General features: G+C 40.7%; 2 protein-coding genes across 9 annotated transcripts; both read right to left on the reverse strand.

The window, feature by feature from the left end:
• Window positions 1-8,260: 8,260 nt before the first annotated feature.
• LOC145439747 (uncharacterized) lies at window positions 8,261-47,387 on the reverse strand. 8 transcript variants are annotated; one of them, XM_080317357.1, is made up of 15 exons: window positions 47,233-47,387; window positions 46,497-46,625; window positions 45,682-45,804; window positions 45,405-45,524; window positions 45,219-45,338; window positions 45,032-45,151; window positions 44,845-44,964; window positions 44,658-44,777; window positions 44,468-44,587; window positions 44,278-44,397; window positions 44,094-44,213; window positions 11,208-11,330; window positions 10,437-10,613; window positions 10,182-10,310; window positions 8,261-8,427 (listed from the first exon to the last, which is right to left on the reverse strand). In XM_080317357.1, the coding sequence occupies exons 1-15, from the start codon at window positions 47,294-47,296 to the stop codon at window positions 8,396-8,398; spliced, it is 1,737 nt and encodes a 578-aa protein (XP_080173483.1). In that variant the 5' UTR covers window positions 47,297-47,387; the 3' UTR covers window positions 8,261-8,395. The 8 variants fall into 8 exon arrangements, with proteins under 8 accessions (XP_080173483.1, XP_080173485.1, XP_080173487.1 ...); XM_080317358.1 differs by lacking the exons at window positions 8,261-8,427; window positions 10,182-10,310; window positions 10,437-10,613; window positions 11,208-11,330 and adding exons at window positions 40,024-40,192; window positions 41,944-42,069; window positions 42,226-42,402; window positions 43,333-43,455; XM_080317359.1 differs by lacking the exon at window positions 44,845-44,964.
• LOC145439939 (uncharacterized) lies at window positions 11,560-17,361 on the reverse strand. The gene is made up of 4 exons (XM_080317605.1): window positions 17,202-17,361; window positions 16,457-16,585; window positions 11,865-11,987; window positions 11,560-11,732 (listed from the first exon to the last, which is right to left on the reverse strand). The coding sequence occupies exons 1-4, from the start codon at window positions 17,263-17,265 to the stop codon at window positions 11,560-11,562; spliced, it is 489 nt and encodes a 162-aa protein (XP_080173731.1). The 5' UTR covers window positions 17,266-17,361.
• Window positions 47,388-54,762: the final 7,375 nt, after the last annotated feature.

Below are 54,762 nucleotides of genomic sequence, written 5' to 3' on the forward strand. Positions count from 1 at the left end.
ACTATATTGTAATTCACCAAGTTTTCTGTTGCTACTGAAGTATGGGAAACAGTTAAGCATGGCTGAAGAGGCACGCATAGAACACGAATGTAAGTAGGATAATTATTTTATGTTGTGATTGTTCGGTTTCAATAACAACCGCCATTTAACAGCTTTGGAATCCACTTTCATCAAACTAAACAAATTGGTCCTTTGTCGCCAGAAAGAATTTTTGTATAATCTTAAAATCTCACACTAGTTGTCGTTGCTTAGCTGTTCGTCCGTATTTTAGTACAATTTTTTTTTCTGTGCTGCTGCATTGTCTCGTTATATTTGTATGTTATTCCTCACGGGCACTACTTCTTCAAGTTGATTGTTGCTATATACGCTGCATTGTTGCTATGGTTGAATTTCCATTCATGTTATTTATAAATTTCCATTATGGCATCACAATTCGCCATTTGGTTTTGAATCCCTCTCTGTTCAGTTTTGCCAGATTGGCCCTTTTGGGGCCAAATTCCACAAATTTGGCCCTTTTTACAGGCAGTTGGCGCCCCAAAAATCAATTTGGCCCCTTGGCCCTTTATTTCAATATTTGGCCCTTTTTGGAAGCAGTTGAGGCATACCATCAATCTAGCTGGAATTCCAGGTGATAAGGTCTGTAGGTAATGTTGCAACGTTATTAACGTTATTAAACAATTTGGCCCTTTTTGGCCCCTCTTCCGGCGCTGTTTGGGCCTTTTTCTCAAAAGATGTCTGGCAACCCTGTCTCTGTTTTGTATCCTTTATCGTGCCGGTTGCTCTTGATAAGAGGCACGCGAAAAGTTCTTCGAGTCAATAAATATAAATTTACTGTTAAAAGCCGTGTTCAAGTCTTGTACCACCAATCAGTTCTTCGAGTCTAGATTTAGAATCAAATCACTCAGCCATATCCAATTCATTATTACTTACTTGAATAATCATATTTGAAACCTGGATATTTGACTTACACTTGACGTAGTCTCGTACCGTTCAGAAAATCGGTACTTCTACTCGTACTCAGAACCGTAACTGCCGCATCGCAAACCCTCCTTAATTGGGGCGGAAGGCGAGCTCGGAGGGGGCCCAAAATAAATAAACATAAATTGTAGACTATTTTTGGAAAGTTTGTTCGAATTGTCATCGCTCTACGAGCAATTTAATGTTTGCCAGATTTGTTGATTGTTGAATACCCGTCCCCAAGAAAAAATACGTATGATTTATAGAAATAGGCATTTCGGCGTCGGCCATTACCGCGCCAAGACGCTCCTAAACATATTAAGTTTTCGGTAATGTAACATGCGACTCCGAGAAGTGGGCCATAACGATCAGCATGCAGTTACAAAATCCTTGGCCGAAAAGGACTGCCCTTATGGTGACCGAAAACTTTGATATGTTAAATTGTCCATAGGCGCCTAGATCGCTGGCGCCAAATGTTCCTATCCTGGTAATCGGAACCCCACAAGACAAATGCCATCCCGTATGGAAAAATTATTTGCCATCAGTGAAAAAATACCAATTTGAAATCGTGTGTGTCTTTTAGTTTAGTACGTTTGGGGTGTTTCAATATCTGTTGACGTCAGACAGGAGGTCACCAAATAACGGCATGACGAAGTCATTATACCAATGGGCGAATATTAGGGATGGTGTGAACCTCTGAAAGGTTCAGGTTCGTGTGAACGCGAACCTTTTTGAAAGGTTCTGTGTGAACGCGAACGTGAACCTCATGACGTCACGTGACGTCATATTGCTAATTCCAGCCCTATCTTTTAATAAAGGTATAGCCTATATTAATGTGCACGATACCTGGCGATGACTCGGGTCACATAATGTCACGATGCTGAAGTACATATTGGCGTTTTAAACGTCGCTAAATGTATCAACTGAGTCAATCGAATGATATAATATTCCCATAAAATAAATATCTTCCGACGCTTTGCCGACAATTTCGACGAGGAATTGCCAGGGAATGTAAGCTTACATCTTAAAAGTCTAGTCCAGACCAGACAATGCATTCGGCGTCTGAATATTGCTACATTCATATGTAGCAGAGTGTAAAACAGGTTTCTATGCTTGCTACTGATATTACCCCGCAAGTTATACAGCCGTAGCCAACACCTCAATCACACGGATTTGGTTTTAATAATACAGTAAACCTGTTACATTTGAAACATCAGAAAACGATATCAATCTCCTCTATTGGTTGGATAAGCATCATTCGCTGACTACATGTAGTGTATTTCGCTCGTGATGTTGTGTGATTGCGGGTCAATACCACAGCAGAGAGTCACTAAATATTCACAACCGGAAAGCTGGATATTTCGAGCAAACTTTTGTAACAATTAAAGCAAGTAAAATTTTTGAGATTGTCAAGGGACGTGCTCGTTTTGTGTTGATTTTTTCAGCCAGCATCATGCATAGAGTTGAAATGCAATAAATTCGAACCAAAGATGTAATAATGACGTGAAAATTGTAATATATGAAAAAGGTTCACAGTGCAGAACCTACCAAGGTTCTGTTGTGAACGCGAACCTCTAAATTTCCGAGGTTCACACACAGAACGCGAACGTGAACCTCACGTTCACACCATCCCTAGCGAATATGTTTAATTATTAGTTACGGGCCATATACATTTCCCAAGACAATACCTCACTCAGCTCTACCGGTAATTCTGATTACGTGGGCAGAGAGAGGATAAAAAATTTATAGCAATCACGGATATTTTTGACCGATTCAATCATGAATCCGGATTTCGCGTCATATAGCGTGTTTTAATCGTGCCTGTAAGTTCGCCGAGCTGGTAAAGCTACAATGGAGAACAAATTGCCAAAATGGAGGACATTTGGACGTCTTTGGAGGACGTTTTCGATTTCCTGAAAAAGGAGGACAAATCCTCCTAAACGAGGACGTATGGTAACCCTACGTAACGTCGTAAGTAGATTTGTTGATTACTTCGACTGTCTCTCGTTAGTGCTTACCACGTGATAACTATTTTGTTGATAACACTGGTCAACACATATTTTTAGGCAGACAAAGTAAGAGTGGTTTTGGGGGTTCTGAAGGGCACTGATGCCGAATATGACCTTAGTTCTTTTCAAATTGGCTCGATTTTTTGAGATAATCCAAGGGGCTTTTTTGATCAAAATCTCATATTTTCGCTATATGGGCTAGATAAAAAGAATCGGCTCAGTCGTACTATAAAGTTCAGAAATTCAATCTACTTGTTATTTTGACAACACTGAAGACTGTTTTAAATCAAAATACATCAACAGAATTGGTGGTGAGATAGCGCAGTGGTATAATCCGCGGCTGCAACACCAATGGGTTGCGGGCTCGACTCCGACCGAGGTTTATCTAGGCTCCTCCTCGCCACCTCATCCGCGTAACCGGTGTCTTACAAAAAGCCTAGAAGTGGGTCGTGCTATAAGTCGGCAGTTACGGGAAAAATGAAGATTGTCGGCCTGGTGTAAATGACCATAGTAGTCGACAAACACCATGAATACCCCCAAACTACCAACCAACCAACCAACATCAACAGAATTATGTTTCGGGGTATTTACCTAAATAATCAAATAACCTTGCAATAATTGAATCAATTTTATGTCAACCACCTATTTTAAATTCAAAATAATCTGTTATAATATAATATTAATAACTTATCTTAAAGCAAAATTGTTTCTTGTACTATTTTCGGTTTTAAGCAATTTAGTGCAGTTATTCGAAAGGTTCCAGCAATAGTCTGCCATAATATGTTCGTCGCATCTGCACTGATATCTTTCTTTTGTTGTTTTGATGTATTGGTGGAACCGTTCCCCTTTCTATTCCCTTTACTCAACAATATTATCAGAAAATATATCAAGATGACTGAACAGGAATTGAGAGTTATTGCTCATGTTTGCTCCAAGGTTTCCATATGCAGATGCCAATTCTCGGACCAACTGTTTGTAGTTGAGTGCTTTGTGATCTGTATTGTTCATGCCACAGAAAGCTGAGCAACAAACGAGAAAACTGAAATTGAAAAGAATCATTGCTTAATTGTGCACATTCGATGAAATTTGGGATAACCCAAAAAGCAAAATATGATACAGAATCGCAGATCAGTCCAGAAAATGTAGATTGTAATGCAGGAAGCATAGTTTCTCTGCATGCTTACCCAGTTAAACTCGTCCTGCAAGGGTAAATCTGTCAGATATCGCCCTTTGCGTCGTCGATTTCTTGAGATTGAGAACACGGAGCATTGAATTTCCGAAATTTTTGAATTTTTTTTTAAATATAAAATATCGGCCTTCATAGGCCGATATCGATAGTCGGGAAAGCTCCAAATATCGGCCTCGATAATCGGACATGTCGATAACGGTCGACCTCTAGTATGAATGCGCCGTAGGATTCGTATGGCAACTGGAATCGCCAATGTATCGCGTCCGGGCAAATCATTAGAAGTCATCCTTCCTGTCAATAAAGGTACATGGTGTATATTCTAGACCAGGGCTCTTTAACCGGGTGTCTCGTACACCCGAGGGTGTACCATAATTTTTTAAAAGGTTTACCACTCGGATGGAGTGTACCACATCCGCATTTCAATGTACCTGTGAGTAGCTATCACAATAAATACGCAAGTTTATGTTTCAGAACAAGTTGACCCTTGACCGGATATGCAATATCGCACAATGTTCATATCATCTGTATGCAGCTTGTAAATTACATTACTCTTGTGATGTCATAAGCAAATGTTTATCTTCATAATTTCACCGTTTGTAATGGACTTATTTGTGGATTTATTGGTGGACTTAACACGTGTTCAGCTTGCGATATCTGTCTAATGATTCTCGAGGAAACGGCCGCGATAGCTCAGACATTTTGAATTGGTATTTCCAGCGACAAGCTTATAAATAGCGCAGTGTACATAATTGCAAGGAGGTAGCCAGGGGGTCTCGTGGGTCGAGTTTGAGAACCACTGTGTCAGATGGTGGACCGGTAACCTCGAGCCCTAATTAGTAGCCGTGCTCTATACGGTCCCCTATAACAGTTTACATTGGCGATACCTCTTGTTGTTAACTCCCTTCAATGTCTGGCCGTCTCGGCGAGCGGACTGTTTTCTGCTCTTTTATAATAATTACCGCCTTGACCGGCGATCGTAGAAATGCGGTATTAAAATATAGTCTTATGGCCACATATCGGTTCGTTCGAGACAGGAGCCAGGCACCTTTTTGGTCAAAGGGAGTCATATTTTCAATTGTAATTCCCAACAAGTCATAACAATCGCAATCAACTTTTAATTACACAATTGAAAGTTCTTTATATCAAGCTGGTACACAATCGATTGAATTCATCGTCTGCACCATGTTTTATGTGTTTGTTGGTCACGCTCTTGACAATAATCGCCATGTGCTAGGAAAGACTAGCACTCAAAAATCGCTCATGAAATTAAATTGAATTCTTGCTGAGTGGAAAGAATCTGGTGAAATATTGATGAAATCTCTGAACCCGAAGGCGTACCAAAGGAAAGAGACTTTCAAGCTGAGTCATGCGGATATAGTCTCTTCAATCATCTTATACGATGGGGAATATTTTGCAAATCTCTCATGCGGATATAGTCTCTTCAATCATCTTATACGATGGGGAATATTTTGCAAATCTCTCCGTTGCGCTGGAGGACCTATTTGTGGATATCATGGAATGGACATAATATGGGCAAGGTCCAGAGGTGGTCAAAGTAGTCAACAAAGCTACTCAAGTAGAAGTAGAAGTAGCCACGAAAAAAATCTACTCAAGTACGAGTAGAAGTACTTCTTCAATAAGCCACCTAAAACCAATTGAAGTAGAAGTAGAATTTACTGACTTTAAATCTACTCAAGTAAGTAAGTAGTTTTGAAAACAGTCTTCATTCATTTGCAGGGACTGACAAAAGCTGCGAATTGAGCCATGCGGAAGGTGCAGACAGCTTGATTAATATTGATGCATCCCAGGAGGTATCAATTTTCGACAGAATAAGCATTTTTTCGCATCATGGTATGCAAATTATAGTATTGATATGAAAATGCGATACTAACCCTTTGTTTACTAGAAGACCCCGTTTTAGATAATATCATGGCATGTCGCCCTATCGCATATTATAAGGCCCCAAGTTTAGGCGAAGAGGACTACGTAGAAGTTGTATCCGATACGGTTTCATCACTTTACGCGATTAGTATACGTTAATAACAAATATTGTGGATCGTAAAGGTTATATTTAGTGTAGCTTTATTTTCGGAAGAAAGAGGCTTTTATGCTTCAACATGCATGTTCTGCAGAGAAAAGAACTGAAAGTAATTAGAACTCAAAGTATGATACTCGCAATTGAAAGTGAAATACCAATACCACTTCTAAAAAGCGTAAACTATATTTCATGTCTTTTGTCCATAAAGCTCTAAAGATGATCTGCTAAAACAGGTGTAACGTTAAATAAAGCTGGATTTTCCAGATTAGCAAGACACGTAATGGGCTGCTAGATTACGATATGATTGCTAATTGCTAGATTGCGAATCGGTAGTTTCAAATCTTATGGTGAGCCATATTTACTGTGGTGAAATATTTGATATGGCGACAATGCGGTGTGAGCGGAACCAAGCAATCCGGTACCTAAATTATATTCACTGATACTTTCGTGAAAACATATTTGCCACTCCATAACTACTGTGCGCGAAGCGCAACAAAATTTTTGGGCTTTAGTTGACTTTTATGAATATTAAATGTTGGCTCTCTTGAAAACAGCCCCGAAATTCCTCAGGCTATCTTTCGTATTGGGGGATTAAACTACTTCTACTTGACAAACTGAAAATAGCGAAAAGTAAGTAAGTAGATCACAAAATATTACGAAGTAGAAGTAGAAGTAAAGAAAATCAGATCTACTTGAGTAAGTACCAGAAGTAGAGCAAAACTACTTGAGTACTTCCAAAAAGTAGAAGTACTTCGTTACAGACCACCTCTGGCAAGGTCAAGCATGCAGCTGTTCGCTATGCCACGCAGTATGCCGTGGACTCTCCTCTCAGTGATTTTGTGGTGACAAAATATTACAAGAACCACGTTCGAGCGTTCCGCGCCGTGCACTCGCGTGTACCAGATGTTGTTTTCGTCTGTAGAACATCTTGGCTAAAGAAATACAATTAAAAATATTTTAGGCAAGGGTCACGCTTTAAACTTGTTTGTTTTATATTCATTTATGTTCCCCCGATGCACAGATCGCGTTTGTATGAAACGATAATATTCCGTCTCCGATCCGGCCATTGTCGCCTAAAAGGGCATTTATTTAAAATAGGCTGCACTGACACGCCTTTGTGTGACTTATGCATCGTACCCGAGAATGTGGATCACTTCCTCCTAGTATGCCCAAAATTCGATTGGCACCGAGCATATTTGATTGATTTCTGCTTGAACTTGAAAGTTGAGTTCACCACATCTAACCTTCTCGTACGGTCAGAACTTCTCTCGCCTCTCGTTCAGTTCGTCCTCGCCAGCAATGTGTTGATTTGAGCAATTTTCTTTTCAGGTACACGATTTGCGACATGTAATACGACATTTCTGTCGTGGCGCACCAGACCGATAAGGTGACAAGCGCCACAATGTCCCATTTTCCACATTAATAATAATAATATTGATTTATGTTTTAAATGTTGCCCTACTTATAATGTGGCATGTGAATATGTTCGACATTTTCTGTCCGTCTTTTATCTACGTCGGAGTATTTCTTTTTTTTAAAGTCTCAGTTTTTGTTAGAAATGTGCTGGATAATATACGCATTTCCATTTATTCAGCATTGTTTCGCGATACCCCGTTTGTAAATGTTAATATATATTTATCGAGGCTTGCGATATCGGAAGGAGCCGAAATTAGTAGGTCGACCATATCATGAATTGTACACTGGTTGGATCTCATCGACAACTTCCTTATTTTTCTTCTTTAAGGCGGAAGTGACTTCTTCACGGTAATATGAACTGCCAAGGTTTTTTATAGCTCGTTTTGCGTTCATTGTATACATAACGTGGCGTATACCCAACGTATACCAATAGTCGGACCAGGTCTATAGTGTAGCAGGATAACTAAGAACCTAAACTAAGTGTAAAATGTATATTGTGCACTTTAGCAGTCCGGCAATTTTGAATCATATCGAGACATCACACGTTGTTATTAATAAACGTCGCAATACGAGCCGCGAAACGGACACCCTGGCCGTCGCGCATATTCGTGATCCCTCCTATGGTATGCTTCGGCAAGGTGAAACGCGACATTACAATTGTGTTTATCTATATTGCACCATAAAACAATAAAAAAAATTCAAATAAACGTTCATCGATTCATACAAGTAAGTGAACAAAACAACGAAGGCGTCCGTTTTTTCATTGCAGCGTCTGCTGTTTCACTTTCATCGAAATAGTGGGAAGTATCCGTTGCCACCTGAACATAAATAACAATTTATTAGCGCTATATTTTTGCCAGACTTTATAAATGGTAATTATAATCTGAAGACATATACAATTGATATTCTCTGGGGCGAAGCCGCTAAAGAATTCGGCTTTCTTAAGACTTGAGCATGAACACTGAGCACTGTCGCCGTGACACAGTTTCACTAATCCAGCCGGCAACTTCACCATATTTAGAAGAGCCAGTTGATCTAACGGCAATCAATTCGTGGTGCAAAATTGCTACTAGCAACACAAATCGAAGTGAGGATGTCTTCTATGTGTAGCAGGGGTTCTCAAACCTTTTAGACACGCCCCTTTGACAATAGTGGAAAATTTCGCGCCCCCTTATCGCCATATAAAAAAGAAAACTATTAAAAAGAGCAACATGAATGTTTGCGATCCCAACGCATAGTTTGATGGCATTTAAGGTTATGAATGTTGAGAGACCGCTCAAACATGAAATTCTGACTATATAAAGGGCAATAATTATCAGCTGGGGGTAAATTGCGCGGAGCGAGAAAATATTTATAGTTGAATAATATGTCAAAAATAATCATGTTCAATGGTAGCACGTGGCACCAACATATTTTAGCGATTTAGGTGTCTAATACCTTCTATTTCCGGAATTTGGCTTGGCGCAAGCGTACCTGACCAGAAGCTAAATAAAAAAAAACAATGGAGCGGCCCCCGTTCTAAGCCACTTCGATTTAAATCCTCATTTCTACGACCCAAAGAGCATTTTACACATGGCATATGACATGACCTTGTATTTCCACATGACGCTGTGTCTTACTGTGCGATCTGCACAGATGCTTGACAGACAGACCATATAAAAGCATCATAGCTAACAGCTACACGCATTCACCGGTTACTCCTAACTCAAAAACATATTTTGATCGGTACAATGTCCGGTGTCAGTAACAATCTAGCGTCGGTTTATGGATGGTACGTCGCAGCTTATGGCATTGAAAATCGTAGTATAATTCGGATTATCGCCGTTGAAAGTTTCAGCACGCAAAACTCTTTCCGAGTTCAAGGAACTTCATTTCTCTCAGACAGCTTCGCGCCCCCTTCATTAGATGCTTTCACTCCCCCAGTTCGAGAACCACTGGGGTATAAGCTATAAACTGCAAACTAAAATCTTAGCACAGGGTGCAAATCTGGTAAACGACACTCTCTGGTACATAATGTTTATGTCACACCCATTCCAATGGGTGAAAGCAAGTCGGATACACCAATTCTTATGGTAATACATCCCAGGACTGAAGAGGGTTATGTTTTCGCGCCCCATTCCATGAAGGCACCAAACGTAGGTACATGTGAACATAAACCACTGCCTCCTGGGATTAATTGATGTGTTTGACTCCTTATCACCCAGCGGAATGGTAATAGAAAGTACCGGTGGCCTGGGTGGCACACTACGCTATGGCTATAAATACACATACTATTATTACTATTATTCACCCATGTGTTTACAGTGTACGAGACATCGTATAAGATTTGTGAGTGTGACAAACTGGTAATGGGAGTGTAGAATGGATAAATGACCATCGAAACCTGCAGAACTAAACCGTGACCGCTCATGTCATATATGATTATTGCGTTGGTATTGTGAACCCTATATGAGCACAAGCACGCGTAAGATAAATTTTGTCCCCAATATTTCAAGTGCATTTCATTACTTTTTCTCGGCTGTCAATTGATATCCTTGTCGACAGCTATAATTTCAAAATACAAACCACTCACAGTATCGTTCGTAGTCGTGGCAACAGTTTCCGAATTTTATGCAGCTTTCGTGACACGCACAGGCGGCTCCGGCCGAGTAGAGACCGCATTTATTTTTGCATGAATATGGAGGAGGAGTCGTAACTATTTCTGCAAAAAAATACGCATGTTATAGTACAGTGTTGAAGAATTAGCGACAAAGCTCTATATCGATATAAGATGTTGAAGAAGTGTATATCGTTGCCAGCCAGTTAATCTAATGAGTACACATCATACCTTTGCAGTAAGGATCACTTCCGCTAAATGAGCCGCTCTCGCGACATCGTCGTTTCAAGTTCCCGACTAGTTTGTAACCCTCGTCACACTCATACGTGATAACAGACCCAACTGGATGCGTCCTTTGCTGAGGGCTATATCTTCCTTTCTCCGGAAACATAGGTACTGGGCAAGTTTCTAAACAGATTACACGACAGTGTGAAATCAGAAGTCAAGTATCATCCATACGCGATGATACGTCCAGTATATCCATACATCTATTGGACTGTATACCGCAGTGGTTCTTAACCTTTTTGCCTGCAGCACCCCCTTTCAAAAATTGTCTGGGTCTGGTGCCCAAACGCCATATTTTAAGGACGGTAGTAAAACAAGGGGTAAGAGTTCGAAGTCCAGTCGGTCTCTTCGGGTTGAGACTTCGCTGTTGGAAATAGCTTGAATCGTGCCAGAGGACCACTCGACTTATTAACGCTATGATAATTGTATGTGCTATATTCGGGATCAAATCGAGGTTGTTATAAAAACCATCGGGTACGGGCTCATACCATTAACTTTAAGATGAATGTATTCAAACAAAGCAAACCATGTTATATAACGTTCATGTAAGGTTGCGGGTCGCAACACTATACAGTATCATTCTTAATGATGCGATGAAGAAATATCCTGAAGATTTAATTTTGTTGCTCTCAACTACAAATATATTCAGAAAGTCTTTGACCAAAAAGCTTCAAAGCATCTCTAATGGCGTGTAATATCATGACAACAGAGACTTACGGCTACAAGCTCCGCTGTGTTCATCAATAGTATATCCATACACGCACTGGCAAACGGGATGCCCTTTCACGACGACACACTTTGAATTGGGTGGGCAGTCGATTAAATCACATGGGTTGATCGCTGTGCAAAGGAAATTGGACAATTTTGAATAAATATGACAATACCAGGCATTATATCACTTTTCTATCAATTCGCAATAGCACTAACTCCACACCTAAATTTAGATTGAGTAGTTGTCAATTAGAACTGGACAAATGAAGTGTTTGGCTATTGTTACGTGAGTCTGACTAATTCGATTCCAATTCGAGTATCAAGCATCGAGTCATATCGTAAGTATATGAATATATAGTCAATTGTTGACAGCACGTTCATTTTCAAATAATGAAGATCTAAACGGCTCACTTTTGCAAAACTTCCCGTCGCCTTGATATCCATCTTTGCATTCGCATTTGTAGTGATAATCACCTACGCTTCGACACGTCGCGTATTGGTCGCAGTCGTTACCATCGCAAGGATCAATTTCTAGACACACAATAAGCTTTTTACCTCACGCTGCGCCGAAGGCTCGATCCATAGATAAGATAATCGGACAGATCACTTTCGGATCAGGTATTAGCGATGTTACGAAGAAATTACGAAGAAAAGGGCACTTACTCTTGCAGTACTCTCCATTGCCTTGGTAACCCTTCATGCACGTACACTTGTATTGACCATATCCTACATCCTCGCATGTCGCGTATGCGTGGCAAGGATTGGAATCGCAAGGAGATGTTGTCACTGTAAATTATATTCCATGTGTTATTGATCAAGAGTGGCGCATTGTGATACGATATGTTCGCCGTTCCATAACCACTATGCTATTAGTGGGAAAATCGTTAGTGTCGATCAATTTCATTCAGTGTCAGCAGTCATAAGTGGCTGAAGCTTGCTCACGAAAAACTCACGAATAAGGCACTGATAGTCGGTTTGATAGGACTCTGGGAGTCTGGGTAACGATAAAATATCTCCAATATCCCGCATAAAAAACACCATGTTTGTTATTTCTGGATCTTGTACATTATTCGCCATGAAAATCGAAGTCACCGCGAAATAAGTTGGGTATCCTAGCCATTAGTCATTAGACTCATTAGTAGGACTGGGCAAAATCGAGTACTTGAGTGATCGATAACAGCGCCGGCGCACCACATTTCAGAGCCATAGAAACGTTTCCACTTCCAATGGGGCATTTCCACTTCATTTTGGACGCTAGGGGCGATAAAGATAACTCGCCCCAAAACTGTTTTGTTGCTATATGCTTTACTATGGGACTGCACTAAACATGGACCTAATTTGGTCTATTGACGTACAACGAGGAAGGTGAAAGTATCCATATCAATATAAGTCATCCATATGGATATCAAATAGCTGTTAGCGACGAAGATGATGCTATTTCATGGCGTCTTGTCCTCAAGAAGGACATAGACATCCTGACAGCTTCCATTGCTGTTAATTTTGGAGAGTCGTATGATATGGCTGTTGCTATATTCCTCATTGTGTAAAGATGAAGGTCATTTGATCTCGAAAGATGCATCAATTAAAAACAGAAAGTTATCGGGGGGATGGTTCCGTTTACAAAGAAGAGGTATGGATGTCTGGTCCTGGAAAACTTGTCTGCAGAATATCATTTCACCAACAGGATTTATCCTGCTTTCCCTGCAGTAAATCAGTTTCCCCATGAGTGTTGTGCGTTATGAAAAATCATGTAATGTGCAGTTGCTGCTGTGAGGTCCTACAACATATAAAAACCATGCGTTTGAATTACAATGAAGCTGATGAAACTTCAATAAGAGAGAGGCAGTCTCATCTGTTTTCAATGAAAGAGGTTGCGGAAGAGACGTCTATATGCCAAAATGCTAAAGCGAAAGCTGTTGCGAAAGAATATACCGAAGAGTCGTCAGTCACGGCATCTTGTTATGACAATTAAACAATTTGGAAAAGGGCTAGCTGAATCTATAGTGATTCACCCATTATCAAAAGAACTATGAGGCATGCTTAGTGAAAAGCAACCACTATTCCAATGATAAATCCATCAAATATTGCACCGGTACTTTTTTCAAGTACAGTCACTTCAACTTCTTAGACATTATGGTGTGTTGCCTATGGATTGAATTACAGCTGTTGGACATTGAATCCACATTGAATCCAGAAGAGTAATTCTGTGAAGCTGAGTAAAGCCAGGGATAATAATGAGCCAGGCCAGAGTGGAAGAATATTTGCTATTTGTTAGTTGTTCGCAGAGGTGGTCAAAGTAGTCAAGAAAGCTACTCAAGTAGAAGTAGAAGTAGCGACGAAAAAATCTACTCAAGTACAAGTAGAAGTACTTCTTTCATGAGCAACCTAAAACTACTAGAAGCAGAAGTAGAATTGACTGACTTTAAAAGTACTCAAGTAAGTAAGTAGTTGTGAAAACGATCCTGATTGGATGGATTATAAAAAGTTGCAAATTGAGCTATGGGATAGGTGACGAGCTTGATTCATATTGATGCATACCAGCAGGTATCCAATTTTCGATAGCATAAGCATTCGTCCACATCATGGGATGAAAATGATAGTATTGATAAGGAAATGCGATACTAATCCTCTGTTTTCTCGAACAACACGTTTTGGAAAATAGCATGGTATGGCGCCATCCCCCATATTATAAGGCCCGTAGTTTAGTCGAAGAGCAATATGGAGAAGTTGTATAGGATACGGTGTAAACACTTTGCGCGATTAGTAAACGTTAACAAAAAATACGGTGGACCGTAAAAATGCCATATTGTGTAGCTTTATTTCCAGAAATTAAAGGCATTACTGCACTTGCTTTTATACTTCAACATGTATGTTATTCGGACGGAAGAACTGATATAAATTATAACTCAAAGTAAATGATACTGGGAATTGAAAGTGAAATATAAATACTACTTCTAAAAGCAGAATATGTATATCATGTTTTTAGTCCAGAAAGTTTCAAAGGTGGTATGCTAAAACAGCTATAAAACTAAAAAAAGTCAAAGTCCACCCTTCCAGATTAGGACACGCCATGGACTGGACATATATGCTAGATTACGATATGACAAGAAAATGCTAGATTGCGAAACATCAGTTTCAAACGTTATGATGAGCCATATATACTGTGATGAATTATTTCATATGGGTGAAGGGCGACAATGTGGTGTGAACGGAACCACGCCAACCCTCCACCTAAATTATATACACCGATACTTTCGTGAAACCATACTGGTCACTCCGTATCCACTGCGCGCGAAGCGCGACGAAATTTCTGTGCTTTACTAAACTTTTATGAAAATTAAATGTTAATACTTCGTGAAAACAGCTCCTAAATTCCTCAGGCTATCTTCCTGATTGGAAGATTGAACTACTTCTACTTGACAAATTGAAAATAGCGAAAAGTAAGTAACTAGATCACAAAATATTATGAAGTAGAAGTAGAAGTAGCGAAAATCAGATCTACTTGAGTAAGTACCAGAAGTAGAGGAAAACTACTTCAGTACTTCGAAAAAGTAGAAGTACTTCGTTACTGACCACCTCTGGTTGTTCGCAACCCGGACTCTTATTATATGCATCTGATAAATGTTATGGTAGCGCAACGAACTTTGCTAAAACTTTCAATATTTTCAAGTACAAACTCATTGATCAAGAATGACCAATGCTCGCGAGCTCATTTTTTGTGTTTTACAATCTGCAAGTTTCACATCAGCATTCACGTTGAATATTCTTGGATATGACGATGCTATTCGTATCAATTGGGTTTCCACTGTAGTATTTTGCTTTGTGTCTTAGGGCAGTCCCATACATGGGTTTCTCAAGTAGCGGGTTGACATTCCTTCAAGTTAAGAATTATTATCTAACCGAGTAATAATGAGCATAATACGTTGCTTAGAATTTTACGGTCCAAAATTTATGTGTAACCATGCAATTTATTTCCGGGGTCATTTTATTCAACAAGAAAACTGCAACAATACAAATGGTACACATCGTTTAATTGTCAATGATCAGAGAGGACGAGATCGGTATTTATTAGTATTATAACTGCAACAATACAACTGGTACATCCTTTAATTGTCAATAATCAAGAGAGGACGAGATCTAGTTGGTATTATTAGCATTTTATTATTTTAAAACACCAACAGATAGTGATAAGATTAAAGGATAGGAAGATATTGAAATTACATGAGGTCTTTCAACCAGACAGCTATTTTGCCAAGGTCATAATATATATAGAAAGGGTTTGTGTTGAATCCAGTCCAATCCGGTGTAGTTTGGCCGCTAAATCGAGAAAACGATAATGATAGAACAGTTGGTAATAACGATATAATCATAATTTCAGCACTTCCCTCACGAGGACAGACGCCAAGAAATAGCATCATTTTCGTCGGCTAACAGCTATTTGATATCAATATGGATGACTTAGATTGATATGGATACTTTCACCTTCCTCGTTGTACGTCAAGAGACCAAATTAGGTCCATGTTTAGTCCAGTCCCATAGTAAAGCATATAGAAACAAAACAGTTTTGGGTAGAGTTATCTTTATCGCCCCTAGCGTTCAGAATCAAGTGGAAATGCCCCATTCGTAGCGTGTTCTGTATATAGAAATTAAACATGGAACGGCAACGACCGATTTTGCAGCTTCGTTCTGCTTCGCTGAGGCTGGAGTGGAGAATTGTTTTGCGTAAGCGACTGTAGGATTTCTGGCAATCCAAAAGCTATCTTTCCGAGCACATAAATTATTGAATATGGTCTTGATCGAAAGCTACTGTTGCACCGACTCCGAAAATATAAATTAAAATAATAATCAGGCACTGATCCACCTAGAATCCGTCCTCCAAGTCTGAAATATCGGCATTGTTCAGAACAATCGCGTAACGGCAACACAATGGCAATAACAATGACCCGTTGCGACTCTCCGATTGTTCGAACAATGCTGATATTTCAGAATTGGAGGACGGATTCTAGGCGGATCAGTGTCTGATCATTATTTTAATTTACATGTTTGGAATCGGTGCAACAGTAGCTTTCGATCAAGATCAGATTCAATAATTTCTGCGCTCGGGAAGATAGCTTTGGGATTGCCAGAAATCCTACAGTCGCTTACGCAAAACAATTCTCCACTCCCGCCTCGGCGAAGCGGAACGAAGCTGCAAAATCGGTCGTTGCCGTTCCATGTTTAATTTCTATAGTTATGTATCTGTTCTCAATACGCACCTAGTGGTTGATAACCGTCATTGCACAATGTCGCGTAGTCCGAGCAACACCCCAGCCCGACGAAGTAGCAGAGATATCCACAAGAGCAGTCATCGAAGCAGATCTCGCCACATCGACCATAGCAGGTCCCTGAAATCACCAAAAATTTTGTCAAGAATCCGTCACATAGCCAACGCTGGTAGGTGAGTCATTTTGATGTTAAGTACATCAACTATAGATATAGTTATTATAGAGAAAAGGGGTCGCTTCGACTCTTCTTGGTTTCACTAATTTAGTCGCGTAATGCGAAAGCAGGTAAAAATCGCTATTAGACACGTTTCCAACGGCACCGATGGCATCTTCAATTTTGGACTAGGACGTTGCGACCGTATTCGCTTTCACTATACTTCACGATCGATATTCGCGGCGTCACGCATTAATTTCCTCATTTGGATCCTGACCTCCCTATGATTGCAAGACAGAGAGAGTCTTATAAGGGGATATTATTAGATACCAGTCAAGAACGATGAAACGCACTGACAATATTGATGGGACAGGCATGAACCACTGAAACCGTAATGGGATTTGCTGCCAGACATGATTGAAATGTCGTTGTAAGATCGTATGTATTCGTAAAGTTTCGAAAGAAAATTACACCAGTGCGATGGTATTGTAACATGACTGACATAGCATGGGTCATTTTGAAAAGGGGAAGTCTGAGAGCCCTGAGAACCGTGAAGTCGAAAAGGCGTTAGGTTAAACTTACCCGAAAATGAGGCATCTACGCTTGCGCCCAATACCGCGATTCCGAAGATCAGAATCAACTTCATGATGATATTGGCTTACGGAAACACAGCTGATATCAATAACACACTATCCGTATCAGGAAAATCAAACCACATCGATCCTAACCAAATCGGAGATATATATAGGCCTTGCGAGGCGATACGGACGCTTGCCTTCGGCATGGGATTCGCGACATGTGCATGAAAACAATTTCTGAGGTAATCAACGAAAGATTATCCTTCGACATATACCGGTAATAATTAAAGTGGTAACTATGAAATCTGTTGCGCTTTCGGTCAATGGTGACGGTCGCTCTTGTCACGTCTATGGTCTTTTTTGTAACTGGGATAAAGGTTATCTGGTCGGAGAGAGTACCGAGGAAAATCTTGAGTGATTGACGCCTCAAGGATTTATGGAAATCTTGTTGTACGTTGCATATGATTTGGGGATGTCAAGAAAATCTCACACTATATGGAATAAGTTCCGAACTTGATGCGTTTATCTAGTAATAACACTGTATAGCCTCCAGAACGGATTTACGAAGTATATTCCTTGCCAATATACGGTACATGATGTTCGGTTATTATGACAATATCCACTAAATCGCACTACCTGTCTGACGACAGACATTCCAAGTCGAATGTACAAAGATAGTTGGCACCTGAACGTAACTTTATAATCTCCACCAATCACTCGTTCCAACACAGAGAAACCTGAAGTTTATTCGAAAGATTTGATCAATATTTTCTGCGTCGGTAAGCATTGATGTATCATATATGACCCATTCGAGTTAATCCCAACGTTTACGGTGAGTGCGACTTCGATATATCGTTATTCTTATGGACGAGGCGATGATTCGTACTTTCAGGTATAGGCTGCGACGGTGTGTCGTACTTTCAGCAAAGAGGTGTGAAATAGTTTGCTAAATCTAGGAATCAGTCGCTTGGTAATATTTTGGTAATTAGTTTGCCACAGAGCCGGCGTAGGCGGCGATTCGAATATCAACAATAACCACGCTCACAAACTAACACTTCAAATAGGTGTGAAATATATTACAAACCCCGCGATCGCTGACATGATGATAATGTCTCGGAAATAGCCATCTTTCGTGACTTCGTGTTACAGGCATGCCGATCGCTCACGCGGTGAAATTTTAGGAATCAGTTTGTCACAGAACTTGATTACGCTGGTAAGATTTAATAAGTAACGAATAACAGAACCGTCGCAGACGGTGATTCGAATACCGACAAATTTTTACTTATTTCTGCTATAACCCTAATCCTTTGCGAAGTTTTAACTATTATTCAAAAAGGTGTGAAATAATTTTAAATCCTACGACCGCTCACAGGGTAATGCTGCAGACATAGCGATCCGTCATGATTTGGTATTACAGACATACCGACCGCTCACAAGGTAATATTTCGGTAATTAGTTTGTCACAGAGCCGTCGCAGACGGTGATTCGAAAACCAACAATTTGACACTTTCTGGTGGGTGCTATATGTTTTGACATTCTGGAATAGTGGTTGCCTTTAGTTGCGTGATAAGAATCATGAGAATATTCAAGTAATGTGTCAATTTGTCAACTTGAAATGAAACTTACTACACAGCTCAAGTTGATTCGTATCTGAATGTGTTAATTCGGTACAACTCTAATCCTTTGAGAAATCCTTCCGCGATCTGTTGAATCGAACGTAACCTGAATATTACTGACGCCAACATTCAACCGCATCGGATTATTCACACATTCCGCGCAGCTGTTTTCACGCCTATAGAATCAATACCAACTATCTCCGCGCGTCAAGAATATTCAGAGAATATTTAATCACTGTATTAATTTATCAACTTGAAATCAAACTCTTAACAAAAACACACATTGCATCATTTGCCAACTCCGGCATGACCAAAAAAAATCAGGCGTCGGAATCCATTCATGGGATTTACTATAGGTAAATTGAGACAATCCAAAATGAAATATTTCGACTTTGGCATAGTGTGAATTGAAATAGGATTGACAAACATGACTACCAACTTTCAGCCAGTCACATTTCGAGATTATAGGCATATTGATTTGAAACAAGTAAGGAAACATTACAACTCTATTCGCGATCCGGCTTTCCGTTTGGCAAAGAGAGTTTCAGAAATACTATCACTATGACATATCGACATTTTAACATCCCGCCATACTCAAATGAGTCAAAGGCAAAAACCTTGTCAAATAAATCCGTTTGTAACTTTACCCAACCAACTCAACAGTATCCGAATGAAAAGTCGACAAGATTACAAATAATACAAAATAAGTTTCATCTGCAGCAATCGTCTTTTCAGAATGGTTGTGAAACACATGTTTAGTCTCGATTTATAAAGACTTTGTCAATTGGTCGCGCCCCCCTGAGAGTCTCCCGCGACCCAAAGGTTGGAGTATTTGGTTGTATTAAGGTAAGCATCGCCTTACTGGACGCTGGGCAGTGCGAAACCCTAGTGGTCCAACCATGATACTTCCAATCACTCTAACACCCAGGAAGAGTATGGCCGTCAGGCCTTCATATTCCGACACCGGGGATGCGGTCAGATTGGTGGCTCTCTCCCCAGGCACAAGTATGGTGGCGGCGGGACAAGTGGCCGCAGACGCCCCCAGCCAAAGCCTACTTGTGCCAACTGTTTGAGCCCCTAACCAGATGAAACTAAGAAGGGAAGAAAAACAGATGCAACCACCGAGATGGGTGCTTTTGTGTCCTACGACACAAAAGGGCCCTATTACGGCGCTTGTGACGTTGTGCTGTTGCTAACAACAACAGTCTGTCACAAGCGCTACGGGGGGAGGTTTACTGCGGTTCCTCCGGTTACCCCTAAAAAAAGGTTGAGAACCACTGATCTAAATAAACATATTTTTACTCAGATGCACCTTCAACTTCACTAATAATGGCTAATGCTAGTTCAGGTTTGAAAATACCATATGGGGAGTGGGCGCGTTGCATATGTATGTATAACGGAGTTGAATGGTACTATTTCGTCAAATAGTCTCTAAATAAATATATATATATATATATATATATTTTATTCTACTCGGAGCTGGAGTCGGAGCTAATGTATTATAGAAGAAAGTTCCGGAGCCGGAGTTGGAGCAATGCAAATTTACGGCTGCTCCAAAGCCCTGGTCCATACCATATAGGACACTATGGTGGCATACACACACTGAATCAGCTCGTATCTGAGTCAGTTATACGCGGAAAAATGACGTAAAAATAACATTATTATTCTTTCTTTCCTTCAACAATCATCCAGAGGTGGTCATTAACGAAGTACTTCTACTTCTACTTCAAGTAGATTTTGCCTACCTGCCCTAGTTCCTCAATCGGGTATGTTTCAGACTATTTCAACTTCTACTTGACTGATTTCAGTTTTCTAAGCAAAATTGTTCCTAGAAGAACTTACTTTTCTACTGACCTGAAAATCGCTACTTCTACTTGAGTACCAACGATGGGTACTATGACCAGCTCTGCAATCATCTCAAATTCGTAATGATGGATTCAAATGGAGCGAGGCATGAAGACAATAATAAATGCTATCACTAAAAATTCGCAACAAGTTACTGGACATCGCTCTCCTTTAAGGTTATTGAGTTGGATTGAGCTAAAGTACCGAACACGGTGTCACACGGTGTCACACGGTGTCGATATTCACACGCGCTTTTCTTCCTTTGTTTGTTCTGCTCAGTTACTTCGCTGGTGCAAGTTGCAAAATATTCAAATTTTCAAAGACGAAATCTGCAACGACTGTCTTTAAGATGATACAGACCTTCATGTCGACATGTAAATGGGGAAAAAACAGAACAGAAGTTAGAGTGCGTATCATGAAGGTGGCGAGCTTTCATATGCCCACTATTTTTATAGGGTCTGGAGGGACCGCAGCCAACCTCCCCCTGTAGGAAAGGGATGGTTTCACACTTGGGACAGAGTGATCCACCAACCCCGGTAATAGGTATCTATGGGGTATACATAGAATACCCAACTCGTTTTGCATCTAGTTTCGTCATCTAGGTGCTTCGAGTCTGCATAGCCAGGCTTGGAGGGGCCTTGAGTCTGCAGCCCCAGGAATCCCCTCGCCACCGTCGATATGCATGGATACTGGGCTCGAACAGGGTATCGCAGATCTGGTGATTGAAGAAATGGCGGTGTCATGCAAAAAGGCAGCCCATCTCTTGAACGGACAACCTTTCGGAAGTCCAGATTCCAAGAGATAAATATCTTAATACAGCCAAATACTCCACTCTTTTTTTTTATCCGGCTCGCCGTATCCGCCGGCGTTCAGCACCCCTCTCTTATATAGGGCTACCTCCCGCTCGGGGTCTTAGTTAACTACAGTTTTATAGTTTGTTTGTTTTTACACAGTTTTATACTTTTTTTTTATATATATAAAAAGAATCACGACAGTTTTATAGTTTTCATTCTATCATTTTCATTTTAAGAAAAAAAATGAAAATACTGGTAGGTTAACTAAAGGTTTTCTACTGGTATCTCGTTTGTCTATTCTCAGGTAATCTCAGGTTGATGTCTCCTTAACGAGACTTGCCTACCGACCTACCGTTTGCGGTGGTATCGTTCGTCAGTATTTCGCTTTACAGGAATGAGCGTTATCATTCAAGGTATGCTTAGTTGGGGTGTTTGGTCTTGTTTTACTCCCCCCACTATAACCTCAATGGTTTTATACAAAAAATTTTACTACTGTATTTGTAGGTATCCGTCAGTTTTTGCGATAATTTCGCTAATGTTTTCATTTTCTGGTATTCTTTTCATTCTGGTAATGAATTTTTCCAGGATCTTTCTTCCAAGTTTTTCCTCCCCTGCTTTTCTATTATCAATATTATCGCAACCTTCTTTAATATGGATAGTATTATCCATATTAATTTCGCCGTTTTATGGTGGTAGAGTATGTCATTTTCGTTTATTGTTATTCCGAGCGCTCTTTCAACATGGAGTTTAATTTCGTTTGTATATTCACATTCCGTTAGTATGTGTTTTATGTCATCTTTTTCTTTATTGCAAAATTTGCAATTAAGATTGAGCGGTTTATTATCTTTGTCACGAGTTGAGTTTCTGCGTTTTCGTTTTGCCCCAAAGATGAATCCTTCGTGGACGACTTTGTAGTTTATAATTATTTCCTCGCTGGTTATTACTTTATGTCCCATATGTTTCGATTGCCAGATTTTATTCCAATTGATTTCGTCTCCGTTTTCTGTCTGTACAGCGTTTTGTGAGAGGCTTCTTCCCATTCATCGTTTGTGAGTTTTATTTTTTTTTGGTAATTCCAGGTTTTCCACCCAGTTTTTGGGTGTCGAGAATTTATGCGGCTCGGAGTTATTATAGAGCACGGGATTAATTTGTTTCAATTCTGTGCCAATTTCGTATATGGCATGCTGATGCCATATCTCTTTCGGTTTATCCAATTTTTTCAGCGCGACAATTTTTTCATGTTCACACGCTTTGTACTTTGATTCCACGTCCGGCATTTCGACCCCCCCTCTTTTTTTTTCTGCAATGAGCGTTCGTCTGGCTATTGCCTCCATCTTTTGGGGGTGCCACAAGAAGTTGTAAAATATAGCTTTTCTAGCTCTTTTTTTATTTCTCTGGGTGCTGTTATTACCCTCGCATTATATTATTATTATTATTATTACAAATATGAGTGGTGCTTTTCGCCATTTATGGCCTTGTGCGCCACGGTCATCAGGAAATTCATATCAACCAGTAACTAAATGAACTTATTACAACTTATCCCAAACTCGGCGACGGCGGTGGACCCTCGCATTATATATGATCTGGCTTGATGCCAGGGAGTTCAAGAGCGTAAGCTTTCCAACCCATGTCAGTTTTCTATCACGGTAGCCATATAGTGTTCGTTTGATTTTTGCAATTTTTTCGCTCCAGTTTCTTCAATCTGATTTTTTCCATAGTGCTGTCCTAATATTTTTATGCTTCGTTTTTTCTTATTATCGTAAATGGGGTTTCGGCTTGAGTACTTATTCTGATTGATTTCGTTTTTTTTCCGCATTTAGTTTCTGTCCTGTTGCTCTTTCGAATTTGTTGAATTCCTCGAATATGCGGCCAATGTCTTTCTCGTTGGTAAGGAAGCAAGTTATGCCATCGGCATATTGTTGGATTTTTATCGTGGCTTTTCCGATTCTGAAGGGTTGGATTTTGTCGTTATTCGTTATTTTCCTGGCTAGGGGGTCACAACTAATGGCGTAGAGCGCCATTCTCAGAGGACACCCCTGCCGTATTCCTCTACCCAGTTTTATGGGGTGCGTCATTGCGCCATTCACCAGAATTCTACTCGATGCGGTGTTGTATATGTGTTTAATCAGTCGCATCAGTGTTTCCGGTATATGATAACTTTCCAGAATTTTGAATAGGTATTCATGATTTAGCACAGTGGTTCTCAACCCGTGTGCCGCGGCACACTAGTGTGCCAATTGGACTGCTCAGGTGTGCCGCGAGCAAATGTCGAACTATAACAAAATCCCAAGTTTGAGTGTGTCATTGTTGGTTTATGTATTGAATTGACCCGATCAAGGCACGCGATGGAGAATCCGATGCAGTGAACAGATATAAGGATGCCGAGGCGACCGTAGTTACGGTGTCTCAATCTAGTATTTCAATCTGGCATGCCCATTAGGTCATGGATTGGGTCTTTCTCTGGGCTTTTTATTATAAAGACGCTCTGAGCACAGCAACGTATAGAGGCGGAGAATCTAATAATCCTGCAACGCTTTGTAACTTGCTACTGCTATGCCATGAATCAAACTGGGGCCTCCATCGTCAATGGGTGTGAGCATTTAGGACGGTGATAACCAGGGCCGTAACAGCACTTCGTCAGCCCCCCAAAACGTTGGTCTTGGCCCCCCACATGATGATGAACCGAACCTCTGGGGGGCTTCGCCCCCCAGACCCCCCTCACGCTATCCGCTGTTTACCGTCATACTTTTCGTCTACATTGGGCGCATTTGCCTGTGCCAGCTTTACTCGCCTAGACGCGCGAACCGCGACATATTTCTATAATTCATGATTGAATCGGCCAATGTGATCGGGAATTGCATATATATTGCTTTCAATTTTATCCTCTCACTGCTCACATAATCAGATTTACAGGTGAGGTGTGTTTGAAAAGGTAGGACCCCTTAATAATAATTAAACACCTTCGGGCGTATACCCGTTGGCAGGAACAAAACAGCACTTCGTCAGCCCCCCCCCCCAAAAAAAAACTTGGGTTTTGGGCTACCATAGGGTGACAAACCTACCCCCAATCACGTTGTTCGCTTTTGCCACGAAATTAGCCGTACTGTGCAGTGAGGCAGCGCCATGCGCGAAAATTTTCGATAAATCATGATAAAATCGGCCGAAAAGATAGGAAATTGCATATCTATTGCTATCAATTTCATGTCCTCTCTGCTCACGTAATCAGATTTACCTGTAGAGTTGAGTGAGGTGTCTTGGAAACTGTAGGGACCTTTGGTATAACTCCGTAACATGATGTTATTTAGTGACCTCCTGTCTGCAATGTCAAAATATATAGAATCGCCCAAACGTAGGCTACTAAAGTAAAAGACGCACACGATTTCAAATTGGTATTTATTCACTGGCATATAATTTTTCCCTGCGGGATGGTATTTGTCTTGCGAGGTTCAGATTGCCATAACAGGAATATTCGGCGCCAGGCATTTAGGCGCCTATGGACAATTAAACCTATTTGTATTTTGTATATATAACGAAGTTTTCGGTCACATAAGGGCGGTCGTTTTCGGCCAAGGTTTTCTCGCTGCCGATCGTCCTGGCCCATTTCTTGGAGTCACATGTTACATGGCCTAAAACTTTATATGTATTGGTAAATCGTGGCACGGTAATGACCAATGCCGACATGCCCATTTCTATAAATCTTGCGTATTTTTTATTGGGGAAGAGTACTCAAAATTCAAGACAATTGGCAACTCAAAATCGCGCTTAGCGCGAAAAACTTTTGAAAAAGTTGCATGGATTTTCAAAAAATCCTCTATAATTTATGCTAATTCACGAAATAATTTTGGGCTCCCTTCGAGCTCGCCCCCCCCCCAATTGGGGGTTTCGGGGTGCGGCAATTACGGTCCTGTTGATACCTAAACTCGGGCAATTAGACCGTGATATTGAGGTGGGGCCGAAGTGTTCACCTTTTACTTGTCTCCCATCAGAACCGGAACAGGGACATGACGCAGGTTGATGACCTTTTTATGTTTCTATTTGTAGTCGTATTCTTGCCATGTCTTCGTCATCGATGATTATTTTACACCATGCCGATATTACATATTTTAATTCCTGAGATGCCAACTTATAGCACGGCCCACTATTTGTAAGACACTGCTTTTGCAGATCGGATGACGAGTATAGGAGCCTACATAAAGCTCCAACACCTAGGAAGGCATTCTTTCACCATCGAGAAATGAACTCATTTGGAAGTGATGTTCACGTTTAGAAATTAGAATTGCCAACATAGCCATTCACATTGCGATTGTTAGGTAGCGTGCCAGCACTGCAGGTAAAATGTAGGCTCAGGGCGAAACGTTATGTTGCAGGCGACAAATTCAAGAATTGAGAAGTTAAGTTGTTCAAAATATATCAGTTACAAATATTCCCGCCGCTGAGGTTTATTAGCCCGATTTGTTGGGACTACAATTGAACTGCGGGAGGCTGCTAGTAACACTATTGAGGTATGCTATCCTCACAGGTGCTATTGCACGATCTGCGTGGAAATGCGTTTGGCATCTATGTATATTGTATATGTATAATACACCTCTGCGCCTCTGTATTTGTTAGTGGCGATCGTGATTGGACTCTTCGGTGCGACGGTTAATTACATCGACATTGCGGTAGAGTGCAGACTTTATTGTCAAGCCAATCTCATGAAATTTAGCTGAACCTGAAGTTTAAACGAGATCTCAACAGGCCAGTTATGTGGTAACAGAGGTAATGGCTGATAATTCAAAGCCTCACACGGAAACGGAGAAAGTTATTCTTCCGGCCTGCAATAAAATTGTACAAAAATGTTTGGGAAGAATTGAAAACGAGTCCCATGTCAAATGATACCATTCGTGGACGTATTTGTGAGATGTCCGCAGAGATAAAAGAAAACTCAAGCAGAGAAAAGCCTACTTGAGTGCTTCGAAAAAGAAGCAGTAATTCGTCAGTGACCACCTCTGTAAGACTATGGTTGCTGCTATACGCATCCTGGTAGTTTGCTTGTGCCGTAGGCTGAAAGAGTTCGGAACAACTGTGCTATAGTGTGCCGCGAACTATTTTTAATTTTCAAAGTGTGCCACGAGGTCGAAAAGGTTAAAAACCACTGATTTAGCATGTCAAAGGCTTTTTCCTGATCTAAGTTGCAGTGTTGGGATCAAGTCACCACCTTCGAGTCACGAGTCATTTCGAGTCATTGCACATTTTGACTCGAGTCAAGTCAAGTCAATCGATTTTCGAAAGTGACTCGAGTCAAGTCAAGTCACTCGATTTTTGAAGGTGACTCGAGTCACGGCGCTGTATAGCTCACATATGCGCACAGAACTGTTAAACTACGTAAGTAATTGCTTAACCTTAGTTTATAATTACCAGCCAAAATAGAGAATAGATAAACTAATTGATAAGATGCAATACATTACCCATTTACATATTGATATGATACAATTCACGCCTGCGCCAATGGTTGAACAGTATTCGAATTCAATTTCAATGAAACAAGAGGTTTGGTTACTACTGCCTTACGACAACGTAAGCTGTAAGCTTAGATCACTTAGTTCGTGGTCCGTTTATTTGTGAGAGAACAATGCAGGGTCAGGAAAAGGCGCGATCATGGAGTGATTGGTCGCTCTCCCGGGTTAAACGAGCGTTTCGCGAGCAATCCGAACATATGCAAGATACAGTGATTTTTATCGACAATGATTAGTTGATGACTTGAAATTGACTCGTGGATTTTGCTCTGAGTCACGAGTCAATCCACATTTTTGATACGCCGAGTCAAGTCAAGTCAGGTCATTTTAGCAAAGTGACTCGAGTCAAGTCAAGTCATACGAAAAAGGTGACTTGAGTCTGACTCGAGTCAAGTCATGACTCGAGTCATCCCAACACTGCTAAGTTGACGATCAGGAGTTCCTTCTTTTTTCTTTCGCGTATTCTGTTGCAGCTTGCGTGTTTCGTAAAATATCCGTGATTTGACGATCTTTTATTGGACATTTTTGTGTTTCAAGAATGAGGTTTGGTAGTATTGGTTTTAGTCTATTAGCAATCAGTCCGGTGAGTAGTTTGTAGTCTGTGTTTAGTAAAGTAATAGGTCGCCAATTTTTTAATTCTGTGGGTTGGGTCCTTTTTTGTAAATTATCGTCGTTATTCCCGTTTTCCAGGTTCTACATAATCCACCGAAAAGGTAAGCATTGCTAATTACCTCATATAAATCATGTTCTATCATATTCCAGTATTGCAGGTAGAATTCCTTAGATAGTCCGTCAGGGATAATCCGAGAATTCTCATCGAAAAACTCACATAACTCCGCTTCTACTGGTCGGAATTGACTCAAATTTGTTTCGCAACGTCTTTGAAGACTGCTCAACAATTTCATGGGGTTGGCAGAAAAATTTGGAAAATTTTATTTTCAATTTTCCATAATAAATTTAAAATTTTAATTGGATCTGCGGAGTCCTATACTTGTTAGAATCGAACCAAATTTGGTGTGCAGCGTTCTTTAGGGTAACCTGACAATTTAATCAGTGAATGGCTGGAATCCGGGAAAAAAGGTTATTTTTGAACAGCCCTAATGTGCATCTATGCTAGGGTTGCCATACGTCCGGAATTTCCCGGACATGTCCGGAATTTCACTGGAAAATCTGCGTCCGGGAGGAATTTCTAAAATATGCCTAAATGTCCGGAATTTTGAAGGCTTGAACTAGGCTCAAAAGTTTTTCGTAAATCAACATAAACAATATTATTTGTAAGCAGATTTATGCTATTTCCAATTTTTCTTCGCGCCGCGCGCGAGTTAATGCAACGACATTGACATTAGCATTGGCACAAGTCATCACCCTCGCCAATAAATGCAATCAAAATAAATATAAATAACCATCATTTACTGAAATAAGTCTGATTGTAACCGCATTGATAAGATAACGGTATATTCCTAGAGTTGGTTAAGGCCGATTGGATGCTTCATTCACAGACAGTATAGTTCCAAATCTTGGGGTCGTTTGCCTTTATCTGGGGATCGCGGTGATGTTGGACGTAATCGGCTTCCTAGGCCGTGAGTAAGTTTGGGCAAGCTGAATTTTTTTAGTAATCAACGTCAGCTTATCAAGTTTTGAGCTGGGCCACGGAACATTTTGAAGTTGGAAATGAGGTCGCGACCATAAAAAGTTGGAAATCACCGCATGTGCAACCTGCTGGTGGTGTAGTTTATAGTATGTTAATATATGGAAGAATCAACATTATTGACAGAATTCATTCATAGTTTTTAACAGCTAAATGCATATAGTAAGTGCCCAAGAAGGTACATCGATTACCCTATGGTGGGGCCCAACATCAGTGCTTTTTAGGACGAAAGGGCAGAAAAAATGTTGTTTCGGACCTGATTAAAACAAACAACCAGATAACCGCACCGACCTAACAGTATAATCTGGCTGTCAAACACAATCCCAACGGGCCAGATGATTCCATCCGGCCCGTGGAGAAATGTATTGCAGACCCTAGAAAGTAGCAATCACCAAAGCTCACATTACAGATGGCCCAATTCATGACCTATGTTCCACTCCATTCGTATTTTGTATACAGTCGGTGGGCAATGTTTTGCTTGTGTGAGATTGCTGATTGCATAAATGCGATGTTGAACGCAATGGTAAATTGAACCTAATGAAGGAGCATTGTTATCAAGTTGTATTGACACCTCATTTTCAAATCCGCTAGTGGGCGCTAAAGAGTGTCCGGAATTTACTTCACAAAAATATGGTAACCCTAATCTATGCAGAAGGTGATGATAGTTAAGCAGGTTATGTAAATAAAAAAGTTAAAGATCTTTGTGGATTTATCAGGTGAATGTGTAACAATGGGATCGCAATATATATCAGTATGAAACTAAAATGGAGTTTCGCAGATAATGGTAACACTGTCGCCTACAGCAAGAATGCGCATTACGCAACTGGTCAGGAATTCGTATCGGTGACGGCGACACTTATCTATACCAGTGCTCTTCAGTCTTCAACCTTTTTCGTCGTGGTACACCCTTGAACCATTATGGTAGCCTACACCCTGGGGTGTACGATTGAAGAGCCCTGATCTATACGATATCGGATAACACATACCAAACGTGAGAGTGTGAAGGGAAATCACCCGATATATGCAAATGTTTGTTTGTTTTTGGGGTATTCGTGGTGTTTGTCGACTACTATGGTCATTTACACCAGGCCGATATTCTTCTTATTTTCCGTAACTGCCGACTTATAGCACGGCCCACCTCTAGGCTTTTGTAAGACACAGCTGACGCGGATGAGGTAGCGAGGAGGATTTGTAAATGTAGTCCAGGTACAGTTTACAAAGATGTGTGGAGTCAGCATATGCGCATATGCATATATTTTAGTGATTTGGGCGTTTTGGGCCCATGATTCGGGCATAGTTATTTTTGGCATTTCGGGAACCAACTGCCAAAAATAAAATGTTCGATATGCCAAAACTAAAGCTTTTTGAAAATATAGATTTGTATGAAAGTTTTTGATAAAAATGTCTACAACATTTGAAAGGAGTTTGTATGACGCGACAAAATAAGTGTGCAAAGCAGAATTCAAAAATTAATGTCCGTGAAACCTTCTGGGGTTTGCAGACTACCTTTCAAGGGGTCCACATGAAAAGTGAATGAAAATCTTAGACACGTTGTCACTGCTCAGTGCTCAACTGCTCCTGCATTTTATGACATCATTGTAGCCGCCACGAGCGACCCAGGCTGTATTTAGCTCAATGTGCATCTACCATGTTCTATCCACCCCTCAACTTGCAATTGAAAAATGTCTGCATGTTCATTGTGAAATCACTGATAGATTGAATTACGTTCTCCAATACGGACATAGTTTCATTAATGAACAGACATGGTACAAAAGGCCTCCCGATCTATACGTCCCACCAATACATATATACATTCAGTCCTTTCCTAGATTTTTCTTTGCCGGGTGGATACTTTTTCGTATTGTATTGATCATAAAATCCGCTTATGCTTCCTAACCAATGGTTAGGTAGGGGAGGCTGTAATCCAAGCGTGTCAGCAACCCTCTTACATTGTCATCATAAGTATTGTGATCATTGTGAATGCCGGTAATTTTGCTCGCATAGCAAAATCGACTATTGAGATTAGATATTACAGAAGCACTCGGTTTTGTATCATGTGAATTAATTTGGTCTTCAACAACATTTTCAATTCGGATTTTAATCTTGCAGTGTGGATACTGCATGTTTTGTGACTTCCATTTCACAAGAAACACCAAACTGAAGCATTTTACCTGATTAATTCCAGTCTATGAATATGGATTCATGGCGATGCCAAAATTAAAATCTGAAAAATGCCAAAAATAAGCTATTTTTGTTATTTTTGACATATGCCAAAAACAACATTGCCTGCCAAGACCCACCGGAACTTAGCTCAGTAGCTGACTCAGTTAAACTAGCAACCCTTGCGGGCTGCGCACCATTCCAAAGCGGCACTTCTTCGTAAACTTGCAATTTACAAACGCAAATTTGGTTAGCCGGCCGAAAGTTGCACAAGCACACCCCTTGCTTACAGCACGAAAAAAAGGATTATCAAATATATTTTCACATACGTCCACGATTGTTGGCGCTGCCAAAATACCCAGAACGACATCTACATTGGTATCCAGAACCGCTGTGATTAGGGATGCAATCGGCATGACCGTGGCACTTATGATTCTCGCACGGATCAATTTCTGAAATAGAAATATGTAAAATAGTATGATTGCGATAGCAATGCCGTAATTCCCACTTACTTTTGCAAATTCCGTCGAATTAGCATTTGTCCCAATGTGTAATACTACTTTGTACGCTCTAATCGACCGTGGTGCAAGATATCAATAGGCCGCACCAAATGTTTTTGTTTAATGATGGAAAAAAAAGACTTACGAACGCAATCTTTCCCGGTGCCTGTATGGCCGTACTTTCACTCACATTGGTAGTGAGTGTAGTTGAGATTTGTGCAATCCGCCATTTCGTGACAAGGATCCGTTTCGCATGGATAGATACCTGCACAATGCACATGACAGAAATTTCGTGTTACAGACTACAGGGATATCTTGGGCTTATTGGCCATAATGTCCTACAACTGCGTACCAAGTTTCGGGGTGGGGATTTGATTATTAGCATGGTACTTCCGTTAATAAAGCTTACTATGTATAGGTACGTGCTACGCTATCGAAAAACAGATTCACGCAAAAGTCTGTAGAGAACTGTGTTAGTTTTAAAGGTGTTACATCATGAAATGTGTGACGAAATTTGGTATGGTGCATTGTTAAATGTCCTACAACTGCTTACCAACGTTCAAGGTGAGAATAGACCGTAACTTGTATACATAAAATCAAGTTTAAAAATATGGACGGATGAGTTATCTCTGACCAATAGAGTAATATAACCGCCTATAGTTTAGTGGGGTATTGCTATAATGTATATCCAAACAATCGTTGCAGACTTTGAATGTTACCAAGGTCCTTATCACAAAAAAAACATGCATCAGAAGCGTAGGGATTAATATTATCAAGTCGCAGCGCTCAAAATCGCATTTTATATTAATTAATTAGTGATGATGTGTAGAATTTTGATATATCATCATAAAACCACACCTAGTTCAGCGTTGTGAGAGCTCATGTTATCTGCTAAAATACAAAGTCCAAATACACATAATAATATTATCTGGCGAATATAGCCACTTATCAAGTCGTCCTAAATACACATAATAGAATATCTCGCGAACATCTGTCGAATATCGGTATTGAAATTCACAAAACATGAAATGCGGTGACTACAGACGAAAGCAAGTTATTATAAAGTTTCGGAATTTAATCATCTAACGTATAATGAATGTTATTTATTTCTCGGAAGCAAGTTATTCAATACATATTGCTAAATACACATGGAAAATCGGTATTGAAATTCTCAAAACATTAGAATATCTAGGCGTGGCAATGGGCGTCATATAGGCGTGGTAATTAGGGTTGGGCATGAAAAGGGGCGTGGCAATTAGGATGACGTGGCGTTCTCTGATTGGCCTGCACGAAACCCAGTTGATAACACTACTGACTTCTTCGACTATCTCTCGTTAGTGCTTACCACGTGATAACTATTTTGTTGATAACACTGGTCAACACATATTTTTAGGCAGACAAAGTAAGAGTGGTTTTGGGGGTTCTGAAGGGCACTGATTCCGAATATGAACTTAGTTCTTTTCAAATTGGCTCTATTTTTTGAGATAATCCATGGGGCTAATTTGGCTAAAATCTCATATTTTCGCTATTTAGGCTAGATAAAAAGAATCGGCTCAGTCGTACTGTAAAGTTCAGAAATTCGATCTACTTGTTATTTTGACAACACTGAAGACTGTTTTATATCAAAATACATCAACAGAATTGGGGGCGAGATAGAGCAGTGGTATATTCCGCGGCTGCAACCGAGGTTGACTTCTGAATTCCTATACCTAAGTGTTGGAGGTTTATCTAGGCTCCTCCTCGCCGCCTCATCCGCGTTAGCGGTGTCTTACAAAAAGTCCAGAAGTACGGGCCGTGCTATAAGTCGGTAGTTACGGGGAAAAAATGAAGATTAACGGCCTGGTGTAAATGACCATATAGTCGACAAACACGATGAATACCTCAAACCAACCAACCAACATCAACAGACATCATGTCTGGGGTGTTTTCGGACTATGTTGCCACTCGGACATCGTGTCTGGGAGATATGTTGGTGCTGCGACTGACGTTATTGTGAATATAACAACTGTTCTTATTGTGAACATGAGACTGCTCTTATTGTTAACATGACTGTTCTTATTGTGAACATGAGACTGTTCTTATTTTGAACAAAACTGTTCTTATTGTGAACATAATCGAACCAACCCTGTAGGAAAATTATCCATTTACCAATGAAAAGAGATGAGACGCATAAGAGTATTTTATTTAAGCTTTACAGGGACAAACTTGATAGCTTTATACTCCTCTTTCATCTTGGTAGAATGACCAATTGGTACAGAAGAAAATAAATTTTCGCTGTGCAAAAGTACAACTTCATCATCATCATCATCATTGGTTTATTAGCAATTTTATCAGTTCAATACACCACAAAAAATGCGATACAATGAAAAGACAGGAAAATGTCGAAGCGACAAGGAGTAGTCTATGGAATATGACACCCACCTTGGCCTATGCGATGTAAAGAGGAGGAATGCACACTGAATGAAAGTAAAGAAGATAGTATATAGAAAAAGAAAGCGACAAGAAATAGGGCGGCATGTCATGGGAAGCGAGATCGATAGGTCAGTTGTGGTCCGGTAATCTTAAGGATGGACTGTGTTTATTTAGTAGTAATTGCTTGTATTTCGACTTGAATGTGGACATGCTCGTCGACTGTCGGATGGCCGGCGGGATACTGTTCCACACATCGGGTCCGGCATATTTGATAGAGCGATGATCTTTTCGGTCGATCATATGATATTTGGACGACGGGGACCCGCGTGTGTTGTACTTGTGCGCTTTTGATTCAGAGGTAAAGAAGTCATTGAAATATTCGGGGCAACGACCGCAGTGAAACTGATACATAAACTTGGCGATTTCTAGTTTCCGCATATCTTCTATGTTTAGGACGCCGAATCTCTTCAGCAGCGACTTATTGGATGGGCAGCCAGGCCCCTTTGGGGCCCTAGCTATGATTCGGAGTACTTTATGCTGTAGTTTCTGCAGTGGCTTGAGTGCAGTTTTACTGGCAGCCCCCCAACAGAGGATGCCATAATGTAACTTCGATTGGATTAAGGATTTAAAGAGTATCAGAAGAACCCATGCTGGCATGAAGCACCCAAGGCTGTAGAACAGGCCGCACTTCGGTGATAATTTAGTTTCTAGGGACTGAATATGACTCTTCCAGGACATGTTCGAGTCCAGTAAAACTCCGAGATATTTGGCATTATCTGTGTTGGAAACGGGTTGACCAGCGATATTAACGGTTAGATTATTTTTTGAATTTACTGTCAGCAATTGCGATTTATAGGCGTTTATGCAAAGGTTGTTCTGGGCCGTCCACTCATGGACTTTGGGCATTTGGTCACCAGTCAGGGCATCTAGCTCTGCCGTCGAAGATGCGGAAGAGAGGAGGTGAGTATCATCAGCGAACAGTGTGGTGTTCAATGAGGAGGTTTCAAAAATGTCGTTGACATATAGCGTGAAAAGGACCGGTCCAAGTACTGAGCCCTGGGGCACACCACAGGTCACCAGGTGAGGAGAGGACAAGGTGTCTGAGAACGCAACCATTTGTTGGCGTCCAGTGAGGTAACTTTTCATGAGCTCAAATTGTGGGCCCCGAAGTCCGTAACGCGCCAATTTCGAGATGAGAATTTTATGATCTACGAGGTCAAACGCTTTTTTTAGGTCGAGAAAAATGCTACATCACACATTTCGCTTCTCTGAGATATCATAATACTGTTCGGCCACTGTTAGGAGGGCATGAGCGGTTTGGTGTTTGTTTCGGAAGCCAAATTGTTGAGGGGAAATGACAGACATTTTGGCGAGGAATGAGGACAGGCGGGAGAGGAGCAACTTTTCGAATACAACCCCGATGCATGGGAGAACGGATATCGGACGGTAGTTGGTGACATTAGTTCTACCCCCAGCTTTGTGTAGGGGAGACCGGGGACAAATGTAACTAGGGGCAAATGTAACAATCGAACTCACCGCTAGTAGGGTGGATAAATCGCCTTGATATTTTGTGTGCGCATGTGGTAGTTATCTCTCCTAACATACCGGAAGTTACGTTGAGATACGACGCGACACTCCGAAATAATTTGAACAAAACGAAATTTCGGACACTTCAGTAAATCTTTTTGATCTGGAATAATTTGTTCAGACGAATAATACCTCAAGTGGTTACAACGTAATATATGTAGCTGGAAAAATGTTACCACAGTCTACCTTGATGATAGGAAAACTAGGACTTGCATCGCCGGAAAGGTACCATACTGAGACACTAATCATGGTCGAGCGTGTCAGGGGCAAACGTAACACTCTGTTACTTTTGCCCCGTTACAACATCTTTTCAATGCTGAATATCTTTGTTCATATCTTGTTATAGCCATTTATCTACTGCAGATGAATCTTGAAACAGCCAGAAGTTCAATACCAGAACAGATAATACCTTGTCATACCAATTCTAACATGATCATTTGTCGGAATGGCCATACAGCAGTGGTGATGTGAATCTTACGGTTCGGTTATTTCCGTGATTCTACCACCCTTTCTCATGTTGATCGACTTTTGGTGTGTCGACCTTCAATGGTCACTTAAGAACTTGCCCATGACTGAATCATCATCCTCTGACTTTGAGCATGGCCCAATTACATTTTCTCATTTGTTGTGAACAATTTATTCTAATTTCGTACAGAACAGGAGAATGCCATTAGCTTTGACTCTACAAAATGTTGTGTCCTCGTATTGCTACACTATCATCGGCTCATTCAACCAAAATATTTTGGCCAGGTCAGTTTCACACCTTCGCAGGTGACCCAATGCCCAACCCATAGTGCACGCTGAACAACAGCACCTTGGTAGAAGATGCCTAATATGTGTAGGGAGATGATGGAATGAATGTGGTTATGTACACTTTGAGCTCATGAAGAAGGCAGGAAGGGTGATATTGTATTTAAATGCCAAAATGTGATGGGGCGTAGCCTGGAAGCGTTCAAACTTCTATTTATTTAGTTTGATGCAATAATACAAGTTGTGGTCCCGTTTGCGTTGTTCATTTTGTTTGTTTTCACTTATAAATAACACTGTTATAATTGCCCCGCATGGGTGGTACAATTGCCCCTGGGTACGGGGCGATTGTAACATTTGAGCGGCGATTTTCGCAATCCAAAATTTCCATGATTGAGTGTTGATTGAGTTCCATTTTAGTTTCTATATAAACTATCGAGTTGTTGGCTTCCTTATATAAAACTTTGGAAATGAAATTTCCATGAAAACAACACGTAATGTTGCAAAATCCAAAAAGTGTTACAATTGTCCCCGGTCTCCCTTACTTTTAGGCTTGACAAACTGCTTTTTCAACAAACAAACAATCATGTCATCAGGTCATGTTAATATTTATGGAATAACTGAGAACGACATGAGTGTTCACTGTTCGTCATAGTCAATTATCTATTTATGCGCAGTATATAAGTAGAAAAATCTAAGATTTACTTCCTACCAAGTGAAATATTCAAGAGTATAAATAGAGTGAATTTAAGCTTTATTAGGGGTATAAATATTTGCTTTTCTATAGCCAATATAGCAAAACTAATGTAATATTCGTGATCAGCAACCTTGTAAACCCCAGAAACGGCTCTTGATGTTCTGCCAATTTTTTTTATTTCGTTGACCAGTGTAATCTTTAGAAGGATCCCCTTGCGAATCTAACCCCTGCGGGCAAAATGGAACTTGCGAAATCCTAGTATACAACGGCTGCAGTTGCGTCTGCAATCATGGGTATCAACACAAATGACAATTCTGCGAAGGTGAGACATATAAACCTTGCTATATTCAGTATGAATCAAGAATTGAAAATCTGCAACTCTTTGCTGAACAGTAGGCTACATGTACGTACACGAACATTCACTTATAGGGAAGTTCCTGCGCTGCTAGGCGGCAATTTTTCTGAGTGTTGTAGCCGTAGACGGTAAACTGCTAATACTACATGCTTGGCACCCATCAATCGAAATATAGGCGTGGCGTGAATACAATTAGGAATTGATAGAATTTTTCTTCAAAAGTCTTCAGTTTTCTTTGGAAAGTGATCGACAATGTCTACCCCACATAATTCGAATAGTGCCGTCTGGAAAGGAGACCCAGTTTTCTAGTGTGTGTTTGGAGTCATCGCGGAAATATATCTAATTATGATTACTTTATAGTTCATTTAATGTGACATTTACGCCTACACTGAGTCACTGATACCAAAAAAGTGTTCAGCTTGCGATATCTGTCTATAATGATTCTCGAGGAAAAGGCCGCGATAGCTCAGACATTTTGAATTGGTATTTCCAGCGACAAGCTTATAAATAGCGCAGTGTACATAATTGCAAGGACGTAGCCAGGGGGTCTCGTGGGTCGAGTTTGAGAACCACTGTCTCAGGTGGCGGACCGGTAACCTCGAGCCCTAATTAGTAGCCGTGCTCTATACGGTCCCTATGACAGTTTACATTGGCGATACCTCGTGTTGTTAACTCCCTTCAATGGCTGACCGTCTCGGCGAGCGGACTGTTTTCTGCTCTTTTATAATAATTACCGCCTTGACCGGCGACCGTACAAATGCGGTATTAAAATATAGTCTCATGGCCAAATATCGGTTCGTTCGAGACAGGGGCCAGGCACCTTTTTGGTCAAATGGAGTCATATTTGCAATTGTAATTCCCAGCAAGCCATAACAATCGCAATCAACTTTCAATCACACAATTGAAAGTTCTTTACATCTTTATACGATCGATTGAATTCATCGTCTGCACCATGTTTTATGTGTTTGTTGGTCACGCTCTTGACAATAATCGCCATGGGCTAGGAAAGACTAGCACTCGAAAATCGCTAATGAAATTGAATCGAATTCTTGTTGAGTGGAAAGAATCTGGTGAAATATTGATGAAATCGGTGAACCCGAAGACGTATCAAAGGAAAGAGACTTTCAAGCTGAGTCATGTGGATATAGTCTCTGAGTCTCTTCAATTATCTTATATACGATGGGGAATATTTCGCAAATCTCTCCGTTGCGCTGGATGACCTATTTGTGGATAACATGGACATAATATGGGCAAGGTCAAGCATGCAGCTGTTCGCTATACAACGCAGTATGCCGTGGACTCTCCTCTCAGTGATTTTATGACGACAAAATATTAGGGATGGTGTGAACCTCTGAAAGGTTCAGGTTCGTGTGAACGCGAACCTTTTTGAAAGGTTCTGTGTGAACGCGAACGTGAACCTCATGACGTCACGTGACGTCATATTGATGCTTTCAACCCTATATTTCGATGAAGTGATAGCCTATATTAATGTACTTGTTCGCGATACCTAGCGAGGAATCGGGCCACATAAATTCCACCATGCTGAAGTAGGCCTACATATTGACGTTTTAAACGTCGCTTAATGTATCATCTGAGACAATCAAATGATCCCATAAAATCAGTATCTTCCGTCGCTTTGCCAACAATTTCGACGAGGACTTGCCAGGGAATATAAGCTTACGCCTTAACTGTCTAGCCCAGACCGGACAGTGTATTCGGCATCTGGGTATTGCTACATGGATATTGAGCAGAGTGCAAAACGGGTTACTATACTTGCTACCGATATTACCACATTAACAACTTATACAGGTGTAGCCAACACCCCGATCGCACGGATTTGGCTTTTATGATAAGTAAACTTATGAAGTCAAGATTGACCCCGTACGCCTGCTAGATTTTTACATCAGAAAACGATATCAATCTCATTGATTGGTTGAATAAGCATCATTCGCTGACTACATGTAGTGTATTTCGCTCTTGGTGCTGTGTGATTGCAGGTCACAAGCTCACGCAGCAGAGAGTCATTAATAAATATTCACAAACGGAAAGCTGGATATTTCGAGAAAACTTTTGAGATTGTCAAGGTGTATGCTCGCTTAGTGTTGATTGTTTATGCTGCCAGCACCATGCATATAAAGTGGCCCGCAGTTGAAATGCAATAAATTTGAACGAAAGATGTTATAATGACGTGAAAATTGTAATATATGAAAAAGGTTCACAGTGCAGAACCTACCAAGGTTCTGTTGTGAACGCGAACCTCAAAATTTCCGAGGTTCACACACAGAACGCGAACGTGAACCTCACGTTCACACCATCCCTACAAAATATTTCAAGAACCACGTTCGAGCGTTCCGCTCCGTGCACTCGCGCGTACCAGATGTTGTTTTCGTCTGTAGAAAATATTGCCGAAAGAAATACAATTAAAAATATTTTAAGCAAGGGCCACGCTTTAAACTTGTTTGTTTTATATTGATTTAAGTTTTAAAAGTAGCCGAAGTTAGCAGGTCGACCATATCATGAATTGTACACTGGTTGGATCACATCGACAACTTCCTTCTTTTTCTTTTTCAAAGCGGAAGTGACTTCTTCACAGTAATGTGAGCTGCCAAGGTTTATTTATAACTCGTTTTGCGTTTATTGTAGACATAACGTGGCGTATACCCAACGCATGCCAATAGTCGGACCAGGTCCATAGTGTAGCACGATAACTAAGAACCTAAACCAAATGTAAAATGTATATTGTGCACTTTAGCAGCCCGGCAATTTATTTGTATCGAGTAAACGCTAGCTTGCATCTGTATGTTGCCTCCGTGTTAGCCCTGTCCCTTTACGCTATTTTGAATCATATCGAGACATCACACGTTGTTATTAATAAACGTCGCCAAACGAGCCGCGAAACGGCGTGCACCCTGACCGTCGCACTGTTCGTGATCCCTCCTATGGTATGCTTCGGCAAGGTGAAACGCGACATTACAATTGTGTTTATCTATATTGCACCATATAAAACAATAAATTGTTTTCAAATAAACGTTCATCGATTCATACAAGTAAGTGAACAAAAGAACGAAGGCGTCCGTTTTTTCACTGCGACGTCTGCTGTTTCACTTTCATCAAAACAGTGGGAAGTATCCGTTGCCACCTGAAAATAAATAACCATTTATTAGCGCTATATTTCCGCCAGACTTTATAAATGGTAATTATAATCTGAAGACATATACAATTGATATTCTCTGGGGGCGAAGCCGCTAAAGAATTCGACTTTCTTATAACTTTGAGCATGAACACTGAGCACTGTCGCCGTGACACAGTTTCACTAATCCAGCCGGCAACTTCACCATATTTAGAAGAGCCAGTTGATCTAACGGCAATCAATTCGTGGTGGAAAATTCCTACTAGCAACACAAATCGAAGTGTGGATGTCTTCTATGTTAGCAGTAGTTCCCAAACTTTTTGGACACGCCTTCCATGACAATAGTGGAGAATTTCGCGCCCCTTATCGCCATATCAAAAATATTATTAGTAAAAAGAGCAAAAAAATGTCTGTAATCCCAACGCATAGTTTAGTGGCATTTAAGGTTATGACTGTTGAGAGACCTTACAAACATGAAATTCTGACTAGAAAAAGGGCAATAATTACTGGAGGTAAATTGCGCGGAGCGAGAAAAGATTTATTGTTGAAAAATATGTCTGAAATAATTATGTTCAATGGTATAGCACGTAGAATCAACCTATTTTGGCGATTTGGGTGTCTAATACCTTCTATTTCTGGAATTGGGCTTGGCGCAAGCGTACCTGACAAGAAGCTAAATAAAAAATCAAACCCGTTTTAAGCCACTTCGATATAAATCCTCATTTCTACGACCCAAAGCGCATTTTCCACATTGCATATGGCACGACCTTGTAAGGTAATGAACTATTTTATTTTCCCATGACGTTGTGTCTTACTGCGCGATCTGCGCAGATGCTTGACAGACAGACCATGAGAGCATCAGTTAACACCCAAACGCATTCACCAGTAACTGCTAATTCAAAGACATATTCTGATCGGTACAAAGTCCGGTATCAGTCACAATCTGGCGTCGGTGTATGGATGGTACGTCGCAATTATGACATTTAAGATCGTCATATAATTCGGATTATTGCCGTTGTTAAACTCATTCCGAGTTCAAGAAATTCCATTTCTCTCAGACGGCTTCGCACCCCCCCCCCACACACACCCCTTCATCCGATGATTTCACGCCCCCCAGTTTGAGAACCACTTACGGATAGGCTATAAACTGTAACTAAAATCGCGTATTCAGCCGATTTCCATCTTAGCACATGGTGTAAATCAGGTAAACGACACTCTCTGGTACATGTTTTTATCACACCCATTCCAATGGGTGAAAGGAAGTCAGATACACTAATTCTTATGGGAATAATACACCCCAGGACTGAAGAGGGTAAATGTAGGTACCTGACTACCTGTAAACATAAATTACTGCCTCCTGGGATTAATTGATGTGTTTGACTCCTTATCTGCCATTGGAATGGTAATAGAAAGTACCGATGGCCTGGGTGGAACACTACGCTATGGCTATAAATACACATATTATTATTATTATTCACCCATGTGTTTACAGTGTACGACACATCGCATAAAATATGTGAGTGTGACAAACTGACAATGGGAGTGTAGAATGGATAAATGACCATCGAAATCTGCTGAACTAAACTGTGACAGCTCATGTAAAATATGATTATTGCGTTGTTATCGTGAACCCTATATGAGGACAAGCACGCGTAAGATAAATATCGTCCCTAATATTGCAAGTGCATTTCATTACTTATTCTCGGCTGCCAATCTATATCTATGTCGACAGCTATTAATTCAAAATGCAAACCACTTACAGTATCGTTCGTAGTCATGGCAACAGTTTCCGAATTTCATGCAGCTTTCGTCGCACGCACACGCGGCTCCGGCCGAGTAGAGACCGCATTTATTTTTGCATGAGGGAGGAGGAACCGTAACTATTTCTGCAAAGAAATGCGTATGTTATAGTTAACTATTACGTGGGGTCGCTCTTCCAAGTATCCTGTTGGAGAATTAACGACAAAACTCTGCATCGATATAAGATGATGAAGAAGTGTATGCCACTGCCAGGCAGTTGACCTAACGAGTACACATCATACCTTTGCAGTAAGGATCACTTCCGCTGAATGAGCCGCTATCGCGACATCGCCGGTTCAAGTTTCCGACCAGTATGTATCCATCGTCGCACTCATACGTGATGACAGACCCAACTGGATACGTCCTTTGCTGAGGGCGATATTTTCCATTCTCCGGAAACATGGGTACTGGGCAAGTTTCTAAACAGATTACACGACAGTGTGAAATCGGAAGTCAAGTGTTATACATGCGCGATGATACGTCCAGTATATCCATCCATACATCTATTGAACTGTATGCACCAGGGGTCGCCAACACGCGGCCCTCGAGGTCATATTTTGCGGCCGGCCGCCTGATTTGATATTTTTAAAGAACGCTAAGTAAGGCATTTTGAAATGGTGAAATTTCTCTTGTTTCCAACATCACTATTCCTCACTAGCGGACACGGCTTCAGCTATGGTAATAGCATTCTACGGAGAATGAATTGGCTAATATAAATTGACGTATATTGCCTTGACGTACAATGGCCCAGACAATGCCAAGACCAAGTCGTTTAGAAAACGTCTTGCGGCTTCCCCACAAGATCAAGCGTTACGGGGAAATAGTTTTCCAGCAAGTACCGTGTCCAGCTAACCTCAATATTGATTCTTTAGCCGCCGCTGAAAAGCGTTGTCATGTACCGTGCGCCGCTCATGGTTAAAAATATAATGAAAGTGATGTCAATGATATTTTTTTGTTGTAGGCTATTTGTATTTGTTCATTAAATAAGATATTATTTCTAATGTCGTAACCATGCCCAACGCCCATGTTAGAGAGCATAGCGCTGTACAGGTGTAAAGTGTTAAAAATGTGGCAGTTAATCTGTGTGGCCTATTTTATCTCGATGTTGAACTCATGCGACCCGCGGCCTGTACGAAATTTCAAAAGTGATCTGCAACCCCTGGTATACGCCATCTCCTATGATGCTAACCATGTCCAAATCTTTATAATAATATTTATATTATTATTCGTTAGTATTGTACGTATGCGATTCTTTCTCGGGTATAGTAGTACGTCATGAGCATATGGCGCATAATTGGACCATAACGATGACTTTCATGGCGCGCAATATCACGACAACAGAGACTTACGGCTACAAGCTCCGCTGTGTTCATCATGAGTATATCCATACACGCACTGGCAAACGGGCTGCCCGTTCACGACGACACACTTTGAATTGGGTGGGCAGTCGATTAAATCACATGGGTTGACCGCTGTGCAAAGGAAATTGGACAATTTTGAATAAATATGACAATACCAGGCATACATTATATCACTTTCCTATCAATTCGCAGTTGCACTAACTCCACTCCTAAATTTAGATTGAGTAGTTGTCAATTAGAACTGGACAAATGAAGTGTTTGGATATAGTTCAGTAAGTCTGACTAATTCGATTCCAATTCGAGTATTAAGCATCGAGTCGCATCGTAAGTATATGACGTCCGGATTTGCCATGACAAATCTCTGCCAGAATGCGGCCGTATGCTATTATATACGGAATCGAAGCACGGCCGTTGAATAACAAAGAGGTTGAACAGTAGAACACCCCTAGATTAGGCTTACTATACGGAATCGGTGAGTTATCTGGTCAGTGGTGTACGAGTTTCGAATAAACGTTAAAAGGGTGTACCGCGACGAAAAAGGTTGAAGAGCACTGTACTATTGCATAGCACTACTGAATTTACAGCACTACAATATCGAGAAAATATTCAATGTCATATATACCATCCCTTCAATGGCACACCTGGGTAGAAAAGGCATTGAGCACCCAGCAAGTCATAAACGTCATGTGCGTAGTAAAGAGTTACAAATGTTCAATTCCATGCTGAATATAGAAAGGCATATGTCTCACGTTTGCAGAATTTTCCGTTGCCTTGATAACCATGTTTGCAGACACATTTGTAGTGATAGTCACCTACGTCTTCACAGGTCGCGTGCCGGTGGCAGTCGTTAGAATCACAAGGATATATTTCTGAGAGCACGAATTAAAATAGTTATCACATCGGTATCAATAACGACGGAGAGATATGACGTACTTTTGCAGCGCTTCCCATTCCCCTGATAGCCCTTTTTGCACACACATTTGTAGCTGTAGTCTCCAACACTTTGACAATAGGCGTTTGGATGGCAGTCATTCGAGTCGCAAGGATCGATTTCTAAACACACAACGGAAGTTGTTACTGGCCCTGCGTTAATTCGAAAATAACCGCCATGTATTCGGCTTACTTTTACAAAATTTCCCATTGCCTTGGTATCCATCTTTGCACACGCATTTGTAATGGTAGTTGCCCACGTTTTGACAAGTTGCATATGCATGACAATCGTGTGCATCACAAGGATAAATTTCTAGACATAATAGTAACAATTTTCGTGAGTTTTCCTGTCAACACGAACAGTGGAGGCATATATTTCATACTTTTGCAGTACTTTCCATTGCCTTGGTATCCGTCATTGCAGACACATTTGTAACGATAGTCGCCTACGTTTTGACAAGTTGCATGTTCATGGCAATCATGTGCATCACAAGGGTAAATTTCTAGACAGAGTAACAATTTTCGTGAGTTTTCCTGTCAACACGAACAGTGGAGGGATATATTTCATACTTTTGCAGTACTTTCCATTGCCTTGATATCCGTCGTTGCAGACACATTTGTAACGATAGTCGCCTACGTTTTGACAAGTTGCATGTTCATGGCAATCGTGTGTATCACAGGGATAAATTTCTGTATAGAGTAACAATTTTCGTGAGATTTCCTGTCAATACGAACAGCGGAGGGATATATTTCATACTTTTGCAGTACTTTCCATTGCCTGTGTATCCTTCATTGCAGACACATTTGTAACGATAGTCGCCTACGTTTTGACAAGTCGCATGTTCATGGCAATCATGTGCATCACAAGGGTAAATTTCTAGACAGAGTATCAATTTTCGTGAGTTTTCCTGTCAACGCGAACAGTGGAGAGATATATTTCATACTTTTGCAGTACTTTCCATTGCCTTGATAGCCCTTTTTGCACACGCATTTGTAGCGGTAGTCGCCGACACTTTGACAATAGGCGTTTTGATGGCAGTCATTAGAGTCGCACGGATCTAGTTCTAAATATATAGTACAATTGTTGACAACACGTTCATTTTCAAATAATGAAGATCTAAACGGCTCACTTTTGCAAAACTTCCCGTCGCCTTGATATCCATCTTTGCATTCGCATTTGTAGTGATAATCGCCTACGCTTCGACACGTCGCGTATTGGTCGCAGTCGTTACCATCGCAAGGATCAATTTCTAGACACACAATAGTAAGCTTCTCACCTCACGCTGCACCGAAGACGAGCGGGCCAGGCTAGTTTGGCTCGATCCATAGATAATGTAATCGGATAGGTCACTTTCGGATCAGGTATTAGCGATGTTACGAAGAAATTACGAAGAAAAGGGCACTTACTCTTGCAGTACTCTCCATTGCCTTGGTAACCCTTCATGCACGTACACTTGTATTGATCATAGCCTACATCCTCGCATGTCGCGTATGCGTGGCAAGGATTGGAATCGCAAGGAGATGTTGTCACTGTAAATTGTAGTCCATGTGTTATTGATCAAGAGTGATGCATTGTGATCCGATATGTTTGCCGTTCCATAATCACTATACTATTAGTGGGAAAATCGTTAAGTGTCGGCAGTCATAATTGGATGAAGCTTGCTCAGATGCTCACGTATAACTTTTATACCTAGGAAGGTACTGATAGCCGGTTTGATAGGTCTCTGGGTAACGATAAAATATCTCCAATATCCCGCATAAACACCAAGTTTGCTATTTCTGGGTGTCGTACATTTTCGCCATGAACCTCGAAGTCATAGTTCAAGTCCAGCATTTGTAAGCCTTAAGCAGTCATTAGCCCATTGCGCAAGCTGCATCAAATCGTAGGACATACCATTGCACGATCAACCGCAAAATAGGTAGGGTACGCTAGTCTAGTCATTATAGACACACTAGTAGGGCTGGGCTAAATCGAGTACTTAGTGATACGATTTTAAATCGAGGCTTCGACTCCAATATTCGACGTGAAAACAGTATGGAAGATGTGGATTGTGGGAAGTTCAAATATGTATCTTTTATACTACCATAAATAATATGCTACCATAAATGATGCTAGTTTTATCCTTCTATCATCGCAGCGATAGCTGCACCGGCGGACTACATTTCAGAGATATGGAAACGTTTCCACTTCCAATTCGCAGTGTGTTCTGTTCAAAACGAACCTGGTGGTTGATAACCGTCATTGCACATTGCAGAGTAGTCCGAGCAACACCCCAGCCTGATGAGGTTGCAGAGAGGTCCACACGAGCAGTCACTGAACGAGGTCTGGCCACATCGACCATAGCAGGTCCCTGAAATCATCAAAACTTTTGTCAAGAATCCGTCACATGGCCAACGCTTGTATGCGAGTCATTTTGATGTTAAAGTATATAAGCCATAGATATAGTTATTATAGAGAAGAGGGGTCGTTGCGACTCCTCTTGGTTTCACAAGTTAAGTCGCGTAATGTGAAAGCAGGTTGAAATCACTGTTAGACACGTTTCCAACGGCACCAATGGCATCTTCAATTTTGGACTAGGACGTTGCGACCGTATTCGCTTTCACTATGCTTCACGGTCGATATTCGCGGCGTCACGCATTAATTTCCTCATTTCGATCCTGACCTCCCTATGATTCCAAGACAGAGATAGGCGTATAAAGGGAAATTATTAGATACCAATCAAGAACGATGAAACACACTGACAATGTTCATTGGACTGGTATGAACCACTGAAACGGTAATGGGATTTGCTGCCAGACATGATTGAAATGTCGTTGTGAAATCGTATGTGTTCGTAGAGTTTCGAAAGAAAATTACACAGTGCGATGGTATTGTAACATGACTGACATAGCATGGGTCATTTTGAAAAGGGGAAGTCTGAGAGCCATGAGGTCGAAAAGGCGTTAGGTTAAACTTACCCGAATATGAGGCATCTACGCTTGCGCCCAATACCGCGATTCCGAAAATCAGAATCAACTTCATGATGATATTGGCTTACGGAAACACAGCTGATATCAAGAAAATCAAACCACATCGATCCTAACCAAATCGGACACATATATAGGCCTTGCGAGGCAATACGACCCTTGCCTTCGGCATGGGATTCGCGACATTTGCATGAAAACAATTTAATTGGCCTCAGGTAATCAACGAAAGATTATCCTTCGACATATACAGGTAATAATTAAAGTGGAAACTATGAAATGTGTTGCGCTTTCGGTCGATGGTGACGGTCGCTCTTGGTACGTCCAGGTCTTTTTTGTAACTTGGATAAAGGCTATCTCGTCTGAGAAAGTACCGAGGAAAATCTTGAGTGATTGACGCTTCAAGGATTTATGGAAAGCTTGTTGTACGTTGCATATGATTTGGGGATGTGAAGATAATCTCACACTACATGGAATAAGTTCCGAACTTGATGCGTTTATCTAGTAATAAAACTGTATAGCCTCCAGAACGGATTGATGAAGTGTATTCCTTGCCAATATACGGTACATGATGTTCGGTTATCATGACGTTACCACAAAATCGCAATACCTAAAACGTCGGTGTCTGAAGACAGATATTCCAAGTCGAATGTGCAAAGATAGTTGGCTCCTGAACGTAACTTTATAATCTCCACCAATCACTCATTATAATACAGAGAAACCTGAGGTTTGATCGAAAGATTTGATCAATATTTTCTGCGTTGGTAAGCATTGAAGTTCAATTGTTCATGTCCCATGTCACATATTTTTCAGATTCGCCGTGGAGTATTATCGATAATTACGACGGTTTTAGTATTTATCGGTCAAATTTAAACGCTTTTCGACCATAATTTTCAGATTTCGGATTGTCACAGGCTCAAAATCATGCTCGGAAAAATTCCCCGTTCGATCGAACATTTTCTAATCCGGTATTTTCGTACACTATCGCGATAACACATGCTCGAGTCATACGTTGTCACAAATCAAAGGTAAACAGAATATCTGTTGACTTCAGGCGATGAAATTGTAGTATCGTCGCTATTGTTTCGATGAGGTGAGAAATGTATCTCTAATTGTACACAGACCAGTAATAATCGCACTTAATAACCGACATGGTCTTAAATATATATCTAGTCTAGACTGTTGGTCGGTTACCTTTAGGATAGAAATAGCCATTCGATTAGATTTTCCATCACGTATACACCCAACCGAGTGTCACAAATTCCGTTTCATCCCTGACATGACGATGATAACATAACCAGTTTCATTACACTTATGCTGAAGTATTTATGAAGTCCTAGACCGGACTAGTTATTCTCAACGTCCGACAGCGATCCGAAAACTTATCTATGAAAACTACATCCATAGTGTTTTAAGAAAGCAACGTCGAAATTTCCCCGGTCGTAGCTTACCATGTGGTTGATGTTGTCGACTTTAACACAAGATTGACTAATGCGATTCGGTATCTGGTAACACCAGTAAATGTTACAGCTTGCAACAACAGGCCTATAGCGCAGGGGCGGAAAACTTCTCCAGCCAGCATGCCGGATAAAGGAAAATGAAGTACTTGGCGGCCGGATCCCTAAATCGACACAGTAATCGAGTATATATATCCACATATACAAGGAATAAATCGTATATCATGAGAATTTTAGGTTGAAAGCATAGACACCCAAAACAGTATTAAATGAATTTATTAACGTGATGTACTTCAATAGCGGCGGAGATAGCGTAGCGGTGACGATAAGCGCCTACCGCCCGGGCGGCCCGGGTTCGATTTGGAGGTTATTCTGGGCTCTTCTTCCCCGCGTCGTTGTTCTTACGGTGACATAGAATAGAATGGAGACTAATATCGAAAAGGAACTGTGACGTCGGGCACTAAGCCGAGGTGGATGCCAGTTTAAGATACTGCAACTGCAACCGCAACTGCCACTACAAATATTCATTCGGTATCCTCCTATCTGTTCATTACTTCTCATTGTGTCTTATCTCATTGTACAATGTGTGTGTCTTGTTCAGATGAAAATATAATCTGACGATTATTGAATTATTGAATATCTGTTGAAGTCCATGAGATCTGTGATCGATCAACGTTGTCGACAAGGTCTTTAAACTCTTGTTGCATGTCGGACTTAGAAACCCTTGGTAAAGACAGCACGTGAGCATCAGTTAGATCGGAACGAAGCTTTGTCTGTAGTGTGCATTCTCCTGCTCGAAAATGTTGGCTCGCAATTGTATGTAGACCCGAACACAACAAGTAGTTTCATGGCCACCTTTCTCCAGCCGCGGGTCACATTATCACGTAAAACCGGAAACTCTCTGCGAGTCACTTAAAATCCCTTCGCGGGCCGTATCTTGCCCTCCCCTGCTGTAGCGCGTGTGCAACGATGAATTTTCAATTTTAACACATGGGAGTCAGACGTCCATGTCTTACTGCGAGAAACTCAGCTTAATTTATGAAATTACGGAATGAGTATTATCCCCTGATAATTTCCCCTCTAATTTCGACGTGGTATACAACTATACATTGTGGGACTGTGGCGGTTACGAAACTAGACATTCTAAAAATCGTGAATTATCAGCAATCCAATTTTCCCACTCTTGTTGCAAGATATTCTGGCCATAACTGTAACACACGCGATTCGTTGTTCAAAAATAAAGGATAGCCGATATGAGGACATCAGAGCACGCAGTAGTTCCCGGGACCCAATTGCTTGGTAAAATAATGTGTGATAGTCACAAGCACGATTTTGACATTCAAGGCGAAATCTGAACAGTTGCGACTAATAAATAGTAATTAGACCTCCCTATATTGCATCACACAGCGTGAGCCAATATACGTGGAGCTAACCTCAAAATATTTTCAGATGCATATGTGATCTCGAAAGCTCATTCTCGAAGGCACACAAGTGAACATAAATGAGGAAATACACCGCGTTTTGACCGCAATCAGGTCACAGTCAGAATGTCCGAGAACACACTTATCTCATACGTCACAATCACTCGAAAAACGCGATGTCAACAAGCTTAAGATTACGCGATCGCAACAATACCATGCTATTAGTCTCCGGATAGAATAAAATAACCAAAAACGTTCCTGAATCACCGAAGAAAAATATTATTTCATGAAAATAATAGTGTACGTTTCGTTTCAAGGCTACGAAGGACCATAGCCGCAGGATTCAATCAATCAATCAATCAATCAATCAATCAATCAATCAGGTTTAATAATATTTTCATCGTTTCAAAACATCACAAGACTGCGATACAATGAAAAGATAGGAAGGTGTCGAAACAACTTGGAGTAGCCTTTAAGATCAGACACCCACCTTAGCCTATAGGCGAAGTAAATAAGAGGCACGCACACTGAATGAAAAGTAATGCAGAAAATATAAGACTTGCTGTCCATCATCTAAGTCAGCGGTTCCCAACCTTTTTGGACATGCGCATCCCTTGGCGATGGTCAAAAAAAATTGCGCCCCTCCCTGACCCCAGCCCCTGCACATATCGTCACTTTAAAAAGAGCACATCATCTAACGCAGAGGTGGGCAACCTTTTTGCTAATCACGGCCGCATTTCAATTACTTATGTAGCCTAAGGCCGCATTCCAGGGCATGGCTGTATTGAACTAACTGGACGCAAAATACTTATGTTAAACTGTCCATTGTCCATATCCATTCCCGGTGAACTCCGGACGATTCTACATTTCACAACGACCTATTGTACGCATCGAAATCGTGAGTGACAATGTTATGAATAGTTGCTGGGACAGCATATTGGCCCGCAGAGCGCGACAATTATTCAGATTCACGAATGAATTCCGCAATAAATAGTAGCAGTATCACATTTATCCTTTCTCAGCCCATGTGATCAGATTCACTGGTAGAGTTGATGAAGGGAGTGCTTTCGAAAATTTAGGGCAAGTTATAAAGGATAATGCATCTTCGGGTGGGCCAATTATTATTAGTCACTTTGTTGAATGCTGTTATTTCTTGACCCACACCCCCATCAGCAGGCCGTGTTATTTTTGGCATTTCAGGAGCCAGATGCCAAAACTGCCTAAAATAAAAATTTGAAAATGCCAAAAATAAGCAATTTTTGGCATATGCCAAAAATAACACGGCCTGCCAAATAGTGTATTTTGTTCATGGTGTTGTGTTAACAGGACCGCGTTACAAGCGAGAAGAGCGTTTCTGAAAGGCAGGTTTCCTAATCTGGGTCCTGCCCATCCATTAGGGGTGAAAGCATGGTGTCCTAAATGGTGTGGGCACCGCGAGATTGAACGGCTGACTACATTTGGCTTACGTCATACTTTCCATTTGTCCAAAGGCAATTTTACGATCAGTTTTGACCGGCTTGTCGAGCGCTAAATTTGATGAAACGGGTATCAATGAGAAGCTGCCGCAGTGCAAATTAATAAAATATAAATTATATTCTGCTCATGGAACTGGAACCCCCAAAATCAACCACGATTTTTGCATTGTGATCGAGTTGAACATTGTGACCCAACAAACTGAGCTGCATAGTCTCGTTTTGCCAGACAGTCTTGTTGCGTCAATGTTCTTAAACAAGCTAACCTTCGCAGGACTCTTCGATGCGAGTTGGTAATATTAAAGCCACCTGAAGTGACAAAAGTCCTCCAAAAATATATCGGTAGACTGAAGGAGAAATGATAGTCGGGCTACTGAATAGAATGTGTTGAGAGACAACACAGGAAACTCCTGGAAAAGGATCGGGAACAAAATTCTTTCCGCGATGAGATCGATGGCACTGGTGAAGTGATCTCTTTTCATGATGCATGGAAGCCGGTTCGGCCCTCCAAAGATTTTGAAGCTCTGAAAACCTTTTGTGGATGACTGGCAACATTCTTTCCCTCAACGGCTACTGTTAAAGCCGATATTTCCCAAATTCGCTGGGCGAGAAATGAATTTAGGAGAAACTTAGCAGACCTGAGTTTGGATGCACTGTTACAGTGCAAACGATTTAAGTCTATCCAACAGCTGTAACAATCAGCTGTTGAGCGTGTTTGTTAGGCTTTTCTTTCTTTTTTTTTGCTTATTGGCACCGATTCCGATGGATACTGCACATTTTGTGGTTTCGTTTGATATTAGTAACCTATGAAATCGTTAGGTTTTTTCTTCTTCTTATTGTTTGTTGGCACTGATTATACGTGGATGCTGCACATTTTGTGGTGTCTTTTGACAAACTAGCCCAAATAAAGCGTTTTTGTGACTAATTCGAGGCTGAAACTATCTATTTCGAGGACGATGCCAAAACTGCCAAAAATAAAAATCGAAAAATGCCAAAAATAAGTTATTTTTGGCAGTTTTGGCATATGCCAAAAATAACACGGCCTGCCCATCAGGGTTGTCGATTGTATGGAAATAGCGGAAATATATTGAATGTACCATGTACCATAAACAAATTTCTTTCGTGAGGAGCACACGATTCCGATTCCGGCTCGGATTGAGAAGGTCGCCTCTATATTAAAATCGAAAAATGAAGTCGTGTTAAATTGCGCGGAGCGCGAAGAAAATTTCAAGATTAATTAAAATCTCTCAAATTCGGGAGTGAATTCGTAATTTCAATTTGCATGTCGACGGTCGCCAATACATACTAATTGAATTAGGTGTTGACGGCCGCACAAATTCCCTTCTACGGCCGCAGGTTTCCCATCATTGATCTAATAGTCTACATATGGTATATCTTACGCCAAGTTTGAATCCGCATTCCAGTTGTTGAGTCTTTTACATTCCTGACAAATTTCCCCAAACTTGTTTGAAAATAACAAAAGACATTGACAACAGGACATCAATTTATTTCCAGGTAGGTTGTACTGAGACTATAATCCTAATGCTGGTAGTGACTACAGAGAGCACGGCGTCGTTCTGTCCAGCCATGCTAAATTTTATCAGTTTTGGAATTGGATTAAATTGTCTTGATTTAGGATAGCGTAATTGAGGGCGAAACCGGGCAACCCATATTGCATCCAAGTCTGTCTTAGGAAGTGCAGTTCGCCAGTTATTAACAACAGCTACCCAGTGCACCGAGCTTTAGCCTACTACCAAAGCTATGAAGTAATGAATGACTTACACGTTGGGATTTCTCTATATCCTCAAGGAATATCGTAAATTTGCTCAAATGAAGTTAAAATCAGCCTATACTCCGTAGTGCGCGACTGCTTGAGTTTGAATTTGGCAAGCTTTCTTGAATACAAAATAAGTTTCATCTTCAACAATCGTCTTTTCAGAATGGTTGTGAAACACATGTTTAGTCTCGATTTAAAAATACTTTGTCAATTGGTCGCGCCCCCCTGAGAGCCTCCTGCGCCCCCCAGGTTAAGAACCACTGATCTAAATAAACATATTTTTTACCAGATGCACCTTCAACTTCACTGATAATGGCTAATGCTAGTTCAGGTTTTAAAATACCATATGGGCAGTGGGCGCGCTGCATATGTACGTATAACGGAGTTGAATGGTACTATTTCGTCAAATCGTATCTAAATATAGATATACATCTGTTGATTTCAAAGGAATTTCATGCTGGTGACGTCATATTTTGTGATACGATTGTTGATATACAATGTTCTTTCCAATTCTCTACTAGTTGCTGACGATTACCCCTGACGAGTGTCAGCCGAAAATATTCGGGTTCATTTCAATATGAATATACTATTTAATTGTATATTGAAGTTCTGTACCTCCAAGAAGCTCTTCAAAGGAATTCGTGTTTGACCCCAAAGACAACAATATATAATCATTAAGGCGATTTTTTTTTTACCTAAAAAACGGAAAATTTTGACCTAAAAAATCTAAATTTTGATCTTTTTTGACCTAAAAAAACTGAAATTTGACCAAATTTTGACCTCACGTATGCAAATTAGGTGTTTCCGCACATAATGTTAAAATTGTACTACTTATTTTCATTTCTGGTTAGAACTGTCTGTCCTTATAAAGTAGATTGGCCTGAAGAAACGTTTTTGGCTTAAAGACTGACAAATATTTACATAAAAAAACTAGTATTTTAACGAAATCTGGCCAAAAACGTGGCCTGCGATGTCAGACTTTACGGCTTGCGATCTGATTTGAGATTTCGGCAGACGGCTTAGTGAAGCATTTTGAAATTCTGAAATTGATTTTAGTTTCAAAATACCGTTGTTATTGTTGTTCAAATATTGCTATGGCATCAGCATTCCATCGGGGGAAAATCCCCTGATATGAATGAACATATTGCCTTGCAACAATGCCCAGACACTGCTAAGACCGAGACTCTTAGAAACCGTCTCGGCGCTTCCCCACAAGTTCAAACAATACCAGGTGATAGTCATTCAGTTAGTACTGCGTCTCGTCAGCCCCAAGATCGATTCCTTAGTAGCTTAAAGGCGTTTTCAGGTCACGAGGAGGTCATAGATATCCAGAATGACCACATAGCAAAGACGAAACACAAAGATTGTTCTGCAACAAACTTCGGGCTTAGCATGGC

Source organism: Botryllus schlosseri, chromosome 5, assembly GCF_051294905.1.
Source record: "Botryllus schlosseri isolate E-star chromosome 5, Bs_hap1, whole genome shotgun sequence".
NCBI lineage: Eukaryota > Metazoa > Chordata > Ascidiacea > Stolidobranchia > Styelidae > Botryllus > Botryllus schlosseri.

Coding starts and splice junctions, on each gene's coding strand:
- LOC145439939 (XM_080317605.1), bottom strand. CDS start 17,265: ATGAAGTTGATTCTGATCTTCGGAATCGCGGTATTGGGCGCAAGCGTA. Junction 16,586..17,201: donor CGTAGATGCCTCATTTTCGG/GTAAGTTTAACC, acceptor TGGTGATTTCAG/GGACCTGCTATGGTCGATGT. Junction 11,733..11,864: donor CAATGGAGAGTACTGCAAGA/GTAAGTGCCCTT, acceptor TTGTGTGTCTAG/AAATTGATCCTTGCGATGGT.
- LOC145439747 (XM_080317357.1), bottom strand. CDS start 47,296: ATGAAGTTGATTCTGATTTTCGGAATCGCGGTATTGGGCGCAAGCGTA. Junction 44,965..45,031: donor CAATGGAAAGTACTGCAAAA/GTATGAAATATA, acceptor TACTCTATACAG/AAATTTATCCCTGTGATACA. Junction 44,778..44,844: donor CAATGGAAAGTACTGCAAAA/GTATGAAATATA, acceptor TACTCTGTCTAG/AAATTTACCCTTGTGATGCA.